Source organism: Cynocephalus volans, chromosome 16, assembly GCF_027409185.1.
Source record: "Cynocephalus volans isolate mCynVol1 chromosome 16, mCynVol1.pri, whole genome shotgun sequence".
Classification (NCBI taxonomy): domain Eukaryota; kingdom Metazoa; phylum Chordata; class Mammalia; order Dermoptera; family Cynocephalidae; genus Cynocephalus; species Cynocephalus volans.
Genome location: NC_084475.1, coordinates 33,492,298 through 33,553,245, shown reverse-complemented (window position 1 = coordinate 33,553,245; position 60,948 = coordinate 33,492,298). Strand labels below are relative to the sequence as shown.

Genomic DNA, 60,948 nt, shown 5'->3' with positions numbered 1-60,948 from the left:
GATTTCTTTAGACCTCAACCTTAAAGAAAAAGGACATTTGATTTTTTAGACTTTAATAGCTCCCTGAGAATTTAATAATGTGAAATAATCAGGGCATGTTAATATCACTGGCATTTATTATTTGGAGTAGTTTTATGCCTTCATTTGAGTTCACTGCATAGTCTCCAGTGAGCGCTGTTGAATGTCCTACCTGGGAAATGTAAGATGGAAAACAGAGTGGGGAGTGAATTTTCAGGCTGAGGCATGTACAGCCTTCAGTAAATCCAACCGGTGTTCTATTTAGACCTGTTTCGGAGCCTTGGAGGTCCAACCACTGACAGCAGGAGGATTCCAAGTGAACTGTGACGTGGCCGGGAGCAGCCGTGCAGGGCTGAGCAGGACTGCTGAGGTGCGTTTAGAATCCCTTCCCAGGAAAGACAGCTGCTTCTGTGCTGTGCTGAGCCCTGTGTGTTAAGAAAACCAAATGTTAGAAATAGTGGGGAGGTAGAGGGGAGGGACATTTCCCCCTCCCTTCAGGTGTCAGCCTGTGTCTGTGAAGATGAGTGTCTGCTTTCTCAGAGGTTTTGGGGACTAAGCTTTCAGTCTTCTTTTCAGACTTCCTTCTTTCTCCCAGGATCAAGGAGCTACTTATTCAGGCTGCTGATACTGCAAAAGACTTGTATGCAGGCATGGTCTCCTCTGTCTGGTGGTCTCTTGGGTCTTGCCTGTCCCCAGGCAGCATGCAGTCTTCCTTCTGGTCCTGTGCTTTCTCTATAGTAAACTCACCAGGGCCTTCTGTGCCTCTGTGGCAACATGGGGCATAGCAGGCTTGCCACTGCCTCGTGAGTAAGTTCCAAGTGATGGGGGCAGAGGAATGGGAAGACTTGCCTGGCCTTGGCTTCCAGTCCTAGTCTCCCATCCACCTCGGAAAGTACTGATGCTGCTATTTCCATCCCTGTTGAGGCCTATTGGGCTTCTGTGAACAGGTTTCATTTGGGTTCAGGACTTTGGAGAGCAGAAGAGTAGGATTAATTTGCACCCTAAAAACTCAGCACAGACTGTCTTCCTTCACGTGACAATAAACATGACAATTGACTCTAGAGTTCCACCTCCATTGCATAGCTTCTGTCACAGGAAAGACTGACTCCCTCAGTTCCAATTAAAAATCCAGAGGAAACTACCCACGAGGATGGCTCCTATCAAACAAAACAAAACAGAAAATAACAAGTGTTGACAAGGATATGAAGAAATTGGAGTCCTCATGCACTGTTGGTGGGAACGTAAAATAATCCACCCATGATGGAAAACAGTATGGGGGGTCCTCAAAAAATTAAAAAGAGAATTACCGTATGATTCAGCAATACCACTTCTGGGTATATATCCAAAAGAACTGAAAGCAGGCTCTTGAAGAGATATTTGTGCATCCATGTTCATAGCAGCATTATTCACGATAGCCAAAAGGTGGAAGCAACCCAAGTGTCCATTGACGGATTAATGGATAAACAAAACGTGGTGTATACATACAACGGAATATTATTCAGCTTTAAAAAGGAAGAATGTTCTGACACGTGCTACAACATGGATCAGCCTTGAGGACCTTATGCCAAGTGAAATAAGCCAGTCACAAAAGACAAATATTATATGATTCCACTTACAGGAGTAGTCAGATTCATAGAGACAGAAAGCAGAATGGTGGTTTCCAGGAGCTGGGGGAAGAGGGAAGTAGGGAGTTGTTGTTTAGTGGATATAGAGTTTCAGTTTTGCAAGGTGAAAAAGATCTGAAGATGGGTTGCATAACAATGTGAATGTACTAAACACTACTGAACTGTACACTTAAAAATGGTTAAGATACGTAAATTCTATGTTTACTGTTTATTACCACAATTAAAAAAAAATCCTGGGGAAGATTTTTGATGAATACCCCTTGGGTCAGGGGCCAATCCTGAGGCAATCAATTGTAACTAATGGGCAGAGTCAGCTCAGAATTTATAAGCCTCTGCTCATGTGGAAGGAAGAACACTGAATGTCTGCTGATGCTAGCCTGTTTGTAATTTGAAACCAGCGAGATGCTGGAAAGCTCTGGAATCCTGTGGCTGAAAAACATCTGTGACAAAGAAATTCATAAACAGAACTGAAGTCACTGAGATTTTTGCAAAAGAAACAATTCCATAGTTTTCTTACAAAAGGAAGGGGTGAAATAGCTATGCTTTTTGAGTCGTCCAAGTTGTTAAAATAAAACTAATCTCAAAACTTCAGTCTGAGATGACAGGACAGGGAATGCAGGAAAGACGGATTTTTTGCTAAAGCTCTAGGATAGATAAAATACTCTTGCATGATAAATATTTTCTAATGATATATGGTTTTCTGAGTTCAGCTATTTAAGGCCAAGTACAATTTAGAGCAATAAGGATTTAGTGATTTTAAAATAAAAACTTCTTGCTTTTGCAATATCACATGCCACTTTTGCTCTTGATAAAATGTTAATCATTAATTTCCTGTTGAAACTTGGATTTCTGCTGGGCTAGTAATTCATTCTAAGCAGTCTGTCTGCGTGGATGATGAACTGGAATGTCTGGGAGACAGTGCATATCAGCAAAACATCTCAGGATTCTGATTGTTGACAAAAATTGAGACGAGATCACTGGACAGAACTGTGTAGAAGTGGAGGGAAGGGGAGGTGGATATACCTGTAGAGTGTTTCCCTCCCCAGCCCCCGCCTTTCTTCTGCCAAGAGCACCCCCTCTTTGGGTTGAACTATTCCCAGCTCACGTCGTTATTGTGACTCAGGGAAGCCGCCAATCCTACGGCTCTGCACCCTCAGGTGCAGGAGTGAGTGTGTGGCCCAAAGTCGCTGGAGTCCTTCCAAGATGATTTTCAACCTAGACCCAAGGGAAGAGAGTCCCTTCTTCTCTGATGTAAAGATGCTGCACTCTCTGGCCAAGGTCACAGGCTGGAGGGGTTGGAGTGAATGAAATGGTGCAAAGAGAGGAGCAGAGCTAGGAAGGACAGACATACACAGATGCATACGCCGCAGCATTGGGTGTTTTGTTCACGCAAAGTGCGGCTTTACCCTTCTTTGTTCACCCACCCGGAGGCTTGGTTTTAGGTTCCAGAAATGGATTCATTTCTCTTCTGCCTAAGCTGGTTGAAGTTGGATTTCCATCACTTTTAATTAAAAGAGGCCAGGGCTGCAGCTCAGGGCACTGAACACAGGCCACCCAGCACTCCTACAGGGTGAAGGAGACGTCCCTCTGAAGACGGGCTAGTGACAGGATCAGGCTATGCTTTGTTTCTTGAGAAAACAAAGAATGGCAGGAAAAGGTCTCTCGAACACTGGGAGTAACAGAGAGAGATCAGGTTTCTATTCCCATCAGTAACGTGCTGCTGATCTTGGCTGAGTTACTTTCTAGTCCTCTGTGAAATGAGAACATCGGAAGGGCTCTCTCAGCTCGCATGTTCTCTCAGATACCTGAATGTCGATTTGATTTATGCCATTAAGTCTTCTCTTGGTTTTTACTCCATCTCTGCCTTCAGTTCTTTGCTCAAGTCTTGCTCATTTCTTTAATAGATTTTAACTTTTGGTCCTTCCTAAGCTGATGAGCGGAAACAAGACAGGAAGAAAACCTAGCAGACTTATTTCTCCTCAGCTACGTTGAGCACTCAGAAACGTAGTAAAGAAAAGATCTCTAGTTCTTACAGAATGGGGCATAAAGAAGGCAAAAGAAAGAAAAACTGTTAAATGGTCCTCAGCATATTCCTTTGGCTGATAGCAGAGGCCATAGATAGAGGGAAATCTGCTGTTTGATGGGTGGTTGGAGTTGTGATTATGGAAGACCCTTGGAAAAACGCCCTGTGTAGGTCTAAGCTCCCCCAACATAATCATGGAAGATGCTTTTAACAGACTGAGACTATTGTCCTTAAGCAAAATACACCAGGGTTTCTGCTTTTCTTTCAGGAACTATCTTGTCTGTGTTTGAGAGAGGAGAATAACGTGGTGTCTTTTGAAGGGACTAAGTCCCTCTGAAAATATGCTCACCTGCTCCTTTGAAATGTGTGTGTGTGTGTTTTCAAAAGAAGTTAAATTAGATTGTGACTGGTTGGCACCATGAACTGTGCTTTCAGAGGCTTGGCTGCACCTTTCAGCACAATCCATGGTTGGCCACCTGCTGGGGAGGGAACTACATCTGCTCTGGAGGCTGGGACTGTTGGGGTGTTGGAAAGTCTTCCTCTCAGACAGGTGGTGAGTTTTCTATTTGTATGGACACTGTATTTAATAGTGAGTAAAAAAGAAAAAAGCCCATTCTCTAGTTTCTGTCTCTTGGTACGCTGTGATTTCTGTTTCCTTGTGATCAGAAGAATCAAAGGGTAGAATTGCCCAAAAGAGGAAAGGCATCCCCAGTATTGGGTGACCCTAAAATAAATTAGGTCTCATCGTATCTTATGACCAAGCAAGACACACACCTGAGCAGCTCTTTATTGGTTCACCTGCCCCCTTCTCCTGCTACTATCTTAAGCAGGAGCTTCTCATTTGAATCTGTTATATCAGAAATGGGGACGTCTTCTTACTGGTTTATGTCTTCCTAAGGCCCATGCAGAGAAGTGGGCTGAACAATTATTGGATCAAATACTCTATCCTGCTTAGTATACCAAAAAAAGAAAAGTGTGTGTGTGCACATGTGTGTACATGCGTGCATCCATGCACGCACGTGTGTGCATGTGGCTAGTTATTTCTGGTTTCTTTCCATCCTAAATCAAAATATGCTTAATATCTGTTACGTTAAAAAAAAAGCGAGGTGCAAGGCAGTCCATATAACATGCTACCTTTTGTGTATAAAGGAGAGGGGGAATAAGTATATGTTTGTATTTGCTCCTATTTGCTGAAAAAAGTATGGGAAGATACAAAAGGAACTGGTACAAGTGGCTACTAGAGGGGGTGGGGTGGGACCTAGATGGGATGAGGACAGAAAATTTTCACTGTACATCGTTTTAAGTATGACTTTTCAACCATGTGAATGTATTACCAATTCTTTTTTTTAAATTTAAAAAAGTGTTTTTTTGAAGCATGATTGATTATACATATTTTGGGGGGTACAGTGTTGACTACCACCACCTCTGTGCAGCATGTGTTGATCAAATCAATAATATCAGTATGTGCATTATTACAAATCGTAATTACTCTTTATGCTCTTTACCCCATCTCTCCCCCTCCCCCTCCCCCCCCACCTCTAGCAACCATGTATTTGTTCTCTCCTTCTGAAAGTCAATGTATTATTGTGGTTTGTCCTTCTTTCCTTCCTTCCTTCCTCCCTCCCTCCCTCCTTCTTAGCACCTACTTATGAATGAGGACATGCAGTGTTTCTCTTTCTGTGTCTGGTTTATTTCACTTAACCTAATTTTCTCCAAGCTCATCCATGTTGATGTGAACAACAGAATTTCATTCTTTTTTATGGCTGAGTAGTATTCCATCATATATGTATACCACAGTTTCCTTATCCAGTCATCCATCAATGGACATTTAGGTTGGTTCCATAATTTGGCTATTGTAAACAGAGCTGCAATGAACATGGGAGTGCAGGTATCCTTTCAGCAGGATAATTTCCATTCCTTTGGGTATATACCCAGAAGTGGGATTGTTGGATCGTATGGTAGATCTATCTGTAGTTGTTTCAGAAACCTCCATACTGTTTTACATCACAGAAGTACTATTTTACAGTCCCACCAACAGTGTAGGAGGAATCCCCTTTCTCCACATCCTCACCAGGATTTGTTATTCTCAGTCTTTTTAATACTGGCAAGTATAATTGGGGGGAGATGATATGTCAATGTGGTTTTGATTTGCATTTCCCTGATGATTAGTGATGCTGAGCATTTTGTCATGTACCTGTTGGACATTTGTACGTCTTCCTTTGAAAAATGTCTGTTTAGCTCCTTTGCCTATTTCTTAATTGTATTATTTGATTTTTTACTGTGAAGTTGTTTGAGTTCCTTATACATTCTGGAAATTAATTTGTCATTACATGTATAGTTTGCTAATATTTTCTCCCATTCCACAGGTTGTCTTTCAACTCTGTTGATTGTTTCCTTTGCTGCACAGAAGCTTTTTAGTTTGACATAATCCCATTTGTTTATTTTTTCTTTTGTTCCTTGTGCTTCTGGGGTCTTATTCATAAAGTCTTTTCCCAGTCCTATGTTCTGACGTGTTTCCCTTATGTTTTCTTTTAGTAACTTTAAGATTTTGGGTCTTATACTTAAGTCTTTAATCCATTTTGAGTCGATTTTGGTATATGGTGAGAGGTGCAGGTCTAGTTTCATTCTTCTGTATATAGATGTCCAATTTTCCCAACACCATTTATTCAAAAGGCAGTCTTTTCCTCAATATATATTATTCTTGCCTTTGTAAAAGATCAGTTGGCTATAAGTATGTGGGTTGACTTTTGGGTTCTCTATTCTGTCTCACTGGTCTGAGTGTCTGTTTTTATGCTAGTACCATGCTGTTTTGGTTACAATAGCTTTGTAGTCTAATTTGAAGTTGGGTAGTGTTATGCTTTGGGCTTTTTGCTTTTTTTTTTTTTTTCCTCTTTTTTTCTCAGGATTGCTTTGGCTATTTGTGGACTTTTGTTGTTCCATATGAATGTTAGAATTGTTTTTATTGTTTTTCTATTTCTGTGAAGAATGTCATTGGTATTTTGATGGGGATTACATGAAATCTGTAGATTGCTTTGTGTAGTATGGACATTATCACAATGTTAATTCTTTCAATCCAGGAACATGGAATGTCTTTCCACTCTTTTGTGTCCTCTTTAATTTCTTTCAGTAGTGTTTTTTAGTTCTCATTGTAGAGATCTTTCACCTCCTTGGTTAAATTGATTCCTAGGTATTTTATTTTTTTGTGACTATTGTAAATGGGCTTACTTTCTTGCTTTCTTTTTCTGCTAGATCATTATTGGAGTATAAAATGCTACCGATTTTGGGGTGTTGATTTTGTATGCTGAAACATTACTGAAATTATTAATCAGGTCTAAGAGTTTTTCAGTAGAGTCTTTAGGATTTTCTATATACAGGATCATGTCATCTATAAACAGGGACAGTTTGACTTCATCCTTTCCAATCTAGACGCCCTTTATTTCTTTCTCTTGCCTGATTGCTCAGGCTGGTACTTTCAGTAACATGTTAAATAGAAGTGGTGAGTGTGGGCATCTTTGTCTTGTTCCCATTCTTAAGGGAAGAGCTTTCAGCTTTTCCCCATTCAGGATGATACCGACAGTGGGTTTGTCATGCATGGCTTTTATTGTATTGAGATACTTTCCTTCTATACCTATTTTGCTGAGGGACTTTATCATGAAGGGGTGTTGAATTTTGTCAAATGCTTTTTTTGGATCTATTGAGATAATCACATGGTTTTTGTCATTGATTTGTTAATGTGGTGTATCATATTTATTGATTTGTATATGTTGAACCATCCTGCACTCCTGGGATGAATCCCACTTGATAATGGTGTATAATTTTTTGATGTGCTGTGCTGTCTGATTGCTAATATTTTGTTGATGATTTTTGCCTCTATATTCATCAAAGATATTGGCCTGTAGTTTTCTTTTTTTGTTATATCTTTATTTGGTTTTGGTTTCAGGGTGAGGCTGGCCTCACAGAATGAATTTCAATTTTTTAGAATATTTTGAAGAGAATTGGTATTAATTCCTCTTTAAATGTTTGGTAGAATTCAGCAGTAAAGTCATCCACTCCTGGGCTTTTCTTTGTGGGGAGACTGCTGATTACTGCTTCAATCTCATGACTTGTTATTGGTCTGTTCAGGTTTTCTATTTTGTCTTGTTCAGTCTTAGTAGTTTGTATGCGTCCAGAAATTTATCCATTTCCTCCAGATTTTCATATTTGTTGGCTTATCATTGTTTATGATAGTCTCTAATGATTCTTTGTATTTCTGTGGTATTGGTTGTAATGTCTCCTTCTTCATTTCTGATTTTTGTTATTTGGGTCTTCTCTCCTTTTTTTTGTTAACCTAGCTAATTGTTTGTCTATTTTATTTATCTTCTCAAAAAAAACACAATTTTTTATTTCATTGATCTTTCATACTGTTTTTTTGGTTCTCTATTTCATTTAGTTCTGCCCGGATCTTAATTATTTCTTTCCATCTACTACTTTTTAGGATGGGATTGCTCTTGATTTTTTAGTTCTTTGAGGTGTAGCAATAGGTCATTTATTTGAAGTATTTTTATTCTTCTGAAATAAGCATTTATTGCAATAAGATTCCTTCTTAGTACTGTTTTTGCTGTATCCCACAGGTTTTGGTATGATGTGTCTTTATTTTTGTTAGTTTCAAGGAATTTTTTGATTTCCTGTATAATTTTTTCTTGGACCCATAGGTCATTCAGGAGCCTGTTGTTTAGTTTTCATGTATTTTTATAGTTTCCAGAGTTTCACTTGTTATTGATTTCTAGTTTTAATCCTTTGTGGTCTGAAAAGATACTAGAAATAATTTTGATTTTTCAAAATTTGCTGAGAATTGATTTGTGTCCTAATGTGTGGTCTTTCCTGCTGAATGTTCCATGTGCTGATGAGAAGAATGTATATTCTATAGTTGTTGGATGAAATGTTCTGCAGATATCACCTGGTCCAATTGGTCTAAGGTGTAGTTTAAATCTTGTGTTTCTCTGTTATTTGTTGCCTAGATGATCTGTCGAATGTTGAGAGAGGGATGTTTAGGTCCCCCCTTATTATTATATTTAGGTCTATCTCTTTCTTTAGGTATAATAGTGTTTGCTTTATATATCTGGGTGCTCTGGTGTTGGGTGCATACATACTTATGATTGTTATATCTTCTTGCTGGATAGATCCCTTTATCATTATATAGTGGCCTTCTTTGTCTCTTTTTATGGTTTTTGGTTTAAAGTCTATTTTACCTGACATAAGAATAGCTACTCCTGCTCATTTTTGGTTCCCATTTTCATGGTAACTTTTTCCATCTCTTTGCTTTTAGTCTGTGTGTGTCTTTACAGGTGAGATGAGTCTCTTGAAGACAGCATATAGTTGGGTCTAGTTTTTAAATCCAATCAGTCAGTCTGTGTCTTTTGAATGGGGAGTTTAATCCATTTACATTTAGGGTTATTATTGACAGGTATTGTTTTACTCCTGGCATTTTATTGCTTTTTGAGTAGATGGTTTAAATAACTTTTGTTCTTTTCTTCCCCTTTTATTATTCACCTTCAGTGTTTGTTGGTTTTTTGAGGTGGTATGATTTAGTTTCTTTCTCTTTCTCATTTTTATTTTTGTTCTTTCTTGTGTATTCATAATAGTGGTTATTGTTTTTTGGATTCTGGATGTAGGACTCTCTTGAGAATTTCTTACTGTGCTGGTCATGTGGTGGTGAATGCCTGCAGTTTTTGTTTATCTGGGAAATACACTATTTCTCCCTCATTTCTGAAGGATAACTTTGCTGGGTACAGAATTCTTGGCTGGCAATTCTTTTCTTTTAGTATTTTGAATATATCATCCCATTTTCTTCTGACCTGTAGAGCTTCAGTTGAGAAGTCTGCTGTTAGTCTGATGGGGGTTCCCTTATAGGTGACTTGCTGCTTTTCTCTTGCTGCTTTTAGAATTCTCTCTTTGTCTTTGAACTTTGCCAGTTTGACAATAACGTGTTTTGGAGAGGACCTTTTTGGATTGGATCTGTTTGGTGATCTTTGATTCTCCTGGATCTGAAGGTCTGTATCTCTCCCTACGCCTGGGAAGTTTTCCACTACTATTTCATTGAATATGTTTTCAATGCCTTTTCCTTTTTCCTCCTCTTTTGGATCACCCATGATGTGGATGTTTGTGTGCTTCAGGTAGTCTGATAGCTCTTAATTTTGTTTGTTTGTTTCTTTTTTTTGGTCTGCCTGTGTTATTTAGGAAAGACCATCTTCAAGGTCAGAAATTCTTTCGTCTGCTTGTTCTAGCCTGCTGTTTAAACTCTTGGTTGTGTTTTTTATTTCATTGAATGAATTCTTCAGCTCTACAAGCTCTGCTACATTCTTTTTCAGAGCATTGATTTCTTTGTACATTTCCTCCTTCAGATCCTCTATACCTTTTCTCCTTTTGTTGTGTCATCTAATTGAGTTTCCTTGTATCTCATTGAATTTCCTCAAGATTGTTGCTCAAAATTCCTTTTTGGTCATTTCAAGCACTTCCTGCTCTATAAGTTCTGGTACTTATTCCTTTAGTGGTATCATCTTTTCTTGTTTTTTCATATTTCTCGTATCTCTACATTGGTGTCTAGTCATCTGGTAGAGCAGTTCCTGATGTTAGTACTCTGGAGTGGGCTTTGCAGAGAGGGAGCTTCTCTTGTAGATGTGTGTTATAATGACTGTCAAATGGGTATTTTAGTATTGATTCCTGGTGGACACAGTAGTGTAGTATCTGTGTAGGTACTTTGGCTGAATTCAGTGTTGGAATTTTGTGTGAGGGCCTCCGGGGTCTGGGGGTCTGGTTCCTGGGGCACTTAGTAATTCCTTGCTGAGGTTGGTGACACTTTGTTAGTTCACCAGGAAATGGGCAAGCTCTTGAACTGTGGGGGAGAGTGACTTGGTGCCCCGTCACTCTTTGGCTATGGTGGGCAATCTTGGGCTGGCCCGTTTGCACCCTGGCTAGCTCCCTCTGACCCTGCTGGGTGCACTGGGGTACACTGGTGCTTCTCAATTTGAATGGGTGACCCTGGGAAGGCTTTCTCTTTCTTCTTTCCTATGGGTAGAGGTTCCTCCTGGGATCTTGCTTCCCCCAGTTGGGAGATGGCTTGGTAGTGATAGGGAATTTTCTTCTTTTTCTATTTGAGCATCCTGGGTTTCTGTACTATTGAGGGTCTCCCCAGATGAAGGCAGTCCTGTGGGCTGCACATGTACCTCCCACCCCCAGTTGTGCTACCCCATAAGGAAGTGTAATTCTTCCTGTGGGTTGGGCCACTGGGTTGTGGGTCTGCACTCACTCACTTCTTTCTCTGGGCTCCCCTGGTGTCTCTCCTTCTGTCTATGACAATGAGTGGTCAGCAGGCCTCTTATGAAGCAGTGATGGCTGCTGGCATCCTCCCCTGTGAGCCACCCCTGTGGCAGCAGTTGCTATGATAGTGGCTGTCACAGACCACTTGCTCAGCACTGGTTTCTATGGCAGTGGTAGGGAGTGTGGTTGCTGGTGAGGTGGTGGATCATGCTGCTGCCATCAGTCATGGTCACTGGTTTTTGCTGGCGGGCCTGCTTGCAGGGGGTGGGGGAAGGCAGTGTGTCCACCTGTCAATTGAAAAAATGTACTCAGTACCTAAACTAAAATTGTCCTCGAGGGCCAGATATTCTCTGTCTATACTCTGGATTTCTGCAATGTTTGAATATTTTAAAATGCTCATGTTTTACATTTGCCTCAGGAAAACCTAAAAAGGGAGAAAACCATTACAGAACAACAAATGCTATTAACATTTTTCCTACATAAGGAGATCTAGGAAAACAAAGGCAAAGTATAAGACATTTGTTCAGAGACCAAAACAGTGTGTAAATGTGTCAGGTTCAAAAAGTGAGGAAGACGAGACAATCTCCCAATCACTGGGTCTTCTATATGAACATGTCTCAAATTTTTTCATGCAAACCGATAGCTTTGGATGAAAAGAAGCCATAAATCTTCAGAGAAAAATGGAAAACCTAACCAAGGCTGCTTCAGATACGGTGGATCAGATCTGGGGCTGGCGGGATAGGAGCGTAGTGGCTGTAAACAGCCACAGCAGCAGCCTGGAAGTCCCTGTCTCCCATGTGGCAGCAGCCCGTGCACAGGGCAAGGCAGGGCATGCCCCATGCTTGTGCGACGGCTTTCTCTGCTCACACCCTTCACTTTCTAGATCTCATCTGATTGCTCAGGTTCACCTCGTATTTCTCTGAGTATGCTCTCTCCTGGGAGAATTTAAATGACTTCACTCCCACCTGTAAATCATTTTAGAAAACAGGACAGTGTGCATAACACAGAGGGTTGTATTCTTTGGAATAGAAATACAGTGTTTGGTGCCCTCTCTGATTCAGTAAGCAGATTTTTGGTGATCCTGGACAAATCCTTGATCCAGGTTTCAATTTTCCCTTCTATGACATGAGAAAATATGTTACTAGTAGGGTACAGCAGAGGCACTGTGAAGCCACAGTGAGAAGGACGGGTCCAGCCCTGTGGCATCACTTATCTCCTGAGGCCACTTTCCTCATTAGAAAGTGGAGTAAATTCCTGAGATTTGTGATTTGAACTCAATAATTCAATAATAAACACCCCAAAATATATGTAAGACCTATTGAAAATACTTTATATTTTGATGCTATATTGCTGTTTTAGAATGCATGCAAAGTTTTGTTAGGCTCCAGAATTCCACATGGTGTAGTTAGGATTCATTAATAACCTTTAGCTGTCTGAGGACGTTTATTTACATTTAGAGATTTGAGATACTTGGGGCCAGCATGGGGGCACCAAGTCGTTCTATGTTACCTAAGAGTTCCATTTTGGTGATACAGGTTGAAGATGCTAGAATATACAGAGTCAGGGGAGGAGGTGGGGGGACGAAAAGGGGTGGACTAAGGGGTACAAAACCCTGCTGTCTACCCTAAGTGAGACATTGTGCAGTCTGTTCGTGTACTGAAACACCACATGGTGACCCACAAATACATACAAGTAAATGTTAAAATTTTAAAAATATTATTTTAAAAATTCTTTTATCTCATTCCTCAGTTATGCAAGCCTCGACCCAAATTCTTAGGCGGTCATCTGGAAATGGCTTTGTGCTGATTTACAGGGGAATGTGAGTTTTCCTCTCCACTGCCTCAGGACAATGCTAAGGTTGGCTCTCTGAATATGTGGGTAGATGATTCTAGATGACACTTCAAGATTTGTTCCAGCTCTGTGAGTTTGGGAAACAAATGTACACTACCTGCTGGCACTGTCCCTCTAACTACCTCTTCTCCTGCAACAACCTGCAGCTCGCCTAGGTCTGCCGTGAAGTCTGAGCGGTTGTGCAATGTCAAAGAAGGGTGATTGGAGCCAGTGCAAATTGATAGAAGCCAATTCTTCAGTAATCTCCCACATGCAGCTTCACTTGACACTGAAAACGCTGACCTAGAATTCTAATTGCACAGCGACAAGTTAGGACCTGGCGAGGCGGGGGGAGGATGCACCGGGCAGCCCCAGGCTCTCAAAGGCTGCAGTGCAGCCTCCCAGCATCTGCAGGCTTCCTTGGTGGTCCTACACCCATCCTCATCCCACTCTTTTAAAATAAAATAATCAATTTTTAAAAAAATGATTATTAAGTTTTGAATATTCACCACAGGAAATTCTGAAAAAATTAAAAATACCACAATATCTTTCTGCCAGCAACAAAGACTGTTAGCACTCACTTTTATTTCCTTCTTCCAGCTCTGGACATTCACTCAAGAAGGCCTTTTTTTTTTCTTTTTCTGGGGCTGGCCGGTACAGGGATGTGAACCCTTGACCTTGATGTTATCAGCACTGCGCTCTAACCAAGTGAGCTGACCACTAACTGGCCAGCCCAAGAAGTATTTATCAAGTGCCTAATATGCTTGATGCTGGGGATACAGGGCTGAAGGCGGCAGACATAGTCTCAGCTTCTCAGAGCACTTATGTCCTACTGAGGGGTGGATAGTAACTAAATAGTACTGCAGAGACTGGTAAGTTGTGAGAGAAACAGGTAAGGGCTGAGCCAGGAGGGGACCAAGAACCAGGTCAGGTAGGGTCCTGTGGGCCCATTAGGAGTTGGTTGTTGTTCTAAATGTCATGGGAAGCCGTTAGAGGACTTTAAGAGGGGTGTTACATGGTCTACTTTATGTATATTTTAAAAAGTTGACTGTGGGTGCTGCTTTTGGAAAAAGGATTCTAAGTGGACAGAGTAAATGTAAACAGACCGGGTGCATAGTCTGGAAGAGAGCCTGGGAACTTGGACCAGGCAGGTGGTGTGGAGATAGAGAGAAGCAGATGGATTGGAGGAAAGTTTTGAGGTAGGACAGACAGGATATGAGAACGAGGAAAAGATGCAGCCTCCTTTGAAATTTTGCTGAATTGAGTGGAAGGTCATTAATTGATCATGGCAAGTATTTTTCTGTCTCTAGAGGTAAAGTCATTGACTTGGGACAGACTTGTCTTTGTCTTAGGAAAATTATCACAATAGGTCCGGTATAGATAAATTCATTCTTTTATTTAACAAATCTTCATTGTGAGCTTACCCTGGGCTAGGCACCGTTTTTGGCATATCAGCAAACCAAGCAGAAAAGGGCCTGGCTCTCACGCACTTTGTTTTCTACCAGACAGACCACACACATAAAATTGAAGTCATATTTAGAATGTTCGGTGATTCATGCTTTGGAAAAAAGAGAAATGTTAGCAGGGTAAGAGGAATCAGCAGTACCAGGTGAGGAGGGGGAGGTTCTGGTTTAAACAGGGGCTCGGGCAGGCCTCACAGAGTGGATGACTCTGTAAATAGAAAAAGATCCGATGTAAACATGCCAAGTATCAGAAGCTCCAGGAGGATGGAGGCCAGGCCTGCTTTCTTCATCCTACATGGACAGACGCAATATTTATTGAATGAATAAACCTTGAGTGAATGAATCTGAATGCATTTATTAATATACTAATTTGGGACTATAAATTTTCATCTAAGTTTGAGTAGAAATTGTGACTCTAGGGAGGTGGGTTTTTTGTTTTGTTTTAGTGGGGGAATCACACGTTATTTTTAGTTGTGAGTGAATGGAGAGGGTTAATGTTCAGAAAGGAGCTTTTATTTTCGTTTGATATTTCGTACAGAGCATATTCCTGCGTCATTAAGTCTCCACAGCACCATTCTTAGCGGTGGCACAGCGTGTGTCAGACGTGCACACCCCGACACTTTCCCAGTCCCCCGTGCCCTCAGCGCCCTCCCTGCAGCCTTTCCCCACGTTCATGGCTGTGATCACAGACATGACCCTCACCCCTGGCGGCTTTGAATTCTTGTTACTTTTTATTAATCTTTCCTGTCTTTCTGCACCAAACAAAAGAAAAAAAAAAAGATAAAGAAAAAAGAAAAAAAAGATCAAATAACGATCACTGATCACTGTTTCTCTCTGAGGCGGCGTGTGTGGTCTTTTTGCAGTTGGGACTTAGTTTGGGGTATGAGAGAAACAGGGCAGGAATGTTCACTCCCTGCAAGGGCTTCCGCTCCCATTGTCCCTGCATATGCTCTGTCTCTTTCCTTTGCCTTAGTGCCTTCTCTGGCCTCATAAAGAAAAGGGAAGAACAAAACAAGCAACAGATGGCTAACTCTACAGAAGTCATTCTAAACTGAGACTGCGTGGCTGTCTGGAACAGGCTCGTGCAGACTGCACCGGTGAAGAAACAGTGCTCACGTTCACGCTTCCACGTGAAGCCTTCAGTGAGGTGAACCTGGCCAGTGACCAGCGCTGATCCAAAGCACGCACGTGCCTATGACCAGGGCCAGCAAGGCTGGGAGTGGACAACACCGTTGTGTCAACACGCTACAGAGACCGTGCCAGGAGCTGTGTTCCTTTCCCTGAAAAAAAAAAAAAAAAGTAAAATCAATACATTTTAATGTTTAAAAAATTCCTGGTGGTTTTCCATATCAGTATCATTTTAGGATGTTAAGAGGTAGAAGCAGTGTGCAGTCCCCTGTGTAATATTCTGTGATTTCTGGTCCACAGAAAGCACTTCTCTTGAATGACCCCTTTAGGGACCTGTGCACAGCTTGTCGTGGAATGTTCTCTACGCTGATTGTTTAGAAATGAAGCAAAATAGATAAACCTTGAAGACAGTAGACTAGGTGAAATATCCCAGTCACAGAAGGACAAATTCTGTATGAGTCCACTTGCAGGGTGTGCTTAGACTAGTTAAATCCATCGAGGCAGACGGTGGAATCGTGGTTGCCAGGAGCTGGGGAGATGGGGAGTAATCGTTTAATAACAATAGAGAGCTTTACTGCGGGAAGATGGAAGGGCTCTGGACACGGATGGTGGTGGCGGCCGCACAAAATGTGAACTTAATGCCACTGAACTCTACACTTAAAACTGGTAAATTTTGTTTTACGCACATTTTATCACAGTGGAAAAATGAAGCCAAGTAGGAAATGAGCTGAGGCAGCACATGAATGGCCTGGATCTCTTCTCCTGTGTGTTGGGGCCAGAATGAAGAATGCAGCAGGGTTTTGACTTTTTGCTTCATGAACTATAGTGACTCCCTCTCCCCTTTCCTCATTTTCTCTGGGAATGGTGATAAGGGAAAAGGATCTTTAGCCCCAGCTGCAAAAAGGGCAGCAGAAATAATCGGTTTTCTTCCCTGTTCCCCTTGCCTTCTCTTCTTCCTACTTTTCTCTAAACATGACCAGCCGGCCTGAGTGGAAATGTCAGCAGAGTCCGGCATTTTCATTTGTAGCAAGGGCTCAATAAATAATAATCGTCAAAATTGAAATTCTGCCTTTTTACAAAATATGCATTTCATCAAGAAGCTGCTTTTTATGTGCTCAATGAGAATCTTCTAAGGAGGGGGGGGCCTCCCAAAATGCAGGGGTTGCTGGGGCTGTCTTTACACATCTGCACTGAAAAACAGGCAAGCGGGACAGAATACTATTTTCAGATAAAAGTATGTTTCCCCCTGTATTTTCCTTTTTACGTTCCCCCATTCAGTCAGTCAGCTGAGCACATTCCTTGTTGAATTGGAGGAAATACAGGGCAGAACACTATGAAACAGTCCTTAGGAGAACTTGTGACCTGCAGGCTCCATCTCGCCTCAGATCGGCTAGTTGTGGCTTTTTAAGATATTGATCTGTACAGCATTTTGCCAAAATTTACATTTGCAGACATTTAAAAATCAGGAGACTTTACATAAAAATCTGGCTTTCCTTTCAAAATGGAAAGAAATGGAGCATCCTCTTTTGTCCACCTGGCAACAAGCAGCTGGATCTGAATTGCAGTACTGCATTTAGAGTGGTGTGTGTGTGTGTGTGTGTGTGTGTGTGTGTGTGTGTTTTTAAAGATGACTGGTAAGAGAATCTTAACCCTTGACTTGGTGTTGTCAGCACCACGCTCTCCCAAGTGATCTAACTGGCCATCCCTATATAGGGATCCGAACCCGCGGCCTTGGTGTTATCAGCACCACACTCTCCCGAGTGAGCCACAGGCCAGCCCTAGAGTGGTATATTAATTAGCATAACATGGGCTGCTGTAACAAACAGCCCCTCAGATTTCAGTGGCATAACACGAAAGAAGTCAGTTTCTCACTTCTGTATGACAAGTCTGGTGCGGGTGACTCAGAGACCCGGGCTTCTTCCTTGCTGTGACCCCACCATCCCTGAGGGCCTTGAAGTCTTCTGTTTTTAGCCTGTGGAATGGAAAAAAGAAAGTGGAGAAGCCCGTGGGTTTCTCAGCCACTTTGGCCAGAAGGTGATACACATCTCTTTGGCTCACATTCCATTGGGGGACTCAGTCACATGGCCTGCCTAGATGCAAGGGGAGCTGGGAAACGTGAAGCGGCTGGGCAGCTGCTTCCTGCTGACACATCTGTGCCATGGGTGGGGGCACAAATGTGTGATGGGCATATGCACTCAATTCACCCACTGTCCTGCGTGTCCCTGCATGGATCCTGGAGGCATTCGAGTTTGTGGCTCTGGTTTAAGGAGTTTCTGGATAGTGTGTGGAAGAAATGTAGTAAGAGACGGATTTTCTATAGAATGAAAAAGAGATTCCCCTGGGCTGGGAGGAAGAGAGAGAGACAGAGGCCAGTGGGTCCCAAGGCAGAGGGTACCTGTGACCTGCTTTCCTGAATTACCAGCAGGATCCCAGAGAGAAACAGCTGCATGGCATGTGTTAGCAGATGCGACGGTAACCACATCCCCCCCGCCCCAAGTTCCTGCGTCCCTGGTGGAACACAGAAGTAGCCGAGAGCTAATGGACTAAAGCAGCCATGTAAACCTGGACAGTGGAGACAACTCAGCCATATCTTCTGGGGACAGCGGACCTAGTGGATGTTTGGTCCTTTCTCCCAACCCACTCCACGGGACTGTGTAAATCCCTGGGGTTAGGAAGCATGCAGGCTAACTCCTTCACTCTCCCGGTAGATTAGCTGCTAGAGGTCTAAAACTAAGTTACTATATGAAATAATTCATATGTGACAATTCTTGCACGCCTGAGTTTATGGGCTGAGATTCATACTTTCTACTCAATTCGGCAATTTTCTAACTGAAGGTAATGAGGAAGGCAGTGACCTTGTTCATTTCAGTTGTCAAAGGACAAAATTACAACAAATTTAGTTAAAGATATCAACTGGCTTTATTGCAATCTAGAATTGGGCAACACATCATTCCATAAAACAGAATAAGTGTTCCAATGAGCTGGGGAAAAGAGGTTGGCTTTATAGACAGAAGAGGCTGAAGAAAGCAGAAACAGAACAAAAGGCACATTGGTCATTTCAAAGTTACTTTCCTTGTAAGGTGGGGACAGGGAGACAGAATAGAAAAATACTGATTATTTAACATCAGGTTACTACTTTTGCGTAAGGATTAAGACAGGGGGAGCTTCATTACCATGCCTCTGGAAGATTGAAACCGCCCTGCTTGCGGGGTTTGCCCCTCACGCAGTTGGTCAGAGCCGGTCTTATAACACCAAAGTCAAGTGTTCGGATCGCCTTACCGGCCAGCTACCAAAACCCAAACCAAAACAAAAACCAAAACTGGCCTATTTGGGAAACTGGCTGTTAACTCTCCTGATTCCTTGGAAGGTCAGACAACAACTTAGTTTGGGTTTGGCGATGTTGGACTTTAGTGGGGTGACTCCATTTTGATTTTCTGGTGTGTTCTGTTGGGGCCTAATGCAGGAACTTAGTCCAAATCAATGGCCTTCTATACTTTTTTTTTTTTTTTTAATCTTTGAGACTTTTTTATTTTTTAAAACTTTAAAGAATTTTTGTTGATTATACATATTCATGGAGCACAGAGCTGACCGTCAGCACCTGTGCCCAAGATGTCTGGCACAGCTTTTCCTGGACACTTTGCTCTCCAGCTCCCAGACCGGAGCGGCACCTCTGCTCCCAGCGCCGTCCGGCCCACATGCTCGGTGCAGAAAGCAGACGAAAGCCAGCCCCTGTCCGAACACAGGCCTTCTTGCCGTCCTCCCTGGGGTCCTTGCACGTGCAGATTCCTGGGGCATCAATCTAACATGACTTCGGAAAATGTTCTTATATTAAAAGAAACTAGGCTAAGTCCTGGAGTAGGAAACAAAATTCACATTAAAAAGTATGACACAATTCCAGATTTCAAAGAAACTTCTTTCTTGCAGGGAAGGGGCCTCCGTTTCAGAGCCCCCCGTGAGTCTCCAGGGCCGTTCTCTTGAGAAGGACCCTTGTGTGGAAAAATGTGAGCAGCTCTGGCCCCGTGCACGGCAGGCCGGGCCCAGGGCGCCCTGCCTCCAGCTGCAGCTGCGGCTCCCCACGGTTGTCACGTTCCCGTCAACATCTCCTCACGTTTCTACACGCACAGCTTGCAGGCGGGGGAGCAAGCCGACGGCTGTCGCCAGGTTAGTTCACAAAGGAGGAAATGGAGAACCGGCGACTTTAAAGGGCTTGCTTGGGGGGCAGCCAGCTGTCCCAGGCAAGTGCTCCTGCCGGTGTCCTTGTCCCCTCCGTCCTTCCATCCAGCAGGAATTCGGGGCCCAAGTGCAAGTGCAAAGACCCTCGTCCGCGCCCCCACCCCCGGCCTGTTCCTCACTCTGTGCCTCCCTCCTCGGGGGTCCTGCCTCCCCCCTGGAGTATCTGGCGCCAGTGGGGCTGCTTAGAAGAGTTTGAACTAATGACTGCTGGTTCTGGAGCAAATGCATCTAGAGCCCGGCCCGGAGTGGGGGCGACCCGGCATCTCCCTGTCGGCCAAGGTCCGGGTTGGAGGACCGGAGCCGGCCTGACGGAGGGCCCGAGGCAGCCTCCGCCCGCCGCCGACGGCCCTCGGGTGGCGCCAGCCGCCGGCTGGTGCAACCTCCGCGGGCCTTGCGTCGATCGACAGGGCGGGGGGCGCCGCTGCCAAGGCAGGAGGAGCAACGCGGTCGCGGCCTCGGCCCGGGAGCACGACCAATAGCGATGCGAGCTCTTTTGCGCGAGCCAATCAGCACAGGGCCTGCCACAGCGCGGGCCAATGGGGCGCCGGCTGTGCAGCAACTAGGCAGCGGTGGGAGCTGCCGCAGCACACGCGCTCCGTCCACGCTATCGTCGCCTCTGGCTGACCCAGCGCCGGTGTTGCAGCCGCACCATGGACGTCCCGAGGCAGGTGGTGAACTTCGGTGCCGGGCCCGCCAAGCTGCCGCGCTCGGTAAGTCCCCGCCAGCGCCCCCGGCGCTTTGCACCAGCGGGCACGTCCGGTGCAGGCGCTCTCGCAGGCGGCCTTCCGGAAGCATGCACCTGGGGACGGCCCCTCGGCGAGGCGTGCCCGTGCACGGGACCGGTCCCGCCCGCCTGCGGGCTCCAGGGCTGTGCCTGCTCCGGGGCGGCGGCGGCGGCGGGAGAAGCAAGCTCCTCTCTCTGCGCTCCGTCGCCCCGCTGGGCTGCGAGCACGGGCGGTGTGGGGAGCACGCGTGGATGGACACTGTGTGCGTGCATGCATGAATGAATGAATGAATGGATGAATGGGAATGCATGGACGGCAGGTTTGCCTACCGCGATGCACCACGCTCACCGAGGGGACCGCAATCCGAGGGCCCCCAATACTGCTGGCTCAGCCAGCTCTTGTCCTCCAAAGGCAGTCGAGAGTTCCAGCTCTGGCAGGCATCCGGCTGCCAGCCCAGTTCTGTTCAGATTGTCCTGGAGTAAACGGCACGATGACATTCTCCCCTGGGCCCCAGCCAGACCACGCAAGTGCAGGTGGCACTCACGCCCTGCGTCCCCACCCCACCCACGATCCTCCCCCGACCCCCCGCTGTAAAGAAGGCAAAGTCTCCATGTGCCTTGAACCCACTGACCAGTCGCTGCCCCTGCTGCTGCTGTATTTTTTGTTTTTCTAACCAGAATGAAACTGACAACGTGTGTGGCAGCAGGGGGCATTACCAAGGATTTTACAATTATCTATTGTTGGACCAGAGTAGGCATCTCCCTGGGACAGAGCCCCTCTGTGTTGGGGTAAGAACAGAGAATCTTACAATTTTACAGCGGAAAGGACACCTTGCTTTTTCAGGGGCGGCGCCCACAGGAGCTGACAGAAGAGGGCTTATTTTTCTGAGTGGTGACAGTTCATTTTAGGGGCGATTCCCTGCAGAACTGCGGAAACTTCCTGTCGCCTCCCTCCTCCTCCCCCGCCGTGTTTTGCAGTCTTCCAAGTATTTGTTCCCTGTGTAATTTGTTATGAGCTTATTATAATGGTAGCTGTCATCAGTAATACAAATATTTATCATTTATTTTCCAGGGAGGATTTTTGCCCTTGGATGCTCTGTAACCTTAGTTGAATTGTAAAGATTAGAGAAGCTTTCAAACTTTTTTTTGACTTAGTTGATTTAGTTGAATTGTAAAGATTAGAGAAGCTTTCAGACATCTTTTGACTGTAACCTATAATGAAAAATATATTTTACAAAATGATGAAGTATGTGCATACGTGCATATAATTATAATTAAAATAAAAGCCTTATGAAATACTTCACAATAAAATAATATTACCTAATTACCTGTGATATACACTGTTTCGTATTCTATTCCACTCTAGTCTGTTCTGTTTCATTAAAAAAAATTAGCTGTGGTCTACAAAAGCGATTGCATTCTGCAGTTTGAAAAAAGACACATTGGATTGAGAGGGTGTGCCTTTTGGGTAGTTTTCTTTAAAACTCTTTATAATGATTTTGGTTATAAACTTTTATAGATGTGTTTTGAAGGTTAGGTTTTAATGATGTTCTCCTTAGTGGGTATCTCTTAAAGAAACTGACTCTCATTTGTAGACTTTCTCTGGCAAGATACTTCTACAGAGTCTTTTGCACTTATTTTGTGTTCATATTTAGGGCTTTTCTTTTTAGAAATCATCACATACAGAAAAGATAGAGAATAACATAATGAACCTCCACAGACCCATCTCTAAGACTCAACAACTATTAATATTTTGCCAATATTGTTTCAGCACCCTGGGACAAATCTTAATTTGTAACAGGCTCTTCCTTCTTCTTGCCGGCTGCACCCATCCCAGTCATAAAATCGAATTATCTGTGTAATTTGGGCCTAATTGATTTTTTTTTGTTGTTCTCTGAACCCAGAACTTTATGCATTTGGTACTTGGGCGTTAAGAGAGTGGCGAATGAGATTTGTGGAGGGGACATTTTCTAGGGAATCAGTAGATTCAGGCCTTTGGAAAAAGTGTATCTGAGCATCAACCGTGTCACCTCATTTTACTCTCAACTTGTGTGTAAGTTACATCAGCCTGGTTCCAAGGGAAGGAGGAGGTAGGGATGGGCTGTGGGCTCAGGGACAGAAGCCTGGGGACCTCACTGGACTGTGAGTGGACCCCCTCCCATGTCTCCCCAGGTTCGTATGTCCAGAGGGAGATATGAACTATGCATGGCATATTGAAGTAATTTTCTTTTCTTTTTTTTTTTCTAGGTGTTGTTAGAGGTACAAAAAGAATTATTAGACTACAGAGGAGTTGGCATTAGTGTTCTTGGTAAGATTTACTTCTGGATTCTACGAATGTTTAAGTTTCAAAGAGAACTAATTTAAATGCCTCCAACCTAGAATTTCTATAGGGTCTTCCTATGTGCCTGTGTGAATAATGAGGGGTCTTCAAAAAGTTCACAGAAAGGTTCATAGTATCTTTTAATTCTGTATTTCCACGAACTTTTCGAAGTACCCTTGTGCGTTTTTAAACTTTAATAAAGTGGGTTGCATGTTTGATAGAAACAATTTTGAAAACAGCATAAATGCTGGTCAGAGGTTCAGACATCTCCGCTTAATGTTTCATCATTAGATTTTGTTAATCACAGGGTCTGGGATCAGAACATAGTGCACATTTGCATAAAGGCGCCCCCGAACGTTTATAATATTGCTTCACATTTCACAAAAATTTACATGTTTTTATTATACTTAAATACACACTTAAGTTTAAAAGTATACAAGCTTTTTACATATACACAAGCTTGCCCATTAATAATTTCATTGTTTCTTTTCCTTATATTGAGAGGAGGACCTTTGAATTCTAAAATGTATTTTCTTTCATTAATTTTCTTCTTCTTCTTTTTTTTTTTTTTGGTACTTCCAAAGGCTGAATGGTATCAAGGGTTGTAGGGCTAACTGCGTTGCTTATTTCTGTCAAATTTTGTTTCTGTGGGCTTGGGACATACACTTAGATTTCTGTGAGGTGTGATGACAGCATGGAGTTTTGTGCTCTTGTCCTAAGGGGCAATGGCTGCTCCCGGATTCCTGTTTGTCAGAAAGATGTAAGAAGAGACACAGAGAACATAGCAAGGGGTTAATAAATGATTTGTTCAATAAATGTGCCACTTGACAAATCATTCTGCCATGACTATAAGGCAGAATGTTTGCGCTTTGAAAACCAATTTGAATCATCTCCTGGACTAAGCGTGCCTTGGCCCTCAATTTGAATGCACAATAACTGAGATTTCCCTTTATTATTTACTTGCAAGTTTTGTAGTGATTTCTGTTCATTTGGTTTTGAACTGGAACTTTTTTGTTGTTTACCTTTCCTTCTGCAGAAATGAGTCACAGGTCGTCAGATTTCGCAAAGGTTATTAACAACACAGAGAATCTGGTGCGAGAATTGTTGTAAGTTTAATAAAGACCAAATTGTGTTATTTTTGTTTGATATCTCATAAAGCTGGGTGTCTGTTACATTATTTTCTGTTTGTTCAGAATATTCCATCATTAAAAATAATCTTTTTAACATTCTCCCAAATTCATCATTAGAACATAAAGCTTTTTACTTAGTCCCCATGCTGTGTTGGTATGTTTTTATTTTTATTTTATGTGGTATTTCCAAAGATTTGAAATCATTATGTCCAGGAAAGATTTTTCAGCACTGTGGCAGTTAGATTGGTTTGAAAAGGATACGTGACAAAGAAATGGTCATCTTTTTCAGCATAATTAACTATAATCTAGTTCAGGGGTCCTTAAAGTATGGGCCTCATACCACGTGTCAGAGTCACATGGTCAGGGGAACTATTAAAAAATTCAAGTACTGGGTCCCACCCACACCTGTTGAATTGGAATCTCTGGAAAAACTTTATTTTAAACAGATCTGTTGGATAATTTTAAGAGTTCTGAACTCCAGGAACTGCTGCTTAAATGAAGCTGCTTAGGTTAGATAGATTGATATTTAAAGGAGAGATTTTATATATTATATAAATATATTCACATATATATTTATGAATATAGAAACCTTGAAAACAAACCACTTTTTTTTTTCTGCTCACAAAAATAATACACATTCATGGTAGAAAGTTCAGAAAAAAATGGAAATTCACAAATTAGACTGGAATTATCTATAACCCCACCAGTCAGGGATAATCATTAACATTTTAGGGACCTGTTCTTGGCCTTGTTAACTGCCCTGTATCTAAATAACATCACCCTGGAACTCTGCCTTCCCTGCTGCCAAGAGCCTCATGGTTAGAGTCTGGGAAGACCTGCCTGGCTGCCTCACTGTCCTGCTGAACACTGAATGTAGGCTGGGGGGCTTTCAGAACAACATATTTACACTCCACTTATTCCCAAGACCCTATCATGTTGCCCTGCCCTTTAGTATTTACTTACACACCTGTGCTGGAGCTCTGTCCCTCTGGCCATCTGCCTTCTATACCTGTTCCTAAGCTCTGACCTTACTCAAAGGCTTGCATCCATTTTCCATGGCTTTGTCCCTCTGGAGCTGGCCTTATTTTACTGCCTGTAGCCATTCTAGTCATCATTTTAGTTTTCCACTCTGGAATAAAAAAATTTCACCCTTAATCTTGCTGTATGTTGGGTATGTGACTACATGACTAGGTCCAAAATAATATCAAAGATCCCTCCCCAACATCCACGCTGTTCATAGCATGGTGCCTAACACATAGATAATTTTCAGGATTTTGGGTTGCAAGTGGCAGAAGCCCAGCTCACTAGCTGAAGTAAAAAAGAAAATGTGTTATCTCACATTACAGAAAAGAGCAAGAGGATTTAGGAGCTCAGATGACATCAGGAAGGTCTCCATCTCCTGGCTCTGCCTTCTAATATGTTGGATTCAACAGATGGCCACCAGCAGTTGCAGGATTACCTCCTACAAGTTTAATATTTCGCTCTATAGAAACAGCTCTTCTTACCTAGAAGTTTGAGTGAAGGTCTCAGAGCCAAACCCCACAGGCCAAGCTGGCCAGCTTGGGTCATGTGCTCATACTCTCCAGCTGGGGTTGGCCACAAATGAACCGCATGGACTGAGTGGCAGAGGGATGATCCCTGAAGGAACAGCAGGATGCTGTTACTAGGGAGGAAGAGCTTCTATTTAAATGGTAACCATAGGCTTCCACGGTCCCCACTAAAGACTTGTCTTAAGGAATGAGTGGATAAATGACTGAATTGGGCAAGACAAAGTAGTGGGACTTTACCGTATTTCTCATAGTAAATCCACCCAAGGCGAAGTGCTTGATAGAGCATGACTCTTTCTCATTCTTTGACCACAAGAGTCTGTGTATTTACTGTCACCTGTGCTTCTGCCCAGAGCCGTTCCAGATAACTACAAGGTGATCTTTGTGCAAGGCGGTGGGTGTGGCCAATTCAGTGCTGTTCCCTTAAACCTGATTGGCCTGAAAGCAGGAAGGTGTGCGGACTATGTGGTGACAGGAGGTTGGTCAGCGAAGGCCGCCGAAGAAGCCAAGAAATTTGGGACTGTGAATATTGTCCACCCTAAACTTGGGAGTTACACGAGTAAGTTCTGAGAGCTGACCTGATGCTGGCTGGTGGGTTACCCCTGCCCAGGTAAGGGGCAGTTTTTAATTCTTTCTTCTCCTCCTCAGTAGTTAGCTTGATTCCATTTAGATGCATGACTGTACTAGTTGAGACTACTAACTAGCTTCTGCAAGAAGAGTGTTCATAGACTCACTTAGCTGGAAAGCCCAGGAAACGGTTTGACTTTAGGTTTGGCTTGATCAGGGCCCCAACAAAGTATTCAGGTACTGGTGTTTCTCCATGGTGGCTCCATGGCCAGGAAGAACTGTCATCTCTTTCTTAGAAGATAGCTGCACTAATCCTAACCTTATATTCTCCCAAGTTGCAGTGCCTGTCCCAGAACATTCCCAGTAACAGTGTCATGTCTCAGATGCCCCACTCTGGATCAGTCACTGTGGCCCTGCCTGAGTCACATTCTACCTCTGGGCTGTGGGTTTAATTGGCTCCACTGATGGGCTGAGGGTAGATGAAGGCTGGGCTCCTGAGAAGAAATGACTAGACCATCAGTGGACTTAGGTTAGAGGGATGCAGAGTGACAAGGAAAGAACCCAAATATCCACCATGCCATTTTGAAGATTATTTGCAACCAATAACAGTCAAAGGGTGGGATGGGTCATCCTTTTAGGTGTTGGTGGTGGTGATAATGGAAGACTGGTAGGGTGCTGTCACTTGTGAGATGCTTTGCAATCAATTAGTCTCTCACAGCTGGAGGAGGCGTGTCAGTTTCCTTGTCAACTCCACCTACATAACGAAGGAGCAGAATAAAAGTGTGAAGTCTCAAACTTGTCTACTATGATAGAAATTCCAGATCCAAGCACCTGGAACCTCAACCCGGATGCCTCCTACGTGTATTATTGTGCAAATGAGACCGTGCACGGTGTGGAGTTTGATTTCATACCTGACGTCAAGGGAGCAGTACTGGTTTGTGACATGTCCTCAAACTTTCTATCCAAGCCAGTGGATGTTTCCAAGGTAGAGTGTAAAAGAGGATGGGTGGGTTTCTTTAGGGCATTATAATATATGTGAGAAGTGGAAATGCTGTGAGAGTCTTGAGCCAGCAGAGACCCTAAAGCCAGGGCAGTTGTTGATGAGCACGCTGGCAGTCACTTGTTTATTACTGGTTGTCAAAATTTTGATGTCCTGACATTCCCAGCCCCATGATAATGATTGCCTCACAAGGTCACACTCACGTCCTCAGGGAACTTACCTGCCTTGACAGTGGCTCTTATTGGTTAACACTAGGAGTGACTTGTTCTCTTCAAGGGCAGATGCAGATTATCCTAGCTCAGGGTAACTTAGGTGAAGGATATGTACCCACTTCTACTCCTATGTGACAGGACACATAGACTTTATGAGTGGCTCAAGGGGGGCAGTGGGACCAATGCACCAGGTGCCTGCAACAAGGAGGTAATGTCAGTAAAGAATTTAAAAACAACTGTTGAGCCCTCTAAGTAGTAGTCTACCTTTTTAAAAAAAGTTGTGGTAAAATATACTTAACATAAAATTTACCATTTTAACCATTTTTCAGTGTACAGTTCAGAGGCATGAAGAATGTTTACACTGTTGTGCAACCGTCACCACCACCCATCTTCCCAGACTGAAACTCTGTACCCATTAAACAGTAACTTCCCATCCCCCTGCCCTCAACCCCAGCTCCTGGCAGCTGCCATTCTGCTTTCTATCCCCAGGAATTTGATGACTCTAGACACCTCTGTAGGTGGAATTATGCAATATTTGCCCTGGCTTTTTTCACTTAGCACAATGTCTTCGCATTTCATCCATGCTGTAGCATGTGTCAGAACTTCCTTTCTTTTTTAAGGCTGAGTATATTCCATTATATGAATACACCACATTTTGTTTATAGTCTGCTTTTTATTATCAGGTGGCCCTGGCACTGCTAAGCAATGTCAACTATAAATAACTGCTCCCTCTTCCCCGTGATTTTCTGTATTAGTCTGTTTCTGTTGCTTATAACAAAATACCTGGAACTGGGCAATTCATAAAGAAAACGAAATTTATTGCTTACAGTTTTGGAGGTTGGGAAATCTGAAGTCCAGGGAACACATTTAGTGAATGCCTTGGTGGTGGTGACAGGGTCTCACATGGCAGAAGATGGTGGAGCAGAGAGAGACTAACCTCTCATGTATTCTTCTTTTAAAGCCCCCAGAACCACGCCCCTGACCACCATTATTAATGCATTTACTACTGCATGGTCCTACAATCTAATCACCTCTTCAGGGCCCCACCTTTCAATTACCGTAATAGGATTGCCCACCCTCAACAGTTACAGTGAGAATTAAACTTCTAATATATGGACTTTGGGGGATACAATTCAATCAATCCACAGCACCCTGCCACTTGATTTTCCTAATGGTTTCATGGGATGACAGGGGAGAGGGTTCTGTATATTGTATAACAAAATTTCCCGAAGTACCTTTACGTTGCTTCTAAAATCTCTTCTCCCTCAGGAAGCTTGTTCCATCCCTTCTTTCTATCACAGCCATCCCCTTCTCAGCATCTTCTGATTGTCCCTTTCTATAAATACAAATAGATAAAAAATTCTGTTTCTCTTTGTGGTTGACAAAGACAGTCAGAGGCCCCATTGTACAGACTGGTTTGGATGTAGAAGGGAGGTATGTAGAGTGGGTGTAAATACATAGAAGGCCTTTGCAAGGATGGGCGTGGGTTAGCCCTTCCAGGTGAGCACCACGTGGATGGACCATCTTGGGCCTTGGAACTCTGAGCACTGATTGCTGTCCCAGGTGGAGGTTTCTGAGAGCATGGAGTGCTCCCTAAACAGGAATAGAGTCACTTCCTTGTAAAAATTGTGCTTTGGAAAGTGGCTGGGAAGTTTGCATACATTGATGAAGAATGACCAACTGCTTCTAAAGCAGCACATCTTTCTCTTTTTAAGTTTGGTGTGATCTTCGCTGGTGCCCAGAAGAACATAGGCCCTGCTGGGGTCACCGTGGTCATCATCCGTGATGACCTGCTGGGATTCGCCCTCAGAGAGTGTCCCTCGATCCTGGAGTACAAGGTGCAGGCCGGAAACAACTCCTTGTACAACACGCCTCCGTGTTTCAGGTAAGGCTGGGATGCAGCACTGTGGACCCATTGAGGGTCTCACTATTTCCCATCAGGGTGGAGGTGTCTTTTAAAAGTAGAGCTATTTCCATGAGTGGTGACCTAATAGCTCCAGACAGCCTTTCAGGGTTGTCTGCCCAGCTCACGTCCCCCTCTCAACCCTCTGTGCACGGATTGATCTTTTTTTTTGCCCTTTGGTTTTTTTTGGGGGGGGGGAGTTTGTGTGATCTTAGTAATTCAGGTCCTGGTAGTTGACCATGAACCCCAAAGCTCTCTGTTACTGAAGTGCCATGGCCTGCATGTCAAAGAGCCAGAGCAGCTTTGGAGAAATTTCAACGGCCAGGCTTCCCAACTCCCATTTCTTTCCCTGCTGAGTCTGCATGAAGCTACTTGGCTGCCTGACAGCAAACACGTTGGCTTGGATCACCTTTCTGTTTTTTTAACTCAGTTTGCAGGGGTCCTGTTAGCCTGGCTTCCTGCTGGCTGACTGAGAGGCTGCACAAGCAGGGCTTTAGGGAGAGCAAGGTTGCTCCGTCTCCCCATCTCTTAACTCCCAGACTCAGGCATTTTGTGTAAATCTTCATGACAACAGGATTTAACAATTGCCTGAGAGATTCTCCTACTTACTGCTGTGTGACTTTAGGCAAGTTGCTTAACCCATCTGTGCAGGAGTAATAATAGTACCCTCCTCATTGGGTTGCCGTGAGGATTAAATGAGTATAGTTTTATATGTATTTGTTTATTTTTATATAATTTCATAAACAATTTTTGTACTTAGTCCCTGGCACTTGGTGATTTACAAACATTAGCTGCTGTATTATTATTGTTATCATTGTTGTCATTAGTTTCCAGAGCCTCAGCAGGAGCCCACACAAGGGAAGAGCCACAGTGTATAGATGTGTCTTTCCAGGCAGCTGTGATGTAAAACAGTGACACTTTATGTGTGCAATTCCTGTCATCCTCCTGCCACCCACCTGACAGGGCAGGTACTGTTATTATTCCAGTTTTGCAAGTGAGGAAGCCGAGGTCCCATTTTAGGAAGTGGCATAGCTGGGATTTGAACCTAGGCAGTGTGGCTGCAGAGCCTGGGAATGTACACCCTGCACCTTAGTGCTCCTCACAAGCAAAATGATCAGTGAGGATTTGTTTGTGTTTGAAGGTGTCTGTCTTAGGAGACTAAGTCGCTGCTGGAGTCCAGCTCTTCGCTCAGCAGGGTTTTCCGTGATGGTGGAAGCTGCCTTACAAGAGTTTATAAAAGTGGGGGTGCTCAGGCTAGTGGAGTCGTGTCTCCATCTGGGTCAGGACCTTGTCAGAGCTCCCCTCCCCCAGGTGCTGCCCATACAAAGTGCAGAAAGTGTCTTCCACATAACTTACCATAAGAAAGGAGTGATTGTTAAAGTTAGAATTCCGGTGGAAGTTTCTGCTGGGTTTCTGCACAGCTCACTTTGTGTTACCCGCTTTCCTCAGGGGATAGGGGATTCTGGGGTGAACTCTCCTGGCCACCTCTAAACCCCTCTCTTTTTCACCCAGTTGAAAATGTATCTAAAATGCATCCTGGGGGTTGGTGGCAGGACTGAGTCCTGTCTTCTGCCACTCGTCTGTCTCATGTCTGGGCTTCTAAGCAGTGGAGACACAGTGGTCACCGGCCAGCTGGGAAGTGAGAATTGTCGTGCCAAGCAGTGAAGGTACAGTTCGGGACGTTCAAGCGCAGGCCTCTTGGAGAAGGGGTGGCAGAAAGAGGGAGGAGGTGGCCGTCCTTACTAGTTAGAAGGTGCAGAGGGTGGGAGGAGCCAGGGAAAGAGTGCTGTCCCCAAAATGAGGCCTGAATTGCCAGCAAGTTCTCCCCAGGACACAGCCTCTGGGTGAGCCCCACACCCTTGGGCACCTTCTATGAGAGTTGCCTTGAAGCACATTTTTAAAAAAATGTAAAGAACATGTTAGCACATGGTTGGTTAATATTATCGTAAAGACCTATTAGTGGGAACAGTGAGAAGGCACAAACAGTCTGTCCTAGGACAGTGGCTTTCTTGTGCAGTGACTCCCCAACCAGTCCCTGGGCAGGTCTTGACCTGGCCTTGACCATCAGCTCAGCTGGTTCACTGGGGGTGGGGGCACAGGCTGAGAGGGGACAGAAACTCCCTCCCCAGAGGTTTCTTGCCTGAGGAGGGGGCTGAGCCAGAAACACTGGCAGAAAAAGGCAAAGTTTCTTCCCCAGACAGATCAGAATACTGATGATTGAGATGTCTCAGGGTGTCAGGAGTTTTAATAATGTGATTAGAATCCTGTAAATGTAGAAGATGAAGACAACAGATTAAATGTATTCTGACCCCAAGATACCTCCTGGAAGTTGCTTTGCTTTCTTTTTTTTTTTTTTTTTGTCTTTTTCGTGACCGGCACTCAGCCAGTGAGAGCACTGGCCATTCCTATATAGGATCCGAACCCGCAGCGGGAGCGTCGCTGCGCTCCCAGCGCCACACTCTCCCGAGTGCGCCACTGGCTCAGCCCTGCTTTGCTTTCTTTTACTCCAAAAGAAGCGAAAAGGAAAAAAGTTCTGTCTGATTCTGTATGATTGAGGAATAACCATAAATCTATGACTTGAAGTACTTAGAGTTCATTTGCAGATGGAAACATTCAAGGTTAGGAAATTGGAGCTCACGAGTGAGAACCATCTCCAAATGGAGACATAAAGGTTTGTGCAAAATACCCTTCCCCGTCCTTGACCGTAAAGCTGGTGAGGCCCCCAGAACACTTCAGAACTTTGTATCAGAAGTTTTTGAAAAAGTCCCAAGTTTGAAAAGATGCCCCGTTGTTTTGGTTTTTTTCCCTGGGCCCTGGGAACTTTGTTTTAACTGTGCTGGATAAAATGGCCTTCAAATAGTTGCTCTGTCGCCCTGAGCAATGCACTGGGTGGAATAAAGGACCACAGTGTCATTCTCTTTAACCCTTCAGTAGAACACGCTAAACCCAACTAGTGGATAAAGAAAACGATGCCCAACGTCCCTTCTAACCCCACAAAACACTTTTTGCTTATCATGACTAACTGAACCCACAAGCATAAATTTGTTTTAGCTGCAATATGAGGTAAAGTACAAATAAAAATACAAAATGAAGAAACCATTAACCCAGGCCTCCTTTCTTACCAGAATGGGAGTGTGAGATTAGACCTGGGGCTCTGTCCAGAGAGCTCACTTCCCCCGACTGCCTGCCCCTGTACGGGATGGGAGAAAGCTGGCGTCTTGGAATACACAGCGGGGTGTGTAGTGGAACCAGCTTTGGGAGCCTTCCTCTGGGAACAGTGCTCAGCTGGGTGGTTACTTTTACCCATTCCTGAAAAAATTGTGCCATGCATCATCAACTCAGAAGGTCATCTACAGAGTCAGGATCTTCAGAACAGCCAAGGGCAGTTTTCTGGGGGGACTTTCTGGTGTGCTTTTCTAAGCCCTGGCACACAGGGAATATTTTGTATTGCTTTAAAAAATGTATAAAAGTAACACATACTCTTAGCAAAGATTTCTGAGTGAGCAGAGTCACCAGGGTAACCACTATGAACTGCTTGCTGTGTATCCTAACAGACCCTTAACTGGGCATATGCAAGTATACAGGGCCATTTATTTAATTGTGCAAATGAACGTGAATTTTACCATACAGACTGTTGTGTGAATTCCTGTTTTCCACCTAGCGGTATACCATGGCTACTCTGCCACTCAAATGGCATTCTGTAGAATGGATGTACTGTGATTATTTAATCATGTAACAGGCAGACTTATCCTTTGTGAAAAGAGCAAAGCTTGGTCTCCTGAAAGTGTTGATGGTGGCGGCTCTGCTTGGATCACATAGTATGGCAGGGCGTGTTTCTGTGGTTTGTGGGGTTGGGGTGAGCAGGCTGCAGACATGGAAAGAAGCAGTTTAAGGTTAAATGGGAGTTGCAGCGCATCTTCTAGAACAGAAGGGTGGGAAGCGTTGTGTCTGGAACACACACCTGTGTACACACATGCGTGTGTGCTGTGTGCTCCCACAGCAGCTGGGCTTGGCAGCTGTGACTGATGCTTGGGTACAGCCCCGCTGTCCCACTAGCAGATAGGCTAGTGGTTGAGAGCCCTGCAGCCCCTGGGAAACCGCAGGGCCTTGGTACTAACGGCTTTGTAGCTTGGGCTTTGTAGTCCAACAGACTGGGGTTGGAATCCTGTCTTAATCAGCCACTTGCTGGATGGCCTTAGGCAAGTTAAGCTCTCTGAGCCTCGGTTTCCTCATCTGTAGTATGGAGTAATGGTGGCTCTGACCTTAGGAATGTTGCTGTCAATAGTAGGGGCTGAGGCCACAGAAGAGTCCAGTAAGTTTGATTCCCTTCTCCTACTTCGTCCCTTCTCTTTTGTCCTTCTGACGTCTCAGTCTTTAGCCAGAGAGCTCCAGCTGAGGCTACGTTATACAAGGCTGTCTTCTGCTTCTCGCTCCCTTCCCTTTCTGCCACCAGTGCTAGCGCTCTTTCCTCCCAGGGCTGTCTGAGGAGCTAGGTTGGGGACGCTTCAAGAGGCTCGTTGCTGCTTTCGGGTGCTGGCTGCTCTCTGCGCAAGGCCCCTCTGGGCAGCCCAGCACGGGCTTCTGCTGCCTTCTGGAGGTGGGAACTCCTGGGTCTTCAGCCTACAAGGTTGAGACAATGAAAGAGCCAGTTGGTGTCAGGGGCTTCCCTGTGACAAGCCTCTGACTGTTAGAGCATTTTCCAGGCCCCATGGTCTCCCCTCACTGCCCTGTCATGGTGTTAATGAACAAGGAGGCAGCTGGGCCTGGGCGTTCCCACCCACATCTTTGCTGAGCATCGACTCTCAAAAAATTTTTGCACAGTTCCCACAGAGGGGAGCTTTGTCCCATACCTGATGGAGAGGGCGTAGCCAGCAGCTGAACTTCTCCAGACTCAAGGATGGTGTCTCTTCCCCAGAAGACCTTTGCTTCTGCCCCGTGCGCTTTTGGCGAGCCCTGTGGAGTCCTCTATTTTAAAGAGAAGGGCTTTCAGAAAATCACTGGGGAAAACCACCCACTGCTATCCAGTGTTACTTATTTTCAGTTTAGTTTTGAGCACCTAATAGGAAGGTACTACTGACTGCCATTTTTGTACCCAGAAAGGGACGGTCCCAAGCTGCAGGAAGGGCCGAGGTGCAGCTGACCTCCTGGAACCAGGAACACAATTCCTACTCCATCTGCCTTCCACTTCTGATCCTGGCTGCTCTCAGCTGGAATGTTGGCTTCATGTTTTCAGATGAGTCTCCTTCAAATGTTGTCTAGAAACATGACCCCCTAGGGCTCTTACCTCATAGCTCACCAGTGCACAACTCTGCCTCTTTCTTCTCACTTGCAATTCAGAAAATCTCGGGGAAGGTCCTGACTGGTCTGGTTAGATCCCATGCACAACTCTCAGAGCAGGTGAGCAAAGGACGCTGCTGGATCTGCATGCTGGGTGGGAGAGTGGGGTTGGGAAGATAAGGGCAGGTAAAATGCCAGGTGTCTACCATGGGAGGGTGGGCCTCCCTGTTCCCGGTGGGGAAGCTGAGGCTTAGATTCCAGGGTGACTCATCCTGGGTAGTCTATTAGTAAGTGGCAGCACTGGGACTAGAATCAGGACTGTGGCAGGGTGCCCATGGTCAGGTGGAAGGCACTGAGCTAGGGCTGTGGGGTAGGAAAGGTGAACAGCGTGTGCTTCCAGCATTCTAAGACGATAGAGTGCAAGAGACAGACGGGCACACAGAAGCATAAAGTAAAGGAGGAAATAGTAAAAACAAAACAAAACAAAACAAAAAAACAACAAAAACTACATGGGTAGTATGGGCAGAGGGCTCTGGGAGTTCAGGAAGTGAAGGGTTGACCCTGGGGGGAAGGGAGGGACGGGGTCTGATGATGCCTTGTGGTGGTTTGGGGAAGTGCATTGCAGGTGTCTTGAAGAGTTTGCATCGGGGCTTGTGCTGGACAGAGAGGGACTGATGTGACCTCCAGTGTGGAGTCTAATTAAACCCCTTTTCTGAATGGCCCTTGGGTCTAGAATTGGGTTGACCCTGGTCCTTGCTTCATGACATGCTGTCGTCCTTCGTGTACATATGGCCTGCTTCTGTCTTGCCTATTTCTAACGACGTCTTTCAGTTGCTAGTACATTTAAACAACCATTTGCTTGAGTATCTTTCCACTTTTGCAAAGCTGAACTGAGTGGATTTTTTTTAAACCTTTATTTCAGCATCTATGTCATGGGCTTGGTCCTGGAGTGGATTAAGAACAATGGTGGGGCAGCAGCCATGGAGAAGCTGAATTCCATCAAATCCCAAATGATTTATGACATCATTGATAATTCTCAGGGATTCTATGTGTAAGTCGATGAATTTTATCTCACATTTTGCTTCCTGTGAGTTTAAAACTGTGTATACCTTTGGAAAAAGGATGTATTCACCTTTCTCTGAGATGTTGAAGGGCTGGTGAGTGTGGGTGGTCCTGGGCCTCATGAGCGGGGGGTGAGTTGTTTTTCTCCTGCATCCTGCCCCAGGAATCCCAGGCTTTGGGACCCATGTCCCAGTGGATGGTGGTGTTTCTTATACCAAAGATAACACCCTGGGGAAGAATCTCAGTTTACGTCCCAGGGTAGATTCCATCTATTTCCTGCTTCCTTGTTTTTCTTCTGGAAAAAAATACGTGCACTTTCTGGAAGCTCTCAACTTAAGGACTTCTGTTGGAGACCCTTGGTATAAACACGCACTCCTGGTCTCCTCCTCTGGTTTATTTACCTTTTTAAGAAAGTCCTCTGCTTTCCTTATTACAGGACAAATGCCCCCAGGCCAGGCCTGCAGTCTGTGAATGGAATTGGCTATGGCATGGGTTGACTCTTAGTTACAATGTTTTTGTGACCGGGTGATTAATGAACACCTATTGACTGCTGGACCAGCATGTGCGAGGACTAAAGGAAATGTATGGGTCTTGTTAGTTTCCTTGGGCTGCCGTAACAAAGTACCACAAACTTGGTGGCTTAAAATGATAGAAATTTATTCTCACTGTTCTGGAGGCCGGAAGTTCAAAATCAGCAGGGTTTTGCTCTCTCCAGAGAGTCCAGAGGAAGAACCCATTCTTGACTCTTCAGCTTTTCGGGTGGCTCCAGATGGTCCTTGGCTTGTGACCGCATCGTCCCAGTGTCTGCTCCTGTTTCACGTGGCCTTTTTTGCATGTGTCTTCTCTTCTGTCTCTTATAAGGACAGGTCTTTGGATTTAGGGCCCACCTAGATAATCCAGGATGATCTCATCTGGAGGTCCCTAACATATTTACATCTGCAAGACTCTTTTTCCAATTAGATCACAGCCACAGGTTCTGGGAGTTAGGACATGGGCATATTTTTCAGAGGCCACCATTCAACCCACTGCAACAGGCCAAGGCACCAAGATGCCAGATATGAGGCACCTGGGAAGCAAGAATGTGCAACCGATGATATCTTCGTGTGCTTTTTCCTTTCCCCTGGACACAGGTGTATGAAGACTAGCCTTCTGCTGGGTGCATGTCTGTGCACATGAATGTGTTTTTACACATATTCATGCACACACGTAAATACTTCTGGCACCTCTCTTCTTTGGGGTTCATTCTGTTGAAACCAAAATACCTGCCTAACAGTAACATGGAAATTTGCACTGTTTTTGAGAGTTCATTGGCCGCATGGGATAGACAAAACAAAACCTCACTCCTAACTTAGAATTGTATTTTTTAGCCAAGACTTGCTAACACACCTTCATAACCACTCATAAGGGAGGGTGGGGTGGCTTTTTGCACAGCTGGGATAAGGCCACGTGCTGCTGCTACCTCTGCCCTCAAAATGCTTGTTGCCTGCTCCTGTGAGTTCTTGGCATGCAGTGGCCCTCCAGCCACAAGTCTTGGGGAGTAGGGCTTGGCTGGATGCCTTGGCCTTTGGGTTCCTCTCGCATGTGCCATCTGGGGGCAGGGATGTGCACTGTATGTTACTGCCTGCTCTGTGGTCTGTGCAACAGAAGCAAGTGTTGGCTTGGGCTCGGTCCTGGGGAAGCTTCCACCCAGAACCCGGATGTGGGAGGGGGAGGCCAGGATACCCCACCAGTGCTTACTGGAGCCATTTTAACATGCATGATTAGCAGTAGATGGTCTAACGAGTTCATAGCCGAGGGCTAGGGAATGTGGCCTGAGCTTGGAACAGAGGGATTCTGTTTGGTTGGAGGGGAAGGCAGGGCTTTTGGATGAGCTTGAGCTTTAGGGATGAGTAGAATCAGGCAGAGAAGAGGGCAGAAGTACTTGTAGGGACTTTAGGAAGGCAGGGATGGTCCCCACAAAGGCACTGAGGGAAAACAGTACAGTGTGTTTGGGAAGCAGAGGATGGGCTGCCTGCAGGGGATGGCTTATGCTGGGATTGGAAGGAAAGTCTGTGGAAAGGTCGGAGGACATGTTTAGTCTTCCTGTTTATTCATCCATTCATCTACCCACCCACCTGCCCATCTATCCACCCATGTATCCATTCACTCATCCACCCATCCATCTACCTACCCATCCATCTATTCATCCAGCTAATAGCTCCTGAGCACCCACTCTGGGCTAGTCTTGTTCTAGGCTCCTAGGATACCGAGAAGAATAAGTTATGTTCCCTGGATGCCCAAAAGTGCTTAGAACCTGAATGTGAGTGAAGGCATTTGGCGGTTATCATGGAGGGGAGACTGATTTTTCTATTTACTTTGGCTCCATATATTGCTCAGGAGATATATAGGCATGAGATTGGAGGACAGAACGAATGCTGACGCCTCTGGAAGACAATCCAGGGAATTAGAAACAAAATAAAAAAGCATAGAAGGAACCCTGGGAATCTCCCAAATTCTTTTCCCTCCGAGGTCCTTTAACTCCAAGCACCCAACCCGAGCCTCTCCAGAAGGCAGCCTGCCGAGCTGATGTGGGCACCTCCTGGGGAATTTGACCACCTTTCCCACTCAAAACTCCTCACTGACTTGTGAGCAGCCTTGATGCTGACTCGTAAGGCAGCCCCTTTACTGAGCACAGTTCTGGATGGTTTGCTGGGGGTTGACACCGGCAGGCAACTCTGATACTGGATAAGACAGCCATTGAAGCCCCCAAGTTCATTACCTAGCCTAACCACCCACGTTGCGTGGCTGACCCAGAGTGGAGCCCACATGGACAGTGCAGCCCCTTGGTCTTAGAAGCCCCGCTTTGCCTCTCAGTAGCATGTGACCTTGGGCAAATGACCTAACTGCTCTAAGCCTCAGTTTCCTCATCTGTACATTGGACATAATAATGTTACAGAATTCAAAATTCACATGCCCTTTGAGCACTGAGTTTTATGTCTGGGCATCTGTCGTCTCTACTGCTCTGCCTGGGCACAGTGATGTGCATGGAATTAGGCACCAGCAAGTCCAGTGTAGGATGCAATGGTGCAGATCTGGAGATGACCTATGTGCTCACCGGTAGGGGTCTGATGAGACAAATTAGGGTCCGTTGATCATATGGAGTAATGTGTACACTGAGAAGGATGATGGAGACCTCTGAGCAGACACAGGAAGAGGACCACGTATGTCATCAGGCCAAAGGAAAATGAGCAAGGGAAGAAAAGGTATCTACTAGTCCATTTTTGAAAACCATAACAATTATATTTATAAATATTACATAAATGTGTATATGTACATACACACACACACACACACACGTTTGTACATCTAAAAAGATCCTGAAGAATGCACGCCACACTGTTAATGGTAGCTGCCTCTGTGGGAAGGGGGTGGTGGATCTTCATATTTTAACTCTAGATTTTTGTAATTGTGTACAAATTTTAAATTATTTTTTTATTAGCAAAACCAGGCAGGAGGGAGAGGCCTGTGACTGTGTTTTGTAGGCTTCTCTGATGTCACGCATTCCTGGTTCTTTGTTCCCATTGTGTGTGATGCATCTTCTCGAGGGATAGACTGTGGAGAGGACGTCTGGTGGTCACTTGCCCCCTGGCTGGCGTGTGGCGGCGTGTCACTGAAGCATCACCTTCCTGCAGGTGCTCCTGCTCCCACACCTCAGGAGGCCCGGTGTCTGTCAGAGGGCCTAGTCCCCCAGTAGGAAGGGTTTTTCAAGTGTGTTTGGGAAAGTGGCATTTCTGTACGACCTCCTCCTGGGGGTTGGCAATCACAGGGTGCTCGAGTGGCTCAAGGAAGTCTGGCTAGCCCTGCTAGCGTGGCCTTGCCTGTGTTTGCATGGCGGGTGATGCTTTTCCAGCAAGGCCTGGGAGCATCGTCCACATCAGAGTGCCACCGCAGACCCTGGCAGTGCCGCCCATGCTGTGGCTCCCACCAGGACTTTCTCCTTGAATCTCATAGCCCGGGGCTTACCCTGCTGTCCTCACCCACCCGGGCCACACTAACCTCAGCCAGCCTGGGCCCTTCCCCGCTGCGCCCCAGCCCGTGGGCAGCAGGTGCTGCCCGCCTCTGACACTTGGTGTCCCCTCTGGAGGTGCAAACGGGCCAGTCCAGCCCACAGTGATTCCCGTTGTGGCTCAGCCAGAGTCTAAAGGCACAATTTGAGTCAATATTGGGATAGTGGAAGATATTTAGAAATCCGAGCTTCTCATTCCGTAACCATGTGTCTCTGAAAGTGGAAGAAGAAACTGACTGGGAGTGCCACGTGTTTCAAGAAAGAAGGGAGAGCATGTTTCTCTGTTTGTGCCACAGAGGGTGGGGAGTCTTCACGTTGGCCTGTTCTGCTCGTTTATATGTGTGGGGAGGGGCCCCGCTGGCCTTTGAGTTTGCTGCCATGCTTGAAGCTCCCCAGGCCCGAATTCTTTTGACCTAGAAAGTTCTTCGAAAGAGCTTTCTAGCAAGTCTCAGCCTCCTAGTTCTTCACCTCCAGTGTCTCCTCTGTGTGCACAGTTATTTTTCTAAAACACAATCTCATATTGTGCAGCCAGCTTGCTTCTCATTGCCCAGGGGTCCCAGCCTAGTCCCTGCGCAGAGCCCAGGGCCTGCCAGTCCTCCCAGCCTCCCCGGCCAAGAACACAGCACCCCACTTAAGTCAGACAACTTGTCAGGAGCCATCGAGCTTTTGCAGATGTAGTTCTCAGCCAGAGTGCCCTTTCTTCTTCCAGTCCTGTCCTGGCCACTCCCGTGTCACCTCCTCTGAAACCTGTCAGCCTCCTCTGTGGCCTCCACGGCCCTGTGGTTCCAGCAGTCCTCACGTGGAGTCATGATTCCCTGCAGAGCCTGCTCGCTAGATTGGGAGCATGTAATTCCCCTTAAACTTTTTTTCCCCCTCAGCCCCCTACTAGGGACATCGTGGGTGCTGCATATAAATATTTGTTACGTGGTGATTAAATCTTCGCTTTTTAGCTTTTGTGACATTGCTGCTGCATGTTATCTTCTACTTTCATGACAGAATGGGCAAACTTGGGGGGTGGTGAACTGTAAATAGAGATTCCTAAGTCCTCCTCTTAATTTTTTTTTCTTAATTGTGCTTTTTGTTCCACCACCTCTATGACTGGACCTGCACACTGGGAGCCTGAGGTGGCAGAATATCAAAAGAGGGTGCCACCGAACGTTTAAGTGTCTGCTCTGAAACCTACACCTCATGAAAAAGAGGTCCCGAATTCAGGCTCAAAGTTTATTTCAGATATTTGGTTCCTCTCCTGCCTGTCTTCTGCCTGGAGGTGTGCTCTAAACTCCCATTAACTTTAACAGGAATTATGGCTGTGCCCGCAGGGGCCATCTTGCACTGCTTTTATTTGCTGTTTAATTTTAATGAATCCCACCCTTTAGAAGTGTCAGAAGAAAATAGGAACTGTTTGAGAAAAGGGAGAGAGAAGGTTATTACATATTGTACTTTTCTTTGATTCCAGGGCAACATGAAAGCTCTTTCTCCATTTGTCTCCTTTGATTGTCAGTGGAAAATAACTATGGCTGCTTATTTTTCGAACCAGAAACTGAAGTTTCCTAGACAAAAATTCATTCACTATTCATGTTTGAAAATCTGTATATGCCTTATGCAAGTTGCTGGGGGGAAAAAAGACAAAATATATTGAATTTAACAGATACTTATATAACATTTAATATGTTCCCGACACTATTTTAAATTTTATGAATTATCTGTTTCTGCATCACAGAACACCCCAAAACTTAATAACAAACAACCATTTTCTTTGCTCACGATTCTTCCAGCCAGCAGGTTGGGCCAAGCTCAGCTGGGTGGTTCTTCTGCTGGTCTTGGGATCCCTCATTCAACTGAACTCATCTGGTGATTCAGTGGGGGCCAGATGGTCTGAAATGGTTTCACATGTCTGGCAGTTGGTGCTGGCCATCGCCTAGGACATCTTCCTCCAGGGTGTCAGGGCAGGCTTGTGTTAGTGGCAGCAGTGTTTTAAGAGGGGACGAGGAGAAGCTGCAAATCCTCTCAAGGCTAGGCGTGGAAGTTGCACAGAGATAAAGCAAGTCACAAGGCCAGTCCAGCTTCAAAAGGCAGAGAACTAGACCCTATCTCTTTATTCTTAAATGTGCTACAAAAATTCTCTATAAATGCTGACTTAATTTATTCCTCACAACACAGCTTGAGGTAGGTTGAGGTAGGTTCCATATTATTTTCACTATTCAGATGAGGAAGGTGAGGCACAGCAGAGAGGTTAAATAACTTGCTCAAGGTCACACAACTTGGGATAGTACAGGGTGATAAGTCTTTTGAAAGCAGCTGCTCCTTATTTTTAAGTCTTACAGACACTGTTAGGATCAACTGATTATTTCTCTGCAGCTTTGCAGAGAAAGGGTCATTCAGTTGGAAGCTGCATATGATGAACCACTGAGCTGTCACAAGTAGTCTGAAATGAAGGTATTTTTCTTCCCAACATTCAGTTGAGGAAACTGAGGCTTATGGAAATTAAGTACAAGTCATAGAAGAGAATGCTAATCCACTGTTTCTTATGCAAGTTTCTGTTTCTTGTGCACTGTTTCTGGGCTCCCTAAGTAAATTATAAATGTCTTGGGGCAGAATTTTTTTTTTAATCTACTTGCATCTAGAAAATATTTTTTAAAAAAAAATCCGTTGACTTGTTAATGACAGCCCATACATTTCAGAAAACTAGCCAGAATAATAAATGTGTTTTTCAGATGTCCAGTGGAACCCCAAAATAGAAGCAAGATGAATATTCCATTCTGCATTGGCAATGCCAAAGGAGATGATGCATTAGAAAAAAGATTTCTCGATAAAGCTCTTGAACTCAATATGATCTCCTTGAAAGGGCATAGGTGAGTATACGCCCAGTCCAGAAGCTCATCAGAGAACTGGCTTAGGCTTTCAAGTGCAGAAGGAGAGTAATCTGGGAGCCTGCTCAGCTTGGAGTAGCAGTTGTGTAACTTGTTGGGGAAAACCAGCCATCTCAGGGGTGGACCTTCCTCCTGTTGCTTATGGAACCCTTTGCACAATTCCTTGGCTGAGAGTGTGGGGGAGCCACGGCTTCCATGGAGGTTTTGTCAAAATTACTCTGAAACTCTCTTCAACTGCTCTTAGAGCAGAGGCTGCCATTCCGTCCCTGACGAAGCTGGTGCCACTCTGTTCTGCTGTTAGAATGTCGCTGTCACTCCAGCTGAACATTAGATAGAGTTGTTAATCTCGCATGCTTTGTGAAAAATAAATGTCCTCATGCATGTTAGATGCCCAGCTTCCACCTCACGGGCACTGTCGTGGCAGGGTCACGAAGGGCACGGTGAGCCGAGTCACCATCTTGATCCGACTTATCTTTCTCTCCCGTCTTGTTTTCTTCTTTGCCAACAGTGAAGAGTTTGAGTTAATCTAAGTTAAATGTGAGCACGATGGGCCTTCACTGCAGAAGGGAGAATTTTCTTTCTTTTTTAATTTTTTTAAAAGACCTGTAAGGGGAACTTTACCCTTGACTTAGTGTTGTCAGCACCGCGCTCTCCCAAGTGAGCTAACCGGCCATCCCTATATAGGGATCCGAACCTGTGGCCTTGGTGTTATCAGCACCACACTCTCCCAAGTGAGCCACGAGCTGGCCCTAAGGGAGAATTTTCTAATGACTGGAATGGGTGGAGCTCTGTGCCACCGGCAGGGGCTTCTCAGGTCAGAGGATGGACTCGATGGTTGCAGGTGCTACAACTCTCGGGAGCTGGTGACTACACAAGGCATCATTTTGGTGTGAGATTAGAGGTGCTTTTGTTCTTGACAGTTGGATCTTTGGTCATTCTAGGTCTGTGGGAGGCATCCGGGCCTCTCTGTATAATGCCGTCACGATCGAAGATGTTCAGAAGCTGGCTGCCTTCATGAAGAAGTTTTTGGAGATGCATCAGCTATGAGCACGTCCTAACCAGTACATATTCTGCCCTTGAACAACACACAAAATTTAAAGTTACTTGAGAATGGCTGCAAAAACTTAACACACATGGTATTTTTCTCAAATGAGTATGCTTATTACAGATTCTTCTTTTTTTCAAACAGAACAACGGCCAAACCTCCACAGCTCTGCAAAGGTGGTGGGACCTAATGGCTGCCTTAATTCTGACTTGAACTGTGGAAGCATTCTTTAAACCTTCCTGTTGCTTTTCTAATGAATTCTAGCTTATTTTGTCTTTGCTGCTACTTTTTCTAGCTAAATCTCAGTGTTCTAACTTGCCTGTGGACTTAATTTTGCGAGTCGTGACTACTTATTTCTGGAGTCGCACAAACACACAGCGTGGAGGGTCTATGGGGCCTTCTAGGTGCTGATCTAGATCCTAGATTCCAGACAGCACTGCGGTCTCCTGGCTTCCGCAGCTGGTGATGAAGATCAATACTGACCATTGGGAGAGCGTTTAGGAGTTCCAGGCCAAAGGGCAAACGGTACTGTTCTCATAAAGAGATAGAGCAACATGCTAGATATATGTTTATATAGCAAGTTCTGTCTTTACTACTGCATAGTTTATATCTCTATGCATTCATATTTCTACTAATACACTTCTCAGTGATAATATGTAGAGACTTAGAATTTGTTAAATCCTTGAAACTGTGCATTATACACCATGTTATCAACAGTTGCGTCCCCTCTCCAGTCCTCCCCTCCCCCCTTTTAAGCTGCTTCATGAATAAGATCTAGAAGTTTCATGGTTCACTTTTACTCTCTTTTCAGTAGGTAGCAGAGAAGATTGATTTGTTCTTTGTTTCTGAATTATGCCGTTCAACTAAAAATCTGTTAAACTCCCTTATTCTTTGTTCTCTTGACTGTTTTCTTTGTAGTGTTTGACCAGAGTGATACTGTGAGTTCCAGAAGGTCTTTGTTGGAGTTTTTCCTCCTACTGTTTATCTGTTGTCAGTGTTTTCTGTTGAATACGTGAAGAACATTAAAGTCCTAAAACATCTAAGGTCTTGTCAATGATTTTTCTGCCTTTTTTAGACAACTGGTTCTTTTCTGAAGCTTATGATGGGAAAATTGGGGTCTAAAAATAGCATCTGATAGGGGTAATTTAGTTCAACCAGAGTGTGAGACTTGAGTCTTGTGCAATCATTTTTTAAAACGATTCACCGCAGCGTGGTAGCTTTCCACTCGCTTTGGAATGGACGTTATCAGCAAACCACCTTCCAGCACAGCTCGTGGTGTACATTTCTATGAACTCTGTCCCAGTCACCCCACAAGCATGCCAGTAGGACAGATTTGAGCTGTTTTCGTGCTTCGTTTGATTGCATAAGGAGGACTCTGCTGGTTTCCTGTCCCAGCACTGCATCCATTACTTGGGTCCCCTGGTCAGGTCTCAGTCTCCCAGGTTTGGTTCGCTCCCCTATAAAAGAAAGCTTGAAATAACTCCCCCACTTATCTCAGGGATGTTTAAGAGTTTAAAACAAGGGCTTGATGCAGGATGTGATTATAATAACCACAGTAAATCTTAAAGATCAAAAGCCAGCCGGTCCACGTACTCCACCGACATGTCCACATAATAGTAGCACTGAGAGTCGACCTCCTCTCCCTCCTCCTCTCATATGTGGTTGCAAACCCCTGCCTGTACCAGTCTCGTGTTTCTCCACTCTCCACCTATTTCCATTCACATTGCCACGGCCACCTCTGCTGTGTCAGTCCTCAGTGGCTTATTTCAGCAGCCTCATCTCCACCCCCCTCCGCTCCTCCTACCACGACCAGTGGGACTGGGACTTCCTTTGTGTTCCTTGTTGGTACATGAGAAAGCCCAGGCCTCTGCCCACAGTCACAGCTTTATAGCGTCTGGCCTGGCCTCGTGTGTCTTTCCTGTGTGTGTGGTTCTCGGAATGTGGCATGCACTTGGCTACGCTCCGGCAGAAGCATGGAATTCCTGCCCCCACTGGGTAAGACCAGCCTTAAGACAACTGCCCGCCTCCTAAGCTTCATGTCTCCTCCACTGGGACAATGTTCCTTCTCATCGTTGTCACCAGGGTGACCCTTTATACCACCCCAGCATCTCCCTTCTGTTCTTTACTGCACCCAGCAGGGTGGAAGGACTGTGGTTCTTGACCTCCAGCACTTGGCCTCCAGCCTCGCCCTTATGAGCTGCTCAATAATTGCTACTTGCTGAGCAAAGAGTCTTAAAGTGGGTTGTGGTCTTCCTGAGCATTGCCAGCTGAGCTTGGAGTAAAGGCAGAGACAATCTTCCACATACACGGACTTTTAAAAAAATTTCCAAAGCTTAGTATACATTACAATTTCATTTTCTACTAAAATGGTCAAATATGATTCTGTGGTTGAATGGGGAAATTGAAAATCTTGGAGGTTTCCCAGAGCCATCCTTATAAATTGGAAAGGTTTTGGAAAATAGTCAATGGCGGCATGTGGACAAGGGGTAATCAGTATTGTGGCCACAGGGGGAGGTTCCGGAGCACAGATTGCTGGAAAATATTCATCGGAGTGAAAAACTTGAACTTCGTGTGTGTCGAGAGAGAACTGACACAGTCTGCTGACTTATGTGCAGAAGTGCAAGGGAGATAAGCATGCAGGCTTCCGGGCCAGCCAGCTGTGGGGCCAGAGCCGCTGGCCTGTCCTGGAAGATAAAAGAGAGGTAGACAAGAAGTGTCTGGGGCCTTGCAGAGACTGTGCAAGGGGCTGCCCCTTGTTCCTTTGCATCCTCTAAATTGTATTCCTCCCCACACTGAATTTGAAGTTTTATTTTTCTCAAAATTCTTTACAACACATAATTGTGCTCATGCCATCCGAGTGAGAAAAAACAAATTCGTTCCCATGTTCCTTATGTCTACGTCCCCACACCGCTTTGTCTCCAGTACTGCAATTCTGTTCTTTTTCTGCATGACACACAGAATTGTGTTCTGTCCCTAACTCCTCATTCCTCTGCTAGTCTCTGCTTATTGAAACACATGATGTCGTCTCATCATGACTTAGCCAATGTGGGAAGGGTTGGCACGCTCTCGGGTGAACTTTGGGAGGTGATAAATAATTATTTCCTCCTCCCCTGTTTAGAGTTGAAGGAGCCGCCACTAAGACCCATAAAAATGGACAAGCCCCATTGATAGATTAGAGGTTGCCCATTTCTGCCAGAGGCATTACCAGGTCTGGCCATGTATCACACCATGATTAACGTTTGTCGTATCATGTTCTTTGGAAGGGAAATAAAACGAGGAAGAATTTTCTCACATTTGATCAGAATGAGCATAATTAGAAAGTGAAATGCTACTGGGTCTGCTAAGAAATCAATCACTTTAATTGGAAAGAATATTCCTTGCCTCTGTCGGTAATTGGGCTCTTGGTAATTTAAAATAGGAATCCCTGACAGTTTGTGATAAATTGGCTCCTTTTGGGCTAAAGATGGTAAGAAGTTCTAATTACCTCTGGATTATTCCAGAATGGATGAAAAGTCTTGATCAAAGAGATATTGGGAGAGAGAAAAAAGGTAGCAGTGAGCAAAGATTTATTGGATTTTTTTTTAAGAAGCTAAAGAATAAAGTAGTTCATTTGATGTGACAGAAACAAGAACTTATGTTACTTGAAATCCTAGAGATGTAAATTGGGTTTTCTAAGAAAATAGGGAACTGGGCATATTAGAAAAAGTTGACGTGCACAGAAGTTCTGTGGTTAGGTTATGCAGAGAGTAGCCCTGCTTACTCTTGCTGCACAAGAATATTGATAACCCTGGACCTTGCGTGGGGAAAAGTACGGAATTTTTACTTTGAGTATTTAGACATATAAGTAATTGGCACTAAGTTTAAGGAAGTCTAAAATGTTTTTTTCAAGTGAAAAAATAGGTGAACAGAAATATAGACAGAGCCCTGATTATTGAATTCACTGACCTCATCTGTTACTAGCCTAAATTTTGTTTCTACACATATCGCCTAAGCATACCTGAGGAATAGGTCAGAGTTTAGGTTAATGCACAGTCTTATTAATTTATTTTGAATTGTGTGTATTTATATATTTATATATGTAATATATATAAAAGTTGATATAATTTAAAACTTACAGGAAATTTGCAAGGTTAGTACAAAGAACTCGTGTATAATTTACCCAGATTCACCAGTTATTAACGTTTACTTTCACTGGCTTTGGCATTTATTTTTTCCATATATATGGTTGTTTTTTTTTTTTTTTTCTGGACCATTTCAAGATAGGTTGGATAGTGTTTATTTCCTAAGAACAAGGACATTGTTTTATATAACCCACAGCACAACGATCTAAATCAGAAATTTAACATTGATACATTTAACTAATCTACAATCTATATTCAAATTTTGCCAATGATCCCACTAACATCCTTCGTGGCTATTTTTTTCTAGCCCAGTATCCAGTCCACAATCCTGCTTCGCACTGAGTTGTCATGCCTCTCAGCCTAAATACGAAATAGTTCTCCAGCCTCTTTACTCTTTATGTTATTGACGGTTTGTGAAGGGGGTAGGCCAGTTAGGTAGGATGTCCCTCTATTTCGGTTTGTCCAAATATATTTACCCAAGATTGTTCCAGGTTGTGCATTTTTGGCAGGGATCCCACAGAAGTGCTATTGCGACCCCTGCATCCTAGCAAGAGGCCCCGATGGTGGTTTGTTTAATCGGTGGTACTGCCTCTGGTGTCTTGGTTAAGGTGCTGTCTATGAGGTTTCTCCGCTGTCAAGTTATTAGTTATCTTTTTTGTAGTTAATACATAGCATATGGGGAGATATTTTGAGACCTGTAAATATGTTGTCTTTCAAGTGAATTGTGTATACGTTTCATAAAAAGGATAAAACAAGTGGAATTATTTGATGAAGGTGAAATGATTTACTGCTTATTTTACACCAGTATTTTTAGAACCTACCTGTCCTTCCCTCCCAAAAAACCATCCTAAAATATAAGCAAAAGTGTGCAAGTAAGTGCATTGAGAAGTAAAAAACCAGTAGTTGGAGGCTATGTGAGGCACTTCCAAAAGTTCGTGGAAAATACAATTAGGAGATAATACAAATCTTTCCATGAATTACTTGAAGTACCCTCATATATTCCAGGAGCCCTGACAGTAACAAACATATTTTGAGAATGTGAAGAGTCTGGGCAAGTGGGCTTTTTGGTGAACCAGGAAAGGAGGAAACAAATTTTCTGATCAGGATATAGGGAATTCAACTTGTAGATTTTTCCTTCCCTGTCCAGTCAGGTTTGTTTATCTCTCAATATTTTTAGAGGTACAGCCCTTTGGCAACACATATGTTTAATCATAGCCAGATCATGAACCACACACCTGGTTATACTTTGAAAGATGTCATATAACAACCTAAAGTTAAAGTTGCCTCTGGTGACTCTAGCTCAGCAGAATAGTCCCCAAGAGAGAAATAAAATCTTGGCTTACTTACATCTAGCCAGGTAAAAAGCTAAAGGCATCTTAAATGCCTGAGAAATGAACTTGAAGTTGAAATGTAGGAAAAGTATGAAGTTACAGGTCATTCTGGCTGGGGGTGGGTGGGTTGGGGGCGGGAGATTATTTTATGTGGCAGAGTAAAAGGCAGCTAGAGGTGAATCATTCCTTTCGGCTCCCTTCCTCCAGTTTAAAACCATAGTTACTTCAGGTTCAAAGTCCGGGGCTGAAGCAGAAATCTTAAAGAGTTCTTGGGAAATGACAGGTGAGCAGGTAACAACCTCAGGTAGCAAATACTCTGCTATACAATATATTGGAGGGAATACTTTTGAATTTCTGATGCATTTAGATCTAGGGCAATATTACACATTTTCTAGGGAAATAAGTTAAAATGAAGGCTCAACTGACTGTCACTCCCTCCATTAAGCCACCCCCAATTCTCCCAGCAGCACATTATTCAACAGGTAGGTATTCAGTGTCTTCCATGAGCAAGGTTCTTGTGGCTACAGGGGCAAGCAAATCAAGGATTTGTCTCAATTAGGATTTTGTTGGTCCCAATAGATAGAAAACTTGACCAAACTGTCTAAGGGAAGAAAATAAAAAATAAAAAAAAGGACTTTTTTGGGGTTGACATAACTGAAAAGTTCAAAGGCAGGGCCAGCCCAAGGTCTGGTTTGCTCCAGAAGGTCCACGTTCCTAGGACTCGGCAACTTTGCCGCTAATGATAACCACATGGCCGGCAGCGGCAGCTCCAGACATTGCCTCTTGTCTACATTGCCCAGGTGACAAAAACTGGTCTGCACCTCAGCCTTCCCTGTGAGAGCGCCAAGGCTCGCTCTGATGGGGCCGTCTTGGGTCAGGTTCTCACTCCTGAATCAATGAGGGAGGGCTATGCTAATTGCCTGGAAAGAATCAGGGCTCAGGGCTCACCCCATCTAAACCAAGCGGAAGCCTGGGTAGTCTGCCAAACAGATTCTGCTTTCTGTTGCCCTCATGGAGCTTACAACCTAGTCAGGGAGGCAGACAGTAAACAGAAGGAAGATAGAGCTGTGAGACTGCTGTCAGAAGGGCACAGTCGAGACTGGGAGGTGGGAATGACATTTGAGCTGAGATCTGAATGGTATAGCAGGAGTTAATTTTTTTAAAAAGGGATTAAGAAGAGACAAGAGCAATCTGGGCATCTTTGGGGGGACACTTTTTATGTGCCTTTCTCAGAGTTAGTGTGTGATACTCAAAATATTGAACAACCAATATGCTATCCTGCAGAGGCTGCGGTTTCTACAAGTGGCCACAGGAGGGCCCCTGCAAAAAAGCACCAGCTGTCTGCAGGGAGCTACAAACAGGGTGTCAGAAGATCCCCCAGTATTATTAGTCTGCTGTCGTGCCTGGGACACTCTCTTTCCTGCTGGAGTCTAACCAGCCAGGATGGAAGTAGATAAATGTGTAAGCCACTGACACACAGTCCAGTACACAGCACAGGTGTGCACTCGCTGGATTCAGCTCTGAATGGACCGCCTTCTTCTCTGCCTCTTCCCACGGGCTACAGACCATGAAACCTGCATATGTGATATTCAATAAATATTGACTGAGCATATGGATAACGATATATATTGATAGCCATGGAAAAATAATTTACCTAATTGATACTGATATTGATAAGATTTCATCCTAGAACAAATTAGCAAACGCTTTCCTATGTCAGCCCTCCCCTCACCCCACCCGCTGTGGCTTAGGTGTGGATTCTCTGCTGGAGGCTTGTGGAAGTTGAATCCACACCTGCCCACATCTACTTGAGGTTTTGGGGTGAGGGAATCTCAGCCTGGAGATATGTGTTGAGTCTGTTGCAGAATGAACTTGTAGTTGTATTTCGTTTGAACCATCTAACAGTTGTTATTATTCAATTAACGGCCACATTAAGAAATCATGAGGAAGCACCGACATTTGGATTCCTGTCTTTCCTTGAAGGAGTAGGAAGCTTGGATCTGCACTCCAGTGTGGTGACAATTGTCTGGAGCCAGTAGGGACTGCCTGTTTGGACAGGGCATACTCTCATTTTCTTCCGTTCTGCTCACATCTCTCATGTTGGTACCTACCTGGCCGTTGGGTACTGAGTCTGCAAATAGCAAGTTTTAAGCTTTCTATTAGAAAACTATCCAAAGGTAAAAAGACTAAGACATTTTATCATCCCCTACCACCCTTCTGGCCTTTTCCACGATTTTAACCTCTGCAGCAGGAGCGCAAACAAACGTTATAGCTGTGTGAAGGACTCTCAAAACTGAGCCAGTGAGCGATCCCACAAACTAACTAACATTAGTCCGTTATCTTAAAGTATTTCATAATTGTTTCCAGTTGCACCCTCCTGTCATTTCCCTTTAGTCTGCAGTTTCTTCCATTATGTTTCTGTCTGATAGCCTGAAAACCTAGCCCAGAACTAACCTTCTGCAGCTTGGATGAGTTATTGTCCTGAGCCTCCTTTTAGTCTCTGAAGCGTCTCTCCTGCTTAGGCCTGAAGTTCAGTCCTGTAGGATTTCCAGTAAAAAAATTCCATCAACAATCACTCAACCACCCATCCAAGTCATCACACATTTCCTTATTCCTTTAGCAAAATGGGGGATGACATTGACAAGATAATTATGCTCAAGGGATTTGGAACCTACTGGGGAAACTAAAATACAAACCTGCTATTGCAACACTCTGGGACAAATGCCCACCAGAGAGGCTTGCCAGACAGAATACAGAACGCCCAGTTAGACTTGCATGGCTTACTTGTGACATCTGGTAACCCTCCAACCAGAGGAAGTGTCAGGTGTGAGGGGTGCATGTGGGGAGGACTGGGAGACTTTCTAGAAGAATTGACTTTGGGGCCAACAGCAGTAGGGGTCAGGAGGAGGCAGGTGGGGAGCACTCCGTGAGGAAGGACAGAATAATGGGTGAGACGGCCCACACTCAAGGGCTGCCCCAGGAAGTTCAAGGTGACTGAGCTGAGGGAGGTTGGAGCACAGAGGGTGAAGGAACATGATACAAGAAGGCGTGAGGTCCTGCCATGGACTCTGGACTTGACCCTGAGTGCAATGAGGAGCCGTCGTAGGACTGCAAGCAGCATCTGAGAAAAACCCTTCCGGCTGGAGTGCAGTGGCTGGACTGCGGGGAGTCTGGGGATGGAGAACAGAGAACGGGTCTGTGTCAGTGACAACAATGAGCGATGGCAGTGGCTGTGAGAAAGAGAAATGACCAAAAAACAACTAAAAAAAAAAAAAAAAGACAACAAACCTGGCTGGTTAGCTCCATCAGAGCACGGTGCTGGTAAACCAAGGGCCAGGGTTCAAATCCCTGTACTGGCCAGCTGCCAAGCAAAACCAAACCAGAAAACAAGAGAGAGATGGATGCTGCTTAGCAGGTGGGTGATGAGATGTGGGAGACGAGGCAAAGAGTGAGGACGTGGTGGGGGAGACGGTGCACTCGTGCTGTCACTCGCCTGCTGGATATAGATCCCACCCTCCATCCGCTGCTCTGCAAAGCCCACCGCCCAGAGTGCCCGGCCACCTCTCCTCCAGGTAGGTCCAGCCAGTGGCCAGTGTGGGTGGAGGCTGCACTATGGGCAGAGGAGAAGCCGGGGAAATGGTCCCCTTCCCTCTGCTCAGCCTATCCAGGCAGCTGCGGCAGGGCTGTGGTCACTTTGCCTCTGCGGTCCCTGCCTGAGCCAGGCAGCCACCCACTCTGTGCTGGGCCTGGAGTAATGTTACCTCCTTCTCTGCTCTGCCAGCCCCCGGGTGGCTCTGGCTGCCAGCTGTTGTGACTCTCTGGGCTGACTCGCCATCCCATTTGGCCTTTTAGCTTGTCTGTCATCGTATGAAATACGAGGTATTGAAAGATCTGTCATGGGTTGCTTTTGTGACCGGACGTGGACTAACATGTGTGAGTTGAGTCTGAGATGCCTGCATTAACAGGAAGTCTAAAGCTGCAGAGAGTGGTCTTGGTTGGAGACAGATTTCCATGGTAATGGAAGCGAGGGGACGATGAGATCCTCCAGGGACAGGCAGAGAGGAGCAAGTGCAGAGGACGTAACACAGAGCCCCGAGAACCACCAAAGGAAGTAGAAGCTCCAAAAGGGACTGAGGGGTGCGGTGATGCAATAGAGCTCCCCACACCCTCATAACGTACGCTATCTGCTTCTGTAGAATTGCTTGCTTAACCTAGGTAACTCCATTTTGCCCCCTGCCTGACCTGCAGACTAACCCCCTTTCTGCATGAGAAACCATTGACCTTCTCATAGAGACAAAAGACATTACACAGAAACAGGGGCCACACACAGTGAATTATTACATGGGAACAGGAACCACACACAGTGAAAACTTGTATGCTTGATTGCTCGAATGGCTCATTCTTGGCTTCTGTGACCTAGCTCCCTAGCTTGCTTTGTGCAACTGGACAAACCCGTGTGCCAACGGGAGGTAATTTTTGCCTTTAAAAACCCCACAAGACCAAGGCCCAGTGCCGCTCTTCCTTGGTTGCTCCTTGGGAGACGGTCACTGGCCAGCTGGAGTGAATAAACTGCCCTTTTCTGCACAAGTGGCGTGTAAGTGCATTTCTTGTGGGAGGGGGCCTCACAACAGTGAGAGAGAGAGAGAGAACTGTCAGGAGGCCGAGTGCTGCAGAAACCAAGGCAAGAGAGGCTTTCAACATGCAGGCATGGTTTAAGGCAGTCAACTCTGCTTGGAGGTCAGAGAAGATAAAGACTGAGAAGTGTTCCTTTGGATTTGTCAACAAAGAAATCATCAGGGCTTCTAGGAGAGCAGTTCCTTCAGAGCAGTGGAGCAGAAACCAGATCACAGCAGACTGCAGGGAAGGTGGGGTGGGCCATTGGGGGCAAGCCACAAAATCCCAGGAAGGGAAATGAGAGAGGGGTTGACAGAGGACACCGAGGACAGAGTGGAAGGCCTTGCAGCTACTTAAGTGTGGGTGGGAAGGAGTCAGTAGGGGAGGGGAGTGTGCAGATGTGGGCAGAGAAGAGGAGGATTGGGGTCACGTCTGCACCAGGCCCACCCACCTGACACTCCCCCTCTCGGGCTTTCCACTTAGACTCTCTGGAGGTTGCCCCTTGACTCCGTGGGTCAGCAGCCCTCGGTTCATTTGCTCACCCTCGCTTACCTCTCAGTACCTCTGTGTTGTGTGTTATGTGAAGGTTAGGTTCTTGAATCAGTGCATCAGACCGAAAAAACCCATTAATAATGGTTAATTTTCTTAGAAATCCCCGAGGCCTATACCATTTTGGAAACCTGCATACTGTCTCTCCAAAAGCCAAAGCAGCCAGTTTTTCCTCTAGCCTTGGGAGAGGTTGCTGTTTCTTTGGAAACCAGATGCAGGGGTCCTCTTGCCCTTAGGAACAATGCTGCTTGGGCAGGGGAGGCAAAACTTTGCCTCTACCCTCTCAGGGTGCTGGCTGGGCCTGAGAATTAAACTGACATAAGATAGATGGACAGGAGAAAAGCTTCCTAGTTTACATGACATTGGAGCCCGAGGAAGTGGGGAAACTTAAGTGCTTTTGTATTAAGTTGAACAACTAGAGGCAATTGTGAAAAAGTAGCTAAATTATACGGGGAGGCTGAAGGGAGATCAGAACTATTTTAGCAAGTTCCGTTTCTGTGGAATTCTCTCAGCGGTGGCTCCCACTGAAGAAGATTTGTTTTCTCCTGGGACAGGGTGGCATCTTTCTTTCACACGGGAGTTTCTATCCGCTGTTTTCAGCAAGGAAGGGGGAAATGACGATGTCTTTCTTGCATGTGCTGTTTTTTAAGTGCCTTAAGCTCAAAATAATCCTTACACCAAAGTGGCATGTTTCGGGTACTTATTTTGCCACCCTTCAATGGACAAATGCAAAAAGCAAGATGCTTCCTTCCACAAGGAGAGGCACCGAGGAACGAGACTTCCTGAGAGAAGGGCAGACTTATACCTCCCATTTCCTCCTGACTCCAGCTCTGCGCCCATTGAGCGGATTGGTAGGTAAAATCACCAACATGGTGTAAATGCTCACTTTTTCTTTTTTATTCAGAGCAAATTTAATTGAACTTACATAAAATATATACATTCAATATCCACATTATGAGGCTTGACTATATCCTCATGACTGTCCTTCCCTTTTTCTTTTCCTGCTCTGCCCCCTTGGGCTCTTCAGAGCCCAGCCCCATGTCACCAGTCCATCCAGCTGGTCCAGCAAGCACGTCTTCCTCCTCATCTGGCTATTGTTGACAACTTGCTTTTCTCAGCCCTTCCCAGTGGCTGTAAGACCCAGGGAGATGGGCTCACTGTCTGCAAGTGACTGTCACCTCCATGGATATGTGGAAATGACAAGTAAGTCAAGTGAGCTACCTCTGAGTTGTTTATACTGACAGGAGTGGAAGGACGGTGGAAGACATAGCAGCTGTGCTGTGCCCCAGAAGCTGTGAGACCCATGCTTGGACCCACATGTTGTCACACTCACCTTTCTTTGTTCTCTCTTCTGATTCTGCTCAGGCTTCTGCCCCTTAGGAAGGTCAGTAGCAGCCAAGAGGTAGTCCCCAAGTGCCTCTTGCCCCTGAGCCCTAATTAGCCTTTCATTTCTACTCCCTTGGGTTGCCCTGTCATTTATTCCAGCACGGGGAGAGGTTTCCTGCCCTAGGCTACTTTCCTGGCATCCTTCCTTATTGATTGTCTTAATGCTTTGTTTTCTTCCAACTATCTACCAATCGTATAATGCATTTGGGATCAAAATTATATAAACAACCAAACATATACCCTAGAGGCTCTTGTCGGTGCTAAATTGACTTGTTTCTTTCCTGTTCTTATTCTTTGGGCTGTTTTGTCATGCAAGCCTGTTTTTCTTCACATGATTGTCTACTAAAATATAAAATCTTATGTGAACTTGGATACACAAATATATTTTACAGTCAATTTCAATTTGTGTCATTTACTCTCAGTTGTCATTGGAGTTCTGTTTTCCATATGTCCATACAGGGATTCACAATAACAAAAATGCTTTTGAAAAACAAACATCTTACCTTTGCAGAGATGTTTCTACAGCATATTCACGTGCTCTTAATTCTTCCTCAAAACCAAGCTTATCATGGCTGGAATTGCTCAGGCATCCATGGGGGCAGGTGCGGGTGGGCTGTCAGTACAGCTGATGAGGCTGCCTGAACCCTGTGTGACTTCATCCTCCAGCAGGTCACTGGGGCTCGTGCTCAGGGTAGAGACAGGGCTCCAAGTGGGAGAGCAGAAGCTGCCAGACTTCTTGAGGCTGGGGCTCCAAAGTGGCCCACCATCATTTCAGCTACATTCTTTTTTTTTTTTGGCAGCTGGCCAGTACTGGGATCCAAACCCTTGACCTTGTTGTTATAACACTGCACTCTAACCAACTGAGCTAACCGGCCAGCCCCCTCTGCTACATCCTATTGGCCAAAACAAGTCACGGAGTCAACCAGATTCAGGAGTGGAGAAACAGACCCACCTCTTGATGGGAGAAGCTATGAAGTCCCATTGCAAAGGGTGAGGGTATGGGGAGGAGATTGGTTGAAGCCATTTTTGCAATTTCAGAAAACAGCTGCTCCCTTACTCAAGGTGGTTGTCAGAAACTTTCATTTCTCAAACATCCCAGATTTCTATATATCTCCCTCTCTGATTTGGTAGTCCCCCAAAATTCCCAACCCATTTTGATGAGGGGGCATCTTGTTGTCTTTCTAAATGAGTGGTTGCTCCTCATCCGTTATTTATAAGGCTTTCCTGTATGTATGTGCAATTATATTTCTGTGTATACTTTGAGAAATGAAATGCACAGGTCTTTTTTCTTTCTTACCCCCAGGGGTGTTATAGAGGCAGTAAAAATGCCTAAATTTGTGAGAAATTGAAATAATCAAGAGTTGCCTGGATGGAATGCTATTAACAATAGCAATTCACACTAGAGTCCCTTTCATCTGAGACACTCAGGGTCTGTTAACAGATTAAAAGTACTAAAAGACACCGATCTAGAGAATTTTTATTATCTTGTGCTCTGAAAACTCAGATTTTCATTGGTTTGAATGGGCCCGAAAATACATTTTATCACTAGGGGCATAGAAGCCTCTAGCAGTGTTCTTAATAAAGCACGGTGAGTTATGAGCAATCATCTGATGAAAGGTAAATGTACCGTGCTCCATTTTAAGAAAAATACAATATAAAAGTCTTGCCGTGGAAGAAAATCTTTGTAGGATCTTTTAAGAAAACTTGAAGAAAAATAGACATGACACTATATTAAATTTAAAGCCAGTGACTTATAAGCAAAGAAAAGCAAAGACAGTCTGATTAAGGCTGTTGCATTGTTCTGGCATTTTTTATGTCTTACCTGTTTCTCTGGCCTTTTTAGATCATAAGCTTTTAGGGCACATAGAACAACTCCATCTTGATGTAGTACTGAGCAAATGCACCGAGAGGGTCTCAATAAATAGGCATTAAATTCTAAGTCCAGAAGGGACCTTGAGACGCCCTCTGTTGTACTGTGTTTTAACCAGCCCAGAAAATCAAAACTTTTTCTTCTTTAAATCTCCAAATTCAGAAACTCCACAGTATGAATTTACTTCTCACTTTTGCCTTGCGCTCTTTTTTTTTAATGTCGATTTTTTTTATTGTGGTAAAAAACACCTAACAAAATTTACCATCTTAACCAATTTTATGTGTATAATACAGTAGTGTTAACTATACATCATACATCGTTGTGCAATGGATCTCTAGAACTTTTTCATCTTCATCTTCCTAAAGAAACTCTATACCTATTGAACAAACATCACCTGATTCTCCTAGCCCCTAGCCCCTGTCAACCACAATTCTTACTTGCTGTTTCTAAGAGTTCGACTGCTCTAGATACCTGGCATAAATGGAGTCAGGCACTATTTGTCTTTTTATGACTGGCTTATTTCATTCAGCGTGATGTCCTCAAGATTCATCTGTATTGTAGCATGTAACAGGATTTCCTTCCTTGTTAAGGCTGAATAATATTCTATTACGTGTACATACCACATTTTGTTTAGCCATTCATCCACAGAGGGATACTTGGGTTGCTTCCACCTCTTGGCTATTGTGAATAATGTTGTGATGAACGTGGGAATGCAAATATCTCTTTGACATATTGATTTCATTTCCTTTGGGTACATACCCAGTAGTGGGATTGCTGGGTCACGTGGTAGTTCTATTTTTAATTTTTCGAGGAACCATCATACTGTTTTCCACAGCAGCTGCACCATTTTACGTTCCCACAAACAGTGTGCAAAGGTTCCAATTTTTCCACATCCTTTCCAACACTTGTTTTTTGTTTTTTGGGTTTTTTTGGTGGTGGCTATCTTAATGGGTGTGAAGTGATATCTCATTGTGGTTTTCATTTGCATTTCCCTGATGATTAGTGATATTGCATATCTTTTCATATGCCTGTTGATCATTTGTATGTCTTCTTCAGAGAAATGTCTATTGAAGTGGTTTGCCTATTTTTAAATTGGGTAATTTGTTTTTTGTTGTTGAGTTGTAGGTGTTCTTTATATGAAGGTACCTCAAAGAATTCACAGAAAAAATAGAATTAAAAGATAATATGAATCTTTCCATGTTTGAGGACCCCTTGCATATACTGGATAGTAACCCCCTGCCAGACAAATGGTTTGCAAATATTTTCTCCCATTCTGTAGTTTGCCTTTTCACTCTGTTAATCATTTCCTTTGATGGGCCAGAAGTTTTTCAGTTTGATGTAATTCCATTTATCTATTTCTGCTTTTGTTGCCTGTGCTTTTGATGTCATATTCAAGAAATCATGCCAAATCCAATGTCATGAAGCTTTTCCCCTATGTTTTCTTCTAGGAGTTTTATAGCTACAGGTGTTACATTTAGGTCTTTTATTCATTTTGAGTTAATTTTTGTATATGGTATAAGGTAAGGGTCTTTCATTCTTTTGCATGTGAATGTCCAGTTTTCCCAACACCGTTTGTGGAAGAGACTATACTTTCCCCATTGTATAGTTTGGCACCCTTGTTGAAGACGATTTGACCATATATATGAGGGTTTATTTCTGGGCTCTCTATTCTGTTCCCTTGGTCTATATGTCTGCCTTATGCCAGTACTATACTATTTTAATTACTGTAACTTTATGTTTTGAAACCAGGAAGTGTGAGACCTCTAGCTTGGTTTTTCTTTCTCAAGATTGTTTTGGTTATTTGAGATCCTTGGAGACTCCATGTGAACTTTAGGATTTTTTTTCCTAAATGCCATTGAGATTTTGATAGGGATTGCACTGAATCTATACATTGCTTTGGGTAGTATGGACAGTTTAACAATATTAAGTCTTCCAGTTCATGAACGTGGGAGGTCTTTCCATCTACTTGTGTATTCTTTAATTTCCTTCAGCATTGTTTTGTAGTTTTCAGTGTGCAAGTCTTTTGCCTCCTTTGATTGAGCCTCAGTATTTTGTTATTTTTGATGTAATTGTAAATGGGGTTGTTTTCTTCATTTCCCTTTTCAAGTTGTTCATTGTTAGTGTATAGAAATGCAACTGATTTTTTGTGAGTTAATTATATATCCTGCGACTTTCCTAAATTTGTTTATTCTAATTTTGATAATCTTTTTTGGAGTCTTTAGGGTTTTCTACTTATGAGATCATGTCATCTGAGAACAGAGATAATTCTACCTCTTCCTTTACAAGTTGGGTGCTTTTGATTCCTTCTTCTTTCCTAATTGCTCTGGCTAGGACTTCCAGTACTACGTTAAATAGAAGTGGTAAGAGTAAGCATCCTTGGCTTGTTCCTGGTCTTAGAGGAAAAGCTTTCAGCTTTTCACCATTAAGGTGCTTTTGGGATATTGTGGCTCCTGTGGGTATCTGTAGAGTGGTGTGAACTCTACTTGAAGACTCTGGCCTGCTCTCCTGACCTACAGCATGGGCTGCTGTGATGTGATGCTAAGTGTGTGCTGTGATGTGTGCTGAAGTTTCTTCCTGGTATGGGCTCTGGGCTCAAGTGCACCTTGGTCATGCTCTTATGTGGAAACTTTGGTGCTTGACCACTCTGAGCCTCAGTATTATTTGCAGGTTCTGGTGAGGATTAAATGAGCTAGTGTGATATCCCAGAGATTGAGGCAGAGTAGATGACAAACAAATCTTTGCCTTCTTTTAACTAGGTACAGAGAAGAACATGAGATTTTTGGACTCCAGCGTGGTGCTGCTCCATCTTTAATATGTGTCTGAATCTTCTGCAGATCTTGTTGAAATGTAGGTTCTGATTCTTTAGTTCTTGGGTGGGGGCCTGGATTCTGCATTTCTAGCAAGCTCCCAGGTGAGGTGAGGCTGCTGGATCATGAGCCGTGCTTTGAATAGTAGGCTTTGGCTCCAACCTTTCTCACTGATTCCAGGTAAAGCAAGATGTCTGTCTCCAGGAGGTGAAAATGTCTGCAATGTGAGTAATATAACCTGCTTCCTTCATGGGCAGGGGCCTGGATCACCCAGTCATGGTGAGCAGAAGCGACCCACAGGCCTTCAGTCCAGTTCCAGGCTGCTGCAATTGGGGGCAGATGACCTGGATTTAAAAATGGGTTCTCTCACCCCCTACCTGTGTGATCTTGGGTAAATTATTTAACCTCTCTGTGCCTGTCCTCCATCGGCAGCATGGGGATAATAATAGTCCTCTTCGGGAGGTTATTATGGGGATTAAATAAAGTGAGCACTCAGTATCTTACCTTTGTTCCTATTTTTATTAGGAGACAGGCATTGTTAGAAAATAAGGTGTAAATGCAACTAAATATACTCTAAAACAGGAGCTCCTACAAAAATGTCAGTCTCCTTTCCTCCTGCAGCTTAGGCAAACAGGAAGGCAGTAGGTGGAGTAAATAATCCCACACATCGGGCCTCCAGCAAACCAGGTCAAAGGATTGCTTCAAGGGCCAGTAGGCATGTCAGCGCCTGCCCCTCCAGCCTTTCCTTTGGTTTCCCCCCCTCATCCTCTGTGGGTGGATTTCCCTTTTATTGCAAGAAGAGACAAGGAACATGCATTTAAACAAACCTATGATCTCTTGGAAACTTCACGACTTTATAAATTGAAAAAACTCCCGACCAAGAGAAAGCAGCCGATTCAGGATGGGCTTTAATTGGCTATTAGAGCTCTTACTGGGTGGTGGAAATCACTTG

At 44.5% G+C, this 60,948-nt stretch overlaps 1 protein-coding gene across 2 annotated transcripts; it reads left to right on the top strand.

The window, feature by feature from the left end:
* The first annotated feature begins 20,266 nt into the window (after nt 1-20,266).
* PSAT1 (phosphoserine aminotransferase 1) lies at nt 20,267-43,320 on the top strand. 2 transcript variants are annotated; one of them, XM_063081313.1, is made up of 9 exons: nt 20,267-20,326; nt 22,588-22,648; nt 23,697-23,766; nt 25,691-25,896; nt 26,717-26,889; nt 28,832-29,001; nt 35,219-35,347; nt 42,118-42,255; nt 43,215-43,320. In XM_063081313.1, exons 1-9 carry the CDS (start codon nt 20,267-20,269, stop codon nt 43,318-43,320), a joined length of 1,113 nt encoding a protein of 370 aa, XP_062937383.1. The 2 variants fall into 2 exon arrangements, with proteins under 2 accessions (XP_062937383.1, XP_062937384.1); XM_063081314.1 differs by lacking the exon at nt 42,118-42,255.
* The last annotated feature ends 17,628 nt before the right edge of the window (nt 43,321-60,948 follow it).

What these genes read in the sequence shown, in the direction of transcription:
- PSAT1 (XM_063081313.1), top strand. Translation starts at nt 20,267, where the DNA reads ATGGACGTCCCGAGGCAGGTGGTGAACTTCGGTGCCGGGCCCGCCAAG. An exon ending in CCGCCAAGCTGCCGCGCTCG is followed by an intron (nt 20,327 to 22,587) that starts GTAAGTCCCCGC and finishes TTTTTTTTCTAG; the next exon opens with GTGTTGTTAGAGGTACAAAA. An exon ending in AATCTGGTGCGAGAATTGTT is followed by an intron (nt 23,767 to 25,690) that starts GTAAGTTTAATA and finishes GCTTCTGCCCAG; the next exon opens with AGCCGTTCCAGATAACTACA.